A 68,894-nucleotide genomic window follows, 5' to 3' on the forward strand; every position below is an offset into this window, starting at 1 on the left:
CCTTCCTCCGCGGGCACCGCACGCACGGGCTTCGCTCGCAGCCGCACCTGGGGGGCTCTGCAGGCTCCGAAGTCCCCCCACCCCACTCCCCAGGACAGCTTCTCGGTCTGGGCCATCGGGGCGCAGTGAGGGAGCACCCTACGGACCGGCAGCACCCCGGGCTGCCGTCCCTTGAACTAAAGACGGAAAATGCTGGTCGCAGCAAGGCGCGGCTGTGGCCGGCTGGGCGCCCGCGGCGAGCAGAGGCCGAGGGGCGCGCGCGGTGCCCGGGCGGAGCGGGGCGCTCGCTCCCGCGCCGGCCCGCAGGTGCGCGGCCGCGGGGCGAGGCGGGGCGGGCCTGGCCGCGGCTCCGCCTCCGGGCCGCCCATAAAGGAGCGCGGCGGGCGGCCGGCGGGGCTGGGAGCGCGGCTGGCGGGGTCCCTGCCGGGGGTCCTCGCGTCGCCGGCGCCCGCGCTGCAGCCATGCTCTTCTGGCACTCGCAGCCCGAACATTACAACCAGCACAGTTCCGGCAGCTACCTGCGGTAAGCGACGCCGCGCGCCCCTGGCGCCGGCCATCGGGGCACCCCGGCGGCCATCGGGGCACCGTCGCGGCGCCGACTTGGGGCGCTCCCGGCCGAGGAGTCGAGGCAACTTTGGGTCCCCCGCCCCTCCAGCCGCCGCGCGCTTCGCTGTGCCCGGGGTCTTGCCGACCGCCGACTGCGCTCCGCCGGAGCCCGTCCTTGTGCGGGGCCCGGGCTCGCGCGTCTCCCGCGGGCCAGGCTGAGCCCTGTGCGCGGCGGCTCCCGCGACCCCCGGGACCCCGGGCGGGCCGGAGTGCGCTGGTTTTCGCGACCCCGCAGCTCGCCGGGCGCGCGGTCACTCCCCTTCTCTGAACTCGCCGGAACCAGCTCTAGCCTGCGCTGATTTCCTCCCCACCGGAGCCCACAGGGCTTTTGGTGCGCGCTCAGGGCGGTGGGGATTGTGAGCGTCAGGTCCCGCTCGGAAGTGTATCCCCGCTGGGCGCCTGCGGCTGGGAGGCCCCGGGGGAGCTGGGGGTCGGTGCGTCCCCCGCTGCTGTGCGGGCGGGAGTGGGAAGCCGCGGCACAGGCGTGGGCAGGACCGGGGAGCTGCGGAGAGGGACCCCGAGTGCGGCGCAGGTGCAGCCGGGCGTCCCGGAGGCCCGCGCTGGGCACTCGCGTGGGAGGGGCTGCCTTGACATCTGCTCCTGGGAGGGGAAGGTCCCCGGAATAGCTGAGATGCCTGGGCGGTCGGAGAGCGGGAGCCGCAGGTCCAAGGTGCTGCGTTTCTGGCGCCGTCTTGGGTCCACGCCGCTCACTTTTGCAGGGCGTGAGGCTGGGCTCAGTGTGGCTCCTGGATTCTAGAGCGAAGGTCTGGTCCTTCTTGCCTCCTGGGTCTCCTCCCGCAACACTTGTGCAGGTTGTGTGGCCTTCACTCTCCTCTTCCCCCTTCGTGTTTGATGTTCTTGTGACTTTTATTCCTTGGCAAATAAGGATACCAGGCTTGAATAAGTTACTGTTGAGTGATGGCCTGCCCCCACCCACCCCCCGGCCCCGTGCCTTTTTTTTTTTTTTTTTTTTAATTTAAAGGCAGCAGCCCATGGATTATTAACTTGCTGTGGTCTGGGCAAACAGGAGGTTATGCAATCCCTAGGGGAGCTGGCCTGGGTTCCTACAGAACTCCACAGCGGGGGAACTGGCTCCCAGAACGGTGGGGCGTGGGGGACTCCGGCAGCCGACCTCCGGCTTGGGCAGGACAGCTTGTCTGAGTGCGCCCACAGCCCGGCTCTCCTTGAGAGTGAGGTAGGCATGGTCGGGGTGTGTGCCACACTCGTTTATGATGTCGTGTGGGGAACAGATTGTCCCAGTGACTCTTGTGTTTATACAGTGGAGTCCGGTCAGCCAATCTGATTCATGGCCCGGGACCTGTGCAGGGAGGAGGCTGATCAAGATAAGCATGCTGGCACTTTTTTGGCACCTGACGGTGTAGCAAGTCTCTGCCGCTTGCAGGTTGTCCGGGTTCTCAAGGAGCGCTTTGTCCCTTGCAAGGGCATTTTGAACGTAGAGCCGGGGCTGGTCTTGATCTTGTGGTTGTTTCAAAGTGGAGGAGAAGACACTTGCTGGGGTTAGGCCTTGAAGCCGCTGCTGGAGAGCACTCCTGGAGGGGTTGGGAGCCTGTCCACAGCCTTTGGGAGCGGAGGAGCCCCTTGCCCCTTGGTGGGGGACTCAGCCTTCATTTGCAGTCGGAGCCCCCTAGACAGGGTCTGATCTGACTAGTGGCCAGTTACTCGAACCATCAACCTAAAGGCAGCCTTTGTTCAGATTCTTCTGAGGGCATGGCCGGGGCGCCTTCTGGGTGTCCTGGTGCACCTCTGGCTTGAGCTGGTGGGTGAGTGGGGAACACGCGACGCCCTGGCTGCGAGCCTCTGCTGCAGGTGTCTGGCTGTGCAGCCGGCGGCCTGGGCGCCAGCCTGACCCCTGGCCCCGTGTGTTGCAGGGACGTGCTTGCCCTGCCCATCTTCAAGCAGGAGGAGCCGCAGCTGTCCCCGGAGAACGAGGCTCGCCTGCCGCCCCTGCAGTACGTGCTGTGTGCTGCCACATCCCCGGCTGTGAAGCTGCATGAGGAGACACTCACTTACCTGAACCAAGGTAGAGCTGGACCCAGGGCATACCTGGTGGGTGGGCTCACTGTGTGGTCTTGGTGAGCTAGTGCCAGTGGGTTTGGGGGCCAGGGACTGGGGCTCAGCTTCTGGTTCCTGGCTGCACACACACCCTGCACTGGCTGTCTTCATGGGACGGAACACTGGCTTTGTGGTTCCACGCCCCTGGGCAGAACTCTCCTTGCATGTCCCCTGCACGGTGGGTGCTACAGGCTGGAGCTTCTGCTGCTGCACATGACAGATGTCACATGTGGGCATGAATTGAGCACCATTGGCATACCACGTGTGCGTTTTTCTTAAAGATCTGTGTATTTGAAAGGCAGAGAGAGAGAGAGAGAGAGAGAGAGAGAGAGAGACAGCCAGGCACCCTCATACAGAGTGCGAGAGAGGGAGAGGTGGATCTTGGGGACCCTGGCTTACTTCCCAAATGGTCACAGCAGCCAGGGCTGAGCCAGGCCCCAGCTGGGGATCTGGGGCTCCAGCCTGGCCTCCAGGTGTGTGCAGGAGCCCAAGCTCTTGAGCCATGTTCTGCTGCTTTCCCAGGCACGTTAGCAGGCAGCCGGGTCAGAAGCAGAGCAGCGGGATTGTAATGGGGTTCCAATATAGGGTGCCGGCGTCTGAGGCAGCGTAGCCTGCTGCGTCACAGCACTGGCCCCTGCTCTGCTCTCTGCTGGAGCTGTACCTGGTGGTTATGACAGCTCAGTGCGGGGCCCAGGTGCCTCAGCTAGAGAAGACAGGGCCGAGGATGCCGTGGTGGGTTTTCCCCAGGATCCGGGGCTGGGCCTCCATGCTGGGTTCTCTCCAGGATCCGGGGCCGGGCCACCTTGTGGGATTCTCACCAGGATGGGGGGGCTAGGCCTCCATGCTGGGTTCTCTCCAGGATCTGGGGCGGGGCCTCCATCCTGGGTTCTCCCCAGGATCCGGGGCGGGGCCTCCATGTTGAGTTCTCTCCAGGATCCGGGGTGGGGCCTCCATCCTAGGTTTTCTCTAGGATCCGTGGCTGGGCCTCCATGCTGGGTTCTCTCTAGGAGCCAGGGCCGGGCTGCCATGCTGGGTTCTCTCTAGGAACCAGGGCCGGGCCGCCATGCTGGGTTCTCTCTAGGAGCTGGGGCTGAGCCACCTTGTGGGGTTCTCACCAGAAGCCAGGCTGCTGGGTTCTCACGGCAGCACTCTGACTCGTTCTGATCCTCTGCTGAGGCTCAGAGTCTTGGGAGGCTGTGTGTGGTTGGAGAGGAAAGGTGTGCGAGGCGGTGGTGTGACTACGGCTGTTCTGGAGCGAGTGGTCTTCATCAGGATGCCTGTTGGGGGACTGGAGCACGTGGCTTTGGCTGTTTCTGTCAAGACTGGGCCTGTGTGGGGTATGCTGTGTCTCCCAGGTCCTGAGTGGAGCAGAGGGACTCAGAAAGTTTCTGGGCGGAAGCTCAAGCGTGTGCATCTGGGAGCAGGGAGACTCTCCTCTCTGGAATTTTGCCTCAATTTGGGGCGCCTCTGGGATTGAAAGTCCAGTGTGGTCAGCAGGCTCTCCTGGCCGCCTCTGGCCGGCCACAGCCACGTCCTGGTGTTGGCAGGGCTCGGTGGGTGGCCCAGGCTTGCTGCTGTGGGAGCACTGCTGGCTCGGTCAGCTGCGGGGAGCCTGCAGGCCCCTGGTGGCCCTTGCTGGCCGAGGGTCGGCCGTGGCTGCGGCTGTTGCTGCCCTGGCCTTTCCTGCAAGGTTTGCTCTTCAGCAGTTTCCTTCTTCTTCTTCTTTTTTTTTTTTTTTAAGATTTATTTATTTTTAATCACAAAGTCAGATATACAGAGAGGAGGAGAGACAGAGGGGAAGATCCTCTGTCCTATGATTCACTCCCCAAGTGAGCACAACGGCTGGAGCTGTGCTGATCTGGAGCCGGGAGCCAGGAACTTCCTCCAGGTCTCCCACGCGGGTGCAGGGTCTCAAGGCCTTGGACCGTCCTCGACTGCTTTCCCAGGCCACAAGCAGGGAGCTGGATGGGAAGTGGAGCTGCTGGGATTAGAACCGGTGCCCATATGGGATCCCGGCATATTCCAGGCGAGGACTTTAGCCACTAGGCCACGCTGCCGGGCCCAGCAGTTGCTTTCTTTTCTGGGCTGCTGGCGGCTTGCCCTGCTGAGCCATAACACCAGCCCCTCTGTTCTTTCTGTGTGACATCGGGATCCGACGCTCTACGTATTTGCTCCTGCTTTTATGAAGTACTGTTTTGCCAAAAGCATTTTCTACTATTGTCAAAGTATCTTAAACATCATTTAAACTGTTTACATTCTTCTCGTTATTTAGAGCAGAATATTTTCATAATAACTGAAACACATGGTGTAATTATTTAGGGGACTGGGAGGGCTGAGTCCCCCTATTTAAAAAAATGGGTGTATTTATTTGAAAAGAAGAGGTGGAAGGAAATAGAGAATCTTCCATACACTGGTTCACTTCCCAGTGGCCACAATGGCCAGAGCCAAGGTCAAGTTGTGAGCCTGGAGCTTCTTCCGGGGTTCCGTGTGGGTGCAGGAGCCTGGCTGGGTGGCCTTGCTTTGCTGTTTTTCCAGGAGCATTCGCAGAGAGCAGGGTTGGAGGTGGGGCAGCCGGGACTTGAACTGGTACCTGTACGGAATGCTGGGGGTTCTAGGGGTGGTCTCACCACTCCGTGCCAGAGCAGGTCCGCTGTGGAGTCCATGTGTCAGCGCTCAGTGTGTCAGCATGTAGTGTGTCAGCTGTGTGTCAGTACACAATGTCAGCACGCAGTGCGTCAGCAGTGTGCCAGCACACAGTGCGTCAGGCTCAGTGTGTCAGCAGTGTGTCAGTGTGTCAGCACGCAGTGTGTCAGCATGCAGTGTGTCAGCAGTGTGTCAGGCTCAGTGTGTCAGCACACAGTGTGTCAGGCTCAGTGTGACAGTACTCTGTGCCAGCACACAGTGTGTCAGCAGTGTGTCAGCACACAGTGTGTCAGGCTCAGTGTGTCGTCAGCATTGAGCAGGCCGCCTCCAGGGTGGGCGCTGTGTGAATACAGAGTGCGGACATAGGAACCAGTGGTGCCCACCTCCCTCTTCTGCCTCCTGGGCTGCTTTGGCTGTTATCAATATGCTGAGGGGTGACTCTTTAGCGTGCTGTGTCGGTGGGGTCTTCCTGTCCGGTGACAAGTAGCTTTTGATATAGTTTAGAAGGTAGTGTTGACATTCAAGAGCTATGTGCCTAATTGAACATATATATATGTGTGTGTATATATATATGTTTCAAGATTTATTCTTATTGGAAAGGCAGATTTATAGGGAGAGACAGAGAAAGATCTTCTGCCTGCTGCTTCACCTTCCAAATGGGGCTGGAATGGCCAGAGCTGAGCCGATCCGAAGCCATGAACCAGGAGCTTCTTCCGGGTCTCCCATGTGGGTGTAGGCTCCTTAGACAGTGGGCCGTCCTTCACTGCTTTCCCAGGCCACAAGCGGGGAGCTGGATTTGAACTGGAGCAGCCAGGACTTGGGCTGGTACCCATATTTGATGCCAGCGCTTCCAGGTGGATGATTTGCCAGTTGAGCCACCGCCCCAGCCCCTGCTATTCAGTATTAATGTTTCCCGTGCTGTTGCCATGATATTTCTTTTTGCACATTTCTGTAAGCCATCCACATGTTGTGAAACATGGTGGGGTTCTGTTGCTGATAGAAAACCACCAGAGAGGAGTTGGTGTGGTGCCATGGTGTAGCACGCTAAGCCTCTGCCTACCGTGGTGGCATTCCAGTGGGTGCTGGCTCCGGTTCTGGCGCTCCAGCCATTTGGGGCATGAATCAGCAGATGGAAGATTCTCTATAACTCTGCCTTTCAGGTAAAAATAAATCTTTAAAAGGAAACCACCAGGCATTCCAGGCGGTGATGGTGTGGCTCGGGGAAGGAGTGTCACCTGGACGGCTTCAGATGCAGTAAAAATGGTTTGAAGAAGAGTCCTTGTAAGGGGCAGAGAGCTATTGAGAAGAGCTCTGGAAAGGCTGGGTTATCTGCTGCCCTCACTGGGCCAAAGGTCACTGTGGACTCCTCTGGCTGCAGCCAGAGGGAGGGAGGAGATGGGTGGGGCCGCCTGAGAGCCCCAGGGCTCTGCTGGGGAGTCTGGCTTTGCGATAAGGATGGCCTGCAGAGAGAATGCTCTGGTATGTTCTACCAAAGCAACTGTTCCTGGAGGTTTGCTAGGACCGGGTACAGGGAGCACTCCCAGCTGTGTTGGCTGGAGCTGGGCCGGGCGAAGCCAGGAGCCAGGACCCTGGTGCAGGTCTCCCGTGGAGGTGGCAGGGATCCAACTCCCAGAGCCAACACCATTGCTGCAGGGGTCTGGAGTCGGGAGTTGAGCTGGGACTCCGGCAGAGGCACTCGGTCCGTTTGGGCCTGGGCATCCTAGCGGCTAAGCCAAATGCTTACTCTGCACAAAAGCTCTTCTTAAGGGTGGAGCGGGAGAGAGGTCTCTTTTCTTAGTTTTGTTTTTGATGATAACATAATTGGCTAGGTGGGCAGGGTCGAGGATTAACGGAAAGTGGGTGAGACCACTGTTTTCATACCTTGCTTATCATCTTCCTGTATCTGGTGAAGAGGGTGATAAGGAGAGAAGCCACACCCAGCCTCCCAACCGCCTCAGCCCCGGGGATTGGGAACTGCCACCCAATGTCATCCAAGGATCCCCAATGTGGCGCGTGTTCACGTGGTTTCAGTAGTTCTGAAATGCTGTCGATCTTGCGGATGCAAGGATGAGGAAACCCTTCCACAGTCCATTGGCTGACCTAGTCCACCTTAGAGGCTCCACTTGCTCAGAAGTTTGCCGTCAAGCTTTGCTGGGATAGTTTACCAATTTCTTCTGCCCTCCTTCCTCTGCTGTGGTACCACATGCCCTCCGCAGGCTCCAGTGGACTGCCCTATCCGCCATGTGCATCTGGTGTGCTGTCCACTGCTCCGTCTTCAGGAACTGAGCAGGCCCCATTCAGACACACACACTGCAATGTCCGATCACAGGTCCTGCCGCTCTCCCCATGGTTGGCTCTGAGGCCAGCAGTTCCATTGGGGTGACCCTCAAAGAAGTCTCATCTGAGGTGATTCCAGACCTGACTCTGCGTGTGCCTGCCAGTATGGGGTCCGGCTCATTGTGCCACCCACATCAGCCCCCCACACACTGATAGTTGTAATTGCTAGGTCAGATCTGTTTCTAGCCCTATCTCTTATGTAAACCAGTGGGTGCTACAGCCCTGCCCAACCTTGCGCACCACACACTTGGTTCTTATATCCGCCATGCAGCCCAGTCAGAGTAACCCTCAGCAACCCCTATCGGGCCTGTCCCCAGCCCTGGTTTCTGTGCCTGCCACCATGTGCAGTGGACTGGTCTGGTCTGTTCCACATTCCATTCAGCTCTCCTACACATCATTGGGCACCAAAGCTGAACTCAGTCCAACCGACTCGACCCTCCAGCCCCTACTCATGCCAGCGAGTGCCAACTGCCTGTCCAGCCAGGCCCGCCCCAATCCTGGTTCTCATGCTCACTGGTGGGAGTTGCAACCCATCAGGAAAGTGCTCACAGTTTCTCTACTGAACCCATTCCCTACCCCGGATCTTGCATTCTCCAGCTTGTTCTGCGGTGTAGCTCAACAGGACTTGCCCCCAGCCCCATCACTTGCCAGCTGATGCTGTGACAAAGCCCAGCTGACCTGTACCCACTCTGGCTTATGCATGCACCAGTAGGTACAGTCGGTTAGCCCAACCTGACGTTCCCCCAACCCAGTTCACATGCAGGTGAACAAGTGTTGTGGTCGGCTCAGCCTGGCCTGGTCTGCCCCTCAGTCCCAGCTCTCACGGTCACCAGCAGGGAGCTCCTTAAACTTTCTGGTTCATTCCTCAAATGATTGCACCTGTTAGGGCTAAGCCAGGGTAGTCAGGAGCCTGGCATTTCATCTGGTCTCCAGATGCGGCAGGGGCGGAAGCACCTGGGACATCGTTGGCTGCTTTCCCAAGTGCATTAGCAGGAAGTTGGACTGAAAGAGGAGCAGCTGGGATTTGAACCGGCACCCATATGGGATGCTGTTGTCACAGGCAGCTTTGGGCTGTCTGGGCCGCAACACCGGCCACACTTTTCAAGAGTGTTTTTACTATTTCCATCATTTTCCCGGGTCACAGATGAAACAGGGCAGTTCTAGAACTGAGGACTTAGATTGGACCAAGTGCTGATGCGTTAGGCTGCTGGGATCTTCCCTTCTCCCCCCTCATCCTCCAGATACAGGAAGAAACAAAAATTGGCAGCAATTGTCCACTCCCCCCGTTCCTTGACCCTTCTCACCCTGACTGGTGGTCCAGGTGGGCATGCATCCCTCTCAACTGTGTAAACATCATCAAAAATACCATCAATTTCTTTTTAAAAAAAGAAAGAATTGGACCCAGTAAGATAGGAAGACCTTTCCTAACTGTGACTCACCACACTTCAGACTGTGGATATAACCCCGCAAGACATTTCTTTTTCTTTTTTTCTTTTTAAAAGGATTTTAAAATTTATTTCGAAGGCGGAGTCATACACACACACACACACACACACACACACACACACACACACACAGAGAGAACAGAATCTTCTATCTGCTGGTTCACTCCTCTAGTGTCTAGGCCAGAGCTGGGCCCATCTGAAGCCGGGAACCAGTAGCTTCTTGCCGGTGTCCCACGTGGGTGTAGGGGCTCAAGCACGTGGGCCATCCTGGGCTGCTCTCCCAAGTGCATTAACAAGGAACCGGATGGGAAGTGGTGCAGCTGGGACTGGAACTGGTGTCTGAATGGGATGTGGAAGCTGCAGGCTGCATGTGCCATGCCACAGCAGCAGCGCAGCAGGGAGACGGTTCTCACATCAGGGTGTTTAATGCCACTGGAAAGGCTGTGGCTGCTGAGGGCTGCCCGAGGACGGAGCACCTAGGAAGCGGGCTGCGGTGTGTCGCTGTGTTGTCTAGGACTCAGGAGTGCAGCAGCACTTGGATGTTCTTGTCGTGGATAGCACGGGTTATGCCGATTTTCCAAGTGACAGGCATGGAGGTGGGTTTGCCACCCCACCTTGTGGCCTGACATGCTGGGGGTGCTGGAGCTTAGGGGAGACTTGGTGAATGGCTGGAGGCAGATTCTGAGGCTCGGTGTGGCGGTGTGGGCCTCTCTCTGGCAGGGAGATAAGAGCTCCGTGGGAAGTCCTGTGTTCCCACCCCTGGAGGCCCTGGCTTCCTGGAAGCTTCTGCCCCCAGGGTGATGATCCCTCTTGGCTTTATCTGGGAACCTGGGTTTCCTCCCCTGGGGTGCGCCCTGTGGCTTGCCCTAGAAGGTAGCCAGTGGAAGGCGCCTGGCAGACACCAGGTACCAGTTGGTTTTTCCTTCTGCTTGATTATGTCAGTGACACTGAATGTAAGGAATGAGGCAAAGGATTAGTGACTTTGTTATCTTTCTCCATCTCTGAAGTTTTCTTTCCAGATTAATTTTTAGCCAGAGTTATAAACTGAACAAGCCCAATGACTCTGGGATACCTTACTATTGTTTTTTAATACTCTCTCTTATTTTTTTCCTAAGTACAAAAGTAGTACGTGCTTATTATAAAACCGAGGGCGTTTGGTGCTATGGTCACGTAACCCTGGGGCGACCTAGGTCTGAATTGGAAGTTCCTGGGCTTGAGTTGTAACTATGTATCTGATTCCAGGTTCCCGATCAGGTGCCCGTGGGAGCTGCTGCTTGGGGAGAGAGCTGAGTCCTGGGCTCCTGGCTTTGGCTCTGGCAGCCTAAGCTGTTGCAAGCATTTGGGGAATAAAGCAGCGATTGGAGGGTCTCTGGGCTCTGCTTGCTAATGCAGCTGAGCGGCACGGAGCAGTAGTCCTTGCACTGGGGCTTCTGCCATGTGTGTGCAGGCCTGGGTGCAGCTCCTGGCCCTCGGTGGGGGCTGGCTCGGCCCTGTGCACATTTGGGGTGTTTTCCTCTGACTTTCTAATGAAATGAAAGTAAAGAAATAAAAGAAACAAACCACGGCCGCTTGCTAGTTCCCTCGTGGCCGCTGTGTGTCTGTTGAGCAGTTTGTCCTTGAGGAATGTCGGCCCGGCCCCCCTTGCACTGTTTTGCCAGTCCTCCTCATCTGGGCAGTAGTGCCAGGGTTTGTGGGAGAAACCGCCTCGGGCTGGATGGCCAGCACCGAGTTCCTGATAGATGCCCCTTGTCGCCCTACGGTCAAGAGGCACCGCGTGCTTTTGGTGGATGAAGCGCTGAATTGCTCAGTTGCTCCTCTCTGCTTTCTGCCTCATCTTCCCGTCCTTGGGCTGTGGCCCCGGAGCCTGGCCAGTGTCCGGCCTGCAGCACAGCGGACGCATGAGGGATGTCTCTCCTTCACCTTCACCAACACTCCTTAATCTTTGCTGATTTGCGGGAGAAACTTTGGGCTGTTCCTGGTTTAATTGTTGTCTCTTCAGTGGTGTGGAAAATTTTTATAGTTTAGTATTTTTTTTTCCTGCCTTTTATGTGATTTACTCATATTAAGTTGAGGTTTTTTTTTTTTTTCTTGGTTTACAGGGGTCTTTGGAAGTATTTTTTTCATCTATCCCATTGACCTTGGTTTTTCGTTTCCCCTTTTTTAGCCCTTGCTGCCTCACTTTGACAAGCAGAGCTAGAGAAGTGTCCACAGGAGATCCTCCGTGTGCCGGCTCCTCCTCCGGGTGGCCGCCGTGCTTGCCGTGGGGCCTGAGCCGCGGCTGCGGCACCTGTGTCTGCGGGGCTCCTCCGTTGCTTCCCAGGCGTCTTAGCAGGAAGCTGGGTCGGAAGTGGAGCAGCCAGGCCTTGAACCAGAATATGGGTGCTGCAGGAGGAGGCCCCCCAGTCACCATGCTGGCCCCAAAGTTTTGGACTATTGAATCAGCAAAGATGTTTATAAACTACTTAACAAGTATACAAGGAAAAAGAAAAGACTAAGCAAAGAGCTCTTTCTTGACTATCATTTCCCTGTAGCGAATCTGAACTTTTTTGGTAAGCATATCAGTGGGAGAGCTGGGGTTTGGCTGTGGCTGAGTGGGTTTTCAGTTTCTTTACAATTTTTAAAACCAGTCAGCACATATGGAAATGAGTATGAATTTATTTGTACAGATTGGTTATATATAGCAGAATTGATATTTGGTCTCTAGTTGGTCAAGTGAAAATTCAATTAATTTAAAAATTATTGCTTGGGAAAAAGAGACGCAGGTAGAGAGACATCTCTTTTATCTGCTGGCCTGCTCCCCAAATGCCCACACTGGCGGGGTTCGACCTCCCGCTTGGCGGTGGGATTGAGGGGGCAACTCACTGGCACCCTCCACAGCCTCCAGGGGTCTGCACTAGCAGGAGGTGGGCTTAGGAGCCAGAGGTACAGGGGTGTTGACGCCGCTTCTGTGTAGGAAGGGTAGGTTTATGGAGAGAGGGAGATACACAGAAAGATCTTCTGTCCGTTGGTTCACTCCCCAAGTGGCTGCCATGGCTGGCGCTGAGCTGATCTGAAGCCAGGAGCCAGGAGCTTCTTCCGGGTCTCCCATGTGGGCGCAGGGTCTGCTGCCGTCCCAGGCCACAAGCAGGCAGCTGGATGGGAAGTGGAGCAGCTAAGACATGAACCGGCCCCCATATGGGATCACCAGTGTGTGCAAGAATATTGGACTGTCTAAATTCCAGTGGGTGTTGTGATTCCAGAATGCCTGGTGAGCTGGAGTGTTGGGTTTCACAGAACGTACTGGAAGCATGACGCTGAAGGAGGAAGAGCTGGGTGGAAGGACCCTGTGACACACACGTAGTCCTGAGAAAGCCTTGGGGTACCAGGTGTCCATGTTCTGTTGGCAGATCCTCCAGGCAGGTGTCTGCCTCACTAAGCACAGCCGAGCAAGCCCCGTGTGGCGCCCTTGTGTGGCCGGGTGACGTCCTGTGTGCTCACAGTTCAGCGAGGGGTGGGCACTGTGGCCGATATGACAGGTCACCACTGGACAGTCTACATCTTGTGCCCCAGTCACTCCACTCCCAGCTTCCTGCGCATGCTCCTGGGTGGTTCAGGTAGTGGGGCACCTGCTGCCCTGTGGAATTCTGGAAGGAGTCCCTTGTCCCTCAGTTCCGCCTGGTCCAACCCTGGGTGTGTCACCTTTGCAGGCAGCTGGGGAGTGAGCCAAAGGTGGAGCTACCTCCTGCTCTCCTCCGTCCATTTCTGCATCTCTCTGTCCTTCAAATCGACGAGTAAAGCTATCCTAAAGAGCAAAGGCAGTCAGCCCATGTGACCACACCTGCCCTCGGCCCGGGACGATGCAGGTCCCTGGCGAGCAGGGGAGGGTGCCAGGTTTAACGAGCTTTCTTCTGGCGTCTGTCCAGATAGGATTATGGCTGCCATGGCACCTCCTGCTGAAGGGTTTGGGTGCGTTCTTCTGCTGTTTTCCTGGGTGTTTGGGGGGCAAAGGGAGGTGAGAGTGGGGAGACCCCTTTCCTCTCTGTACCTGGGCTTCTGAGAAGGGGTGCAGGATGCTTTGCAGTGGGGCTGAAGGATGAGCCAGGCGCTGCTCGGGCTGAGGGGGCACCTGCGGGTGCCTCCACCTAAGTAGGCCCCATGATTTGTTGCACAGGGTTGAGAAAGCCCAGGGTGAGGATAGGGCAGACCCAGGGTGGCCCTGGGGCCTGTAGGGTCAGGGCTTCCTGGTGGCCTCAGCCCAGTGCCCTACCTGGTTTTTTAAGAACTCTCTGTTACTGACATGTCCCTGTGGGATGCTTGTCCCACAGTGGGGCTGTCCAGGCATGAACTGGCTGCCTGGGTCGGGGGCCGGTACCTCCAGCTGGCCCCTCCTGTGGTCTGCTCGCTCGTCACTGCGTCACTCACAGGAATGTCCCCTGGGGACCTGAGCAGCCTCCCTTCATGGGCGGGTATCCCGGCAGAGGGCATGTGGGGCACACTCCTGATGGTGTCTGTGAGTGGCTGGCTTGAGCGTGGCACCTGCTGTGACCTGGACGTTGGTAATCCCCATCCGTGGCTCCTGCTGGCTCAGGCCTGGGAGGGCAGAGCCGTGGTCTTGAGTGGACAGTGAGCAGCAGGTCCTGGGGATGTCTCCTTGGAGGGAGCTGTGGGCCCTGCCCTGCTGGCTCTGCTGGCCAGAGGAAGACCCTGGTGCTCTGTGTGGGGACACGCTTGGCAACCCTGTGATCCCTGCAGACTTCTTGTGGGTGGTGGGAGGTGTCTGGAGCCTAGGTGCAGAGGAGGGACAGATGGGCAGGAGTCATTGGTAACGCGTAGGGCAGGAGGGGGCCAGGGAGAGCATCTGGGAGACCTTGCTGCCTGCCGTCCAGCAGCAGCATCTGTGAGCGTCCTCCTGCGCAGGCTTGGGCTCAGCCAACTGCCAGGTCAGGTGGGTATGAAGGATTGGCAGCTCTCTTCTGGATGGCCAGCCCACCCTGGCACTCTGCGGGTGGCTAAGCTGAGATCCGCAGAGGTGTCTCTGCCAGAGCTGGAGCTGTGTTTCAGTCTGGACCATCTCCTCTCTCCAGACATTTAAAGAAAAAAACTATTGGAATGTAATTCACATACATAATTCAGTCAAAGCATACAATTCAATTTTTTTTAACATTATATTAAACTATGTATGCTATGCATAAACTATTACCATAACCGGTGTTAGGATAATTTTGTCCTAAGGCTGGCGTTGGTCCTGGGGCTGGCGTTGTGGTGTGTTGGATAAAGCCGTTGCCTACAATGCTGGCACTCCGCAGGCCACATTCCCCGTCGCCCACCTCCCAGCCCCTGTGGGACATCCGTTTGCTCCTCAGGGCATCTGCCTACACGGAGGCATCCGGAAGTGGCCATGAGTGGTCTCCAAGGAGCTGCGGCCTGCCAGGAGGGCTGGTCTGCAGAGCCGGCACCTGTGTGTGCGTTGTCTGTCTTTTTGTGGCATTGGCGCGGGGCTCCAGAGGTGGCTGCCATGGATGTGCTGGGTGGAGCGAGGCCACGGGTGTCGCCATGATCCTGAGAGTCACCTCGCTGCCCTCCGCAGTCTGCCTTCTCCTGGCTCTGCTCAGCTGCCCGGCCTCCATGGCCTCAGATGGCAGCCTTCCCAGACACAGGTCCTCGCTTTCCCCTCGTGGCAGGAGCTGTGGGTCTGGCCTGAGGGCCACGCGTGCACCGGGGCGCGGTCATGCCGTCTTCTCCCTCTCTGCAGCTCTCAGGGAGGGTTCCCCAAGCCATGCTCTTGTGGGCAGACCTGGGAAGGAGGCGGGAGGGGAGGCCTCGGAATGTCCTCCTCCTGCTCCCCAGAGGCCGAGCCGGGGAGTGGGGCTGCCCTGGGTAGTGGGCAGTAGTGTGGGAGTGCTGAGCGAGCAGGTGGCCTGGCCTCCACCCCGGGTGCCTCTCCGTTACTTCCCTCAGCCAGCGATGGGTCTACCTTACTGCGTGCCCAGCCTGACAGGCGGCTACTGCCGTGTGCCCAGTGAGTCACAGCACTGACCTGGCCTTGCACGTTGGCTTTTCTACCCATTATTGTCCTTTGTCCCAGTGACTTGTAGAGATGTGTCCTTTGTGTTTTCAGGAGTGACTGTTTTGCCAGCGTCTGAGATTCCAGGGGTCGAAAGGGTGGATGGCACGCCTCTGTCCCAGCCCTGCCCCAGGCACCGGCTCCCTTCCCCAGAGCAGCTGATGCTATCCGTGTGTTCACGCACCACGGGCTCGGCTGCATTCTTGTGCTACTTGTGTTTATGACTTCCGGTGAGTCACGTTCACCTTGCTCGTGTGCACCTGAGCCTGCACAGTGGGCTCGGCCGTGTCTGCAGCTGAGCCTGCACGGGGGGCTCGGCCGTGTCTGCAGCTGAGCCTGCACGGTGGGCTCGGCCGTGTCTGCACCTGAGCCTGCCCGGGGAGCTTGGCCGTGTCTGCACCTGAGCCTGCATGGGGGACTCGGCCGTGTCTGCACCTGAGCCTGCACGGTGGGCTCTGAGTGCCCTTGTTTTATCTTCCGATGTATTCAGAGAGTGGGTCACCTATTTTGTATTTGCATTTAAGTTTATTCTAAAGTTTATTTCTTTTTATTTGAAAGGTAGATTTATAGAGAGGAGAGACATAGAGATCTTCCATTCACTGGATCACCCTCCCAAAATGACCCCAGTAACCAAAACTGGCCTGGAGCTTCCTCTGGGTCCCCGTGCAGGTGCAGGGTCTCAAGTCCTTAAGCCATCCTCTGCTTTCCCAGGTGCACTAACAGGGAGCTGGATGGCAAGTGGAGCAGCTGCGACTCACATCAGCTTCCATATGGCTATTTTATTTCTTGTAATGATTCTGAGTAAAATCGCGGATCTTCTCGTATGATTCTGTGCCTTTTTGTGCCCTTCCTACAGCCTTTGCCAAACACTGGCAGTCTGTGTCCATTGCTCATTTTTTCCTGGGTTTTTGCTTATAGATGTGCAAGAACCATTGTGTTAAGTTGAACTGTGTGCCCACTGCATTCATTTGGATTCAGTTCAGCAGGACAGCTGGATACAAGTTCAGTGTGCACACCGGTGAGTCTGATAGACCGGGCGTAACCAAGTGCACGGCAGGGGAAGATGAGCTCCAGTACTCAAGGGTTTTCGGAAATCCTGCCGGTCACATAGATGTGTGTGTGTCTACAGGCCCTAGCTTGGACTTGGCCGGCTGTCTGAGCCTGCGGATCCCATCTTACCACAGTTCTGGGGTGGGATTCGGAGATCCAGGAGATTTTCTTGGGAGAACGGAAGCATTTTAAATGTAAAGCTGTCAGAACTAGCACCCAGCGTTCCTAAGTGCCTTTTTCTTCAGCTTCCCATGATGTTAACTTCTTTGGCTGATCAACCCTGTGACGGTTGGAGACGCCAGGCCATGAGGAGGATGGATTCTGTGGCCCCGCTGTCAGTTGTGCGTGGCCTGTGCCTGCTTCCCCCGCAGCCGCTGACCCGCGTCCCGTCCGGGGACCCACCTTGCAGCTCCCCCCTCCCCTGAGTCTGTTCCCATGACCTCGGACTTGATGCTGCTTGTTTGTGGGGGGCTCCTTTGTAGGAGTCGTGTGTTTATTTGAACAGAGTTGCAGAGAGAGTTGCAGAGAGCGCATCTCTGCATGTGCCCTGTCCCTCTGGGCCAGCTGCAGCCCAGGGAGAGCTCCATCTGGGTCTCCCCTGGGCTCGCAGGGCATTCGGGATCTGGATGGGAAGTGGAGCGACTGGACCCAAACCTGCCTCACCTGAGCTGCCAACCTTGCAGTGGTGGTTTAAGCCACTGCGCCGCAGCACCAGCTCTCTGGTTTTTCCTTGAATGTGGGGAGCACTGGAAGCCATGCTGCTGTACTGAGTTTCCTGTTGCTGTCTTTTGGCAGCGTCGGGTTCTGCTTAGTGTTTGTCCAGGAGTTATTTTCTATCGTTTGTCTTCTTTCTGCACTGTATTTAACACACTACTGTCAAAAGTGGGCTCTCAGCCCGGCATGGTGGCCTAGCCTTGCATGTGCTGGGATCCCGTATGGGTGCCGGCTCATGTCTTCCCATCCAGCTCCCTGCTTGTGCCCTGGGAAAGCAGTCAAGGACGGCCCAAAGCCTTGGGACCCTGCACCCACGTGGGAGACCTGGAAGAGCTCCTGGCTCCAGGCTTCAGATTGGCACTGCTCTGGCCATTGTGGCCGCTTGGGGAGTGAATCAATGGGCGAAAGATCTTTCTCCCTGTCTTCCCTCCTCTGTGTATGGCTTAGTTTCGGTAAAAATGTACAGAGTGAGCTTTCTCTCTGCCGTGGCCTTGCCTCATTTAGCTATGTGTTCTGTCACTGCAGACTGTAGGCGTCGGGCTCCCTCTGGGTGTTTTTGGTCGTGCTGCTGCTGCAGTTGTGACCGGCTGTCGCTTGCTCCGGAGGGTGGCCCCGGGGCTGCGCGCCGGTGCGTTGTAGGAGCACACACACAGTGAGTGTGGGACAGTGAGGGCCTTGAGGATTTCCTGCAAGCTCATGCCTCCAGCCCCGTGAACTCCTGAGGAGTGTGCGACAGGCTTTACTTTATTGGTCCGTTCATGGGTGCTCGCACACATACACATACACCGAGCTGCAGGCACCTGCAGTGTGCCTGCCTGGCTCGCTGGCTCGGCCGTGACATTGCTGAGTGACTGCCCAAGGTCGCACAGGTGCTGCTGCATCAGGAGCAGGGTCTGCCTCGGGTGGCAAGCCTCCCCTGCACTGCGCTGGCTTGCGTGTGAGCTGTCTGCTGCGGCACACGCTGTTGTGAGGTCACGCAGAAAGAGGTGACGGGCCCGGCCACACGTGCTGGGCGCAGCAGGTGCGGTGTTGTGCTCTGTGTCTGCCGTGATCACAGGACTGTTGGCATCTGGCCCTCCTTTCTCTGGGGTAATCATGGCCTCCATTATGTTTTATGTGGCATTAATTACCCAAACCAGTAACTGTTGGGAGGTAAACGGCCTGTAAATCTTGGCTGCTCTGGGCAATTGCCTGCTGTTCTTGGGAACACGGTGATCCAAGCAGGAGGCCCAGCGCTGGGTTCTGCCCTCGGGGCAGAGCCACTAGGGCTTGTCCACACTGCGCTGCAGTGGTGCCGAGTGGCAGAGAGGGGAGGCAGCTGGGGTGGGCACAGCGAGGGCACCGGGGAAGCAGTCCCTGCCTGGCTGTGCTCTGTGGCCTGCCCTCTGGATGTGGGGCTGTGGGCAGGGGGCCCGTTCGCTCCCTGTTTGGAAGCAGGGAGTGTGGACTGCGAGTCAGCAGAGGACAGCCGTACAGGTGTTTGAAAGGCTGCGGCAGGAATTGGGCAGACGCTGGCATTGGGGAGGGTTTCCATTCAGCCCCCTGTGTCTCCCCTGACCCACAGCTTCCTGTCCCCCCTCATCCTACGACAAGCTGCAGGGTCTTTGTCATTGTGGCGTGACTGCTCTGGGCCTCTAGTTTCTTAACCCCAAATGGGCACAGCCACATGCACTTTGAGGTTGGAGCTCAGACACTTGGTACTGACCTGTCTGACTCCTGGGAACCAGCCTGACGCTGGGAGAAGAAACACCCACCACTCGCTTGAGGCTTCCGGGCTTGAGGCGGATTGAGTGAGACCCTTGTTCTCAACCTGTCTCACTCAAAATGTTTTTTTTTTTTTTTTAAAGATTTATTCATTTTATTACAGCCAGATATACACAGAGGAGGAGAGACAGAGAGGAAGATCTTCCGTCCGATGATTCACTCCCCAAGTGAGCCGCAACGGGCCGATGCACGCCGATCCGAAGCCGGGAACCAGGAACCTCTTCCAGGTCTCCCACGCGGGTGCAGTGTCCCAATGCATTGGGCCGTCCTTGGCTGCTTTTCCAGGCCACAAGCAGGGAGCTGGATGGGAAGTGGAGCTTCCGGGATTAGAACCGGCGCCCATATGGGATCCTGGGGCGTTGAAGGCGAGGACTTTAGCCACTAGGCCACGCCACCGGGCCCATCACTCAAAATGTTTTACTAGATTTTGGGGGTTGTTGATTATTTTAGAGCCGCTGCTGGAGGCCCACATGATTTAGAGAGAAAGATCCTTTCTCCTCACTGTCAGACTCGTGGATTAGCTTGACACACATCAGGGCATGGCACACACCCGAGGCGTGTGTGTGTGTGTGCGTGTGTGTGGGGTTGATGGTTTTGCATGTTTGTAGTACATCTCAGTCAGCCTAATGTTTTGTGATCTTAACTTTAGTTTCTTCTTATTTTTAAAAGGTTTATTATTTAGTTTTATTGGAAAGGCAGATTTATACAGAGGGAGGTAGAGAGAAAGATCTTCCATCCACCGATTCACTACCCAAATGGCTGCAATGGCCAGAGCTGAGCCAATCTGAAGCCAGGAGCCAGGAGGTTCTTCCAGGTCTCCCATGCCGGTACAGGGTCTGTAGTCCATTGCTTTCCCAGGCCTCCTTTCCCTGGAGGGTAGGGAGCTGGATGGGAAGTGGAGCAGCCAGGACGCGATCTGGCACCCGTATGGGATCCTGGCAAATGAAAGGCGAAGATTTAGCCACTGGGCCATCATGCCATGCCTGCTTTAGGGAATTTTTTGAAAAGAGATTTATTTGTTTGAAAAATTAAGATACTGGTGCTCGTTCACTCGTCAGATGGCCCGAAGAGCCAGGAACTGCATCCTGCCTCCAACTTGGGAGCAGTGGCCCCAGCACTAGGCCGGCACCCACTGCCTCCCAGCGGGCTGAAGCTGGGAGCCCTGGCAGGGCTGCCTATGTGGGTAGCGGGCACTCTGACCCTTGAGCCCCCTTGAGCGACCGGACACAAAGCATGGGGGCCAGGAGCTGCAGCAGATCTGAGGTACTTGCAGCGTCCCCAGGGGCAGGCTTGCTAAGCTGCAAGAGGAAAGAGGAAGCCAAGGTTTGTTAAGAATCTGCCTGGGGCCAGGCCCAGGCTCAGAGCTGGATGGTGGCAATTGCTCAGCCTTCCCCTCGCCTTTCCCCTCCTGTGCGGTTGAGCCTGGAGGGCATGGGCTGCAGCAGGGCCCACCTGCACATGTGGGTGTGCAGTCCCGCAGAGCCTGGGCCCCCTAAGGAGCACCCCCGACCCCACGAGAGACCTGGGTGGCCTGGACCCCTGGGGCTGGAGCTGGGGAGCCAGAGCAGGGTGGGGTCAGCCAGCTCAGCTGAACTGCAGGGTGGGGCTTGCGGCTGCTCCGCCACAGCACCTGCCACTCCCAGGTCACCTTGGCTCTGGGAGCTGGCTTGGCCTTGTTGACATCACAGAGTGACCGGCCCCCTCCCTGCCAGCTGGAAAAGGCCTTGAACAGCCTTTACAGTGGAGGGCAGGGCTGGGAAATTGCCTGGCAGCCTTTCTGGACCTTGTGAACCTGGTCTGGCTCCTGTCTGCTGCCAGGGTGGGAGCGTTTCCTGTGTGCCGGGTTCTCTGCTGGGTGCACCTGCAACCCCCCGCAACAGGCCCCCCGCAACAACCCTGAGCATCAAGATCTGGGCAGAGCCTGTGGTGGAGCCGCTGGCCCAGGGCTCCTAGGGCAGCACTGGCCTGAGCCTGACCACAGACACCGCAGCCCAGCGCCTGGCTACAGCGGGCCAACCTTTGCAGTTGCTGCTGGCTTGGAGTCTGTCTCCATGCTGTTCCTCTGAAGGCGTGTTTACGCCTCGAGGGGCACCCCCCCCCATGTGCACTTTCCTCCAAAGGTACGCTTGCACTGTAGACACATCGGCGTTTGGAAAGTGGGTCAGTGTGGGCTCCTGGTAGCAGCTGTCGACGAACGTCATGGAGTGGAGGGTGTGGTGGGAAGTGAATGAGGTTGCCGGTGTGAAACCCTGCACTTGGAGTGTTTGTGATTGTGTGCGTGAGTGAGAGAGCGAGCTTGGTGTGTGATGTCAGCGAGCAGGTGTCCCGTGCCCAGCCTTGCCAGGTTTGCCGCTGGCCCTCCATCTCCCTAGTCTCCGTCTTCAGGAACATTCCTCTTTCCCAGGCACATGCTTACAGATTTTACAACCTGCTTATCGAACCATAAAAATGAGCAGCATTGTTCTGTGTATCCTCCAGCATGGGCCAGCGTCGCATGTGCCACTGGGTACTCTTCTGTTTAACGCCGTGGCTCTGCGATTGTCCGGCTTGTGGGATTTTTTTCTTCGTGTGTGTTAAATTCACTGATTCATTGTCGTTTTGTTTGCTGTACATATCTTTTTCTCAACTTAGAACTTTTCTTAAACTCTGTGATGTCTTTTATCCTAGAAGACACTGATTTTAATGTCGTTCTTCCTAAATAATGTGTGTGTTGCTTTCCAGGTGGGAGGTGGCCTGTCTCACTGTCCTAAACTAGTCTCCCGTTTGCCTTAGCGGTGGTACTGTCTTGCTTTTATCTTTAGGTCTTTCATTCAGTATTGATTTATCGTGTGTAGCGTTGGTAAGGATTTATTTTTGCTTTTTTAAATGCATTTTTACAATTTTTTTTGGGACTGAAGCATTTGTTTATTTGAAAGGCAATGTTACGAAGAGATGACAATGTGGAGAGAGATAGGTCTTCCATCCACTGGCTCACTGCCTGGCTGGCTGGGAGGGCCAGGACTGGCCAGGAGCCTGGAGCTGTACCCGGTCTCCCACACAGGAGCCTGGAGCTGTACCCGGTCTCCCACACAGGAGCCTGGAGCTGTATCCGGTCTCCCACACAGGAGCCTGGAGCTGTATCCGGTCTCCCACACAGGAGCCTGGAGCTGTATCCGGTCTCCCACACAGGAGCCTGGAGCTATACCTGGTCTCCCACACAGGAGCCTGGAGCTGTATCCGGTCTCCCACACAGGAGCCTGGAGCTGTATCCGGTCTCCCACACAGGAGCCTGGAGCTGTACCGGGTCTCCCACACAGGAGCCTGGAGCTGTACCGGGTCTCCCACACAGGAGCCTGGAGCTGTACCCGGTCTCCCACACAGGTAGAGGGCCTCAAGCACTGGGCCATCTTCTGCTGCTTTCTCGGTCATTTGCTGGGAGCCGGACTGGAAGTGGAGCAGCCGGAACATGAGTGGGCACTCATGCCAGATGCTGTGCCACCACTCTGGCACCTGATGTGGACATATTCCTTGGCACTGTTCTGTCGTGGTGCCCAAAACACGGCTTTAAGTCACCTTAACTTGACAGTGTGTTCTGAGTACTGTAAATGACACAGGAGCCTGGTTTGTCATGTCTGGCCTCAGGCCACACCATGGCTTCTCATTCTTTTTTTTTTTTTTTAGATTTTTTTTTTTTATTTTTATTGCAAAGTCAGTTATACAGAGAGGAGGAGAGACAGAGAGGAAGATCTTCCGTCCGATGATTCACTCCCCAAGTGAGCCGCAAAGGCCAGTGCTGTGCCGATCCAAAGCCAGGAGCCAGGAACTTCTTCTGGGTCTCCCACGTGGGTGTAGGGTCCCAAGGCTTTGGGCTGTCCTGACTGCTTTCCCAGGCCACAAGCAGGGAGTTGGATGGGAGGTGTTGCCATGGGAGGCCAGGGTCTGCAGGCACAGGGCTGGGCTGGGTCGCAGGAGGCCATGGGAGGCCGGGGTCTGTGGGCACAGGGTGGGCCAGGGCCATGGGAGGCCGGGGTCTGCCGGCACAGGGCTGGGCTGGGTTGGCCAGAGCTTCACTGCTCTGGAACTTTGTGGAAGTTGCTCCTCTGAAGGGGTGTCACTGGTTTTCCTCCTGTGAGTGGACCAGCCGGAGCAGGCACGGGCTGACATGTGACCGCCAGCTGTGTTCACCCTGCTTCTTTGCTTTTAAGGTCATCCTCTTTTTCTTTCTTTCTTTCTTTTTTTTTTTTTTTAAGATTTATTTTTATTGCAAAGTCAAGTTTAACAGAGAGGAGGAGAGACAGAGAGGACGATCTTCTATCCGTTGATTCACTCCCCAAGTGGCCACAACAGCCAGTGCTGCACCGATCTGAAGCCAGGAGCCAGGATCCTGGTCTTCCACAGGGACCCAAGCATCGAAGCAGCCTCCGTTGCTTTCCCAGGCACATTGGCAGGGAGCTGGATCACAAGTGGTACAGCCAGGACTGGAACTGGCGCCCTACTTTCTGAACAGTGTCCTAACATGCTACACCAAACCCTCTCCCCAGAGCAACTTTGATTGTCATGTTCTATAGTGGCATTTCCACCCCTCCTCCAAGACCACTGTGGCTTGTAGGGAACAGATTGAATCTTCCCTAGGGTGAGTTGGGCCTCATTCTGCCAGAGGTAGACCCTGTCAGTGGCACAGAAGCAGGTGCAGCAGCCAGCAGGTGGGGTGTGGCCGAGTGAGGCAGGTAGTAGAAGCAGGCCAAGCGTGGGAGCTGCTGAGTGTCTCCTGGGCAGGTCACGGCTGCAGGCCTGGGGGGCTGTGGACTCCCCATGGGCAGGGCAGTTTCCAGGGAGTGCCTCTTCTTGTAAGCACCCAGGGAACCAAGCTGCTGGCTGTAGTTTTCTTGGTCCCATCTCACTACCTCCCTCCGCTTCTTGCCTCCACTCACCACACAACACCGTGGCTTTTGCTAAGCACCTACTGTATGCACATGGGGCCGCAGAGGCTGCGCCAAGGACCGTGCCCTCAGGAGCCCTCTTCAGGGCTCCCGCTTGTACCAGTGGTGGTAATGACTGAGCCTGGAATTGTTGGCTCAGAAAGCCTGGGTGCCTGCAGAGTAGCTTCCCGAGGGGTGCCACGCTGAGCAGCCTAGGTGCCTGGGGACCCAGGCGTGTGAGCGGGGAAGGGGAAGGAAGGTGGCGGCAGTGGGAGGCGTGAGGCTCAGGACAGTGCTGTCGAGCAGGAGGCTGTCAGGCCCCGCGGCCGTGGCGTCGGCTGTAAGCTTCGCTGTGCAGGGCTCACCAGTTAAGGTCCGTGTGCTGGGCTAGCGCTTGGGTCTCACTCAGTACCCTCCCCTTGTTCCTTGAGCACACACCCTAAGATAGGTCAGGAGGGGCGTGAGGCACCACAGTGCTCTGTGTACCACAGGAGGCCGGACTCCAGGGGTGCAGCTCAAAGCCAAGCCTTTGCAGAAAGGTGGGCCAGTGAGAGTGCCCCTTTAAAAATATTTTATTTTTATTTGAAAGGCAGAGTTAGAAGGACAAGAACACACACACACACACACACACACACAGCTTCAGATTGCTGCTTCACTCCACAGGTGGCTGCAACAGCCCAAGCTGAGCTGATCCAAAGCCATGTCCCCACGTGAGTGCGGGGTCCCAAGGCTTTGGGCCTTCCTCTACTGCTTTCCCAGGTCATAAGCAGGGAGCTGAGTGGGAACTGAAGCAGCTGAGATTCGAACTGCCACCTGTTTGGGATGAAGGCACCTTAGGTAGAAATTAGCTGTCTGTTCCACCATTGCAGGCCCCAAGGGTTTTGGCAGGTCTCCTGAGAACAGGCCAGTGGGGCAGGACAGAGCCTGGCATTTAGGACAGAGCCTGGCATTTGCTTGTCTTCCCAGTGACGGGCTCAGCCCCAGCAGTTTCGGGCTGGGGCCCACTGGGTGTGGCCCTGCCCCCCAGCATGCTGCCAGGTCCCTGGGAGCTCTCACTGGGACACTGGGACACGTGCACTGCCATCTCTGGATCCCTCGCTTCTCTGGGACGTGTGCACTGTTGCTCAGCAGGCACCTGGTATGAGTGACTTAGTTGTGTATTTGCTCTCCCTTGAACGATTCTTGGGGATAGTCACTTCAGGTTGCTATGAATGCGGTGGTTTCACACTGGGAAGCACCAGCCCCCTCCTGGTGCTGGTCAGGAATTCCACAGGAACTCCTTTCTCCTGGGATGCCACTGGGGCTCCTGGTGGCTCCAGCATTCGGCTTGGGGGCTGCACGGCTGTGACCTCTACTTCCAGAGGGGCCGACCTCTTCCTTCTCTGCCCCTGTGTCTCCACCGGTTTGTGTTCTCGCTCAGACGCTGTCTCCTGGGCCCAGCGTGGTGGCCCAGCGGCTAAACCCTCACCTTGCAAGCACTGGGATCCCATATAGCTGGTTCATGTCCTGACTGCCCCCCTTCCCATCCAGCTCCCTGCCTCTGGCCTGGGAAAGCAGTCGAGGACGGCCCAAGGCCTTGGGACCCTACACCTATGTGAGGGACCCAGAGGAAACTCCTGGCTCCTGGCTTCAGATCAGCTCAGCTCCAGCTGTTATAGCCATTTGGAGAGCGAAGCAGCACATGGAAGATCTCTCTCCCTGTTTCTCCTTTTCTCCATAAATTAGAATTGCCTTTTCAGTAAAAATAAATAAATATTTTTAAAGCTAAGGATAAGGCTGCTGGGAGTTCGGTGGTGGGCCCTCTTGGGGTCTGCCTTCACCCCTGTTCAGGGGCTCTAGGAGTTTTTCGTGAAAGCTCCCGCATGGCTGGCGTGGGTTGGCCATTCCTAGCTCGCTGTGTGTGTTGAGCCCTTGTAACGTGAAGTTTCTGTATGGCTGAACTCCCCCATCTCCTTCCATTCTGAGAACTCTTCCTGCTGCAACGTCCGATCAGTCTTCCACATTAAGATGAAACTGACGAAAATTTGTGGCCAAAGTTAAGATAAAAATGTGAGGAACTGACCAATCAAAGCTAAGGTAAAGCCACGAGGAACTGGCCAAAGCGGTGTGTGTAGCCTGAGGTTTTGGGATGCATGTGTGCTGTGGAGTGCCTAAACCGAGCTGGTTGCCACATGCCTTACCGTACACGCATACACGCGTGTGACTTTTGCTGGTGAGAAAACCTCTGCTCCTTTGCTGTGATCTCAGGAGCTCAGCACGTTGCTGCTAACTAGTTCTCGTGTTGTACAACAGACCCTACAGTGCGTTGCTGCTAACTAGTCCCCGTGTTGTACAACAGACCCTACAGTGCGTTGCTGCTAACCAGTCTCCGTGTTGTACAGCAGGCTCTACAGTGCATTGCTAAGTAGTCCCCGTGTTGTACAACAGACTACAGTACATTGCTAACTAATCCCCGTGTTGTACAACAGACCCTACAGTACATTGCTAACTAGTCCCCGTGTTGTACAACAGACCCTACAGTGCATTGCTGCTAACTAGTCCCCGTGTTGTACAACAGACTACAGTACATTGCTAACTAGTCCCCGTGTTGTACAGCAGACTACAGTACATTGCTAACTAGTCCCCGTGTTGTACAGCAGACTACAGTGCATTGCTAACTAGTCCCCGTGTTGTACAGCAGGCTCTTGGGCTTATTCTTCCTGTCTGAATGAAAACTGTCTTTGTCGACCTACACTCCCAGTTCTCTCTGCATCCCCATGAAGAGTTTTGCTTTTTTAAGATGCTTTCATTTGTTTATTTGGAAGTCGGAACAGGGGCTGGTGCTGTGACAGTGGTTGAGCCGCTCTGTGTGGGAGCAGCGTCCCCCAAATGGCACTGCTTCGTGCCCACTTCCAGTGCAGCTCCAAATATAACAAAAACGAAGGTTCTAGAGAGGAGGATACAGACAAGGGATTAATCGATGTTGCGGTTTATTTCCTGAGTGCAGCAGCTGAGGCCAGAAGAAAGCCAAGAGCCCAGCGCTCCCTCTGTCTCCCAGCGGTGGCAGCGACTCCCGTGCTTGGGCCTCCCCGGCTGTGCTTCAGAAGGAAGCTGGAGTGGAAGTGGAGACATGAGCCCAGGCCCCCTGACAGGTGCATTTCAGTGCTGGCCTGTGACTCTGAGTCTATACAATGTTGTTTTCAGGCTTGTTGTGCATTGAAAAACAACAGCTGATGTCTCCGTGTGAGACATCACATACACCAAGCATGGGAACATTTGTCTCTGATCTACTAGGCAGCCCACAGGGAGACGTGAGTGTAGTCCGTGCTGGAATCAGTTGGCCGGTTTTGACAATGTCTGACAGTTTCATCGGACATCACCACTGGGGCATCCCAGAAGGGAATTCAGGACCTTTCTGTAGGGTTTATTTTTTTTTTTAAAGTTGTATTTTATTTATCTGAAAGGCACAGTTACACAGAGGAAGAGAGAGAGGGAGAGAGAGAGCTTTTCTGTCTGCTGGTTCACTCCCCAAATGGCCACAACAGCTGAGGCTGATCAGATTGAAGCGAGGATCCAGGAGCTTCTTCCGGTCTCCCACATGGTCCAGGGACCCAGGCACCTGGCCCATCTGCTGCACCCCTAAGTGCGTTGTCAAGGTCATGGATCATGAGTGGAGCAGCCGAGACTCGAACTGGTATCCATGTGGGATGCTGGCACTGTAGGCTGTGGTTTAACCTACTAAGCCACAGCAGCAGCTCCCTCTGTAGGGCTTTGTAACTTCTTGTGAATGACGAATAGTTGGAAGGCTTTAAACAGTTCTCTGGCTGTGAAAGTCCTTAGCTGAGTTACAGTATGTGCCAGGGTGTTAAACCAGTGTTGTGGCTTAACATTGACTGTCGGGAATGCTGACAGCATTTGTATTTACACAGGCTCTCTGTCCTGTGACATGGTGTGTTCTGTTTGTTCAAGCTACATGTTATAGTTTGCCTCAGATCATTCATAGATACTTTGAGAGGCTTTTTTATTATGCTCGATTTTTTTCCCCATTTATATTCTTAACTGGCTAGTACCAGTTGTATGCCACTGAACAACATCCCCACACCCTTTCAAATACGTGGCATTCTTTGAACTGGGGAAAATGCTTTCGTTCTGCCATTCGGGACAATGTTTAACAGGCTCCTGTGTTCCCTGCCACCTGCTCTCAGGCAGGCTCTGGTGGGTGACTGACGCCATGCAGGTGTGAGGGGCGGGCCCGCGATAGACACAGGAAGCTGTGTGTGTCCTGGTGGGGCCTCGCTTGGCATTCCGGCCCAGTGAGGTTCACCCGGTGTACAACTCAGGTGTGGCCGGACAGTCCAACTTGGGGGTCAGACCACATACGCCTTTCTTCTCTGCTTGGGGCCTGAGCAGGCGCGGAGGGCTTGGAGGAGGCCACTGAGCTTTGAGTTGGGACAGTCAGCTGGAAAGTGTATCTTAACCTCTCTGTCCAGGTCAGTCTTATGAAATCCGGCTGCTGGAGAACCGCAAGCTGGGAGATTTTCAAGATCTGAACACAAAATACGTCAAAGTGAGGCCTGGGGTTGTGTGTGTGCTAGGGGTGTGGGCACCCCGGGAGGGGCACAGGCTAGGGGGCAGGGCTCTGAGGGCTATCACCCCTTCTGCTGGGGTAGTGGGGACCAGGCTGTGCACCCACCCACTCGCGCCTGTGTTGTGCACGAGGGGTTTCCATGTCCATCACAAGTGTATGTGAAGCGCTTGGCAGCCCTGCGCTGGGTGGGAGTCTTCTGGGCTCTGGGGAAGGGGCCTTATGGGTTGGGAAGGGTGTGCTTGGGTGCTTGGGGGAAGCAGTGGGATCTGCAAAGAGGGCTGGGTCCCTCCTGGCCACCCTGGGTCCCACACCCAGCTGTCCCCCTCCTTCCCAGAGCATCATCCGCGTGGTTTTCCATGACCGCCGGTTGCAGTACACGGAGCACCAGCAGCTGGAGGGCTGGCGCTGGAGCCGGCCCGGGGACCGCATCCTGGACATTGGTGAGTGCCCTTGTAGTGCCCTTGGGCCGTGGGAGGTGGTGACAGCACAGCCCCTCCTGTCCTGGCCCTGAGGGTGCGCACCACCTTTCCCAGTGGGTGTGAGAGTCCTGTTGGTGGTGGGCTTCTTTTCAGGGAGATTTGTAGTAGGGGGCTAATAGTGCCGAGATCCTTGAGTGAGGAAGGGCAGACAGAGAGCTTGGACTGCCTCTGGGGGTCCTCGGACTGCCCTCAGGGCTTTGGAGGCTGGGGTGAAGGTGGGGTGTGTGCGCACCCACAGCCCCCGGGGGCCTCTTGCTGCCACTCAGTGCTGTTGCAGCGAGAGCAAGCGGGACAAGGAGCAGCATGAGTTCACATGGCTCCCCAGGAGCTGTGAAGTGCTGAGGCACCGAGCTTTCCGCATGATGGGCTGCGGTGCGGGAGCGTGGGCTCGGAGAGATGCTGACTTGCCCTCTTGTGTGTGTGCACAGATATCCCACTGTCTGTTGGCATCTTGGACCCCAGGGCCAGCCCAACACAGCTGAACGCAGTTGAGTTTCTGTGGGACCCTGCCAAGAGGGCTTCCGCGTTCATTCAGGTAAGTGGGAGGTGCTTTCTCAAGGGCCCAGCTGGCTGCGCCCCTGTCCTAAAGCAGGACTGAGCTCACTCTGGATCCCAGGGCTCCTGGTTTGGGAGCTTTGAGGAAAGGACTTGGAGAAACACAGAATCAATGAGGTTTCTTCCTCAAATCAGCATTTCCCAGCATCGATAAGTAATTTAAAGGCAAAAGTGTTTTCCAGTATAATTTCTATTATGAAACAAGCTGTTACCCAGCAAACACTGTTTCGCAGCTCTGCCAGATGGCAGTGGTTGAGGGCGGGGCCTTGTCCTGAGCCTGAACCTGAGCCTGAACCTGAGCCTGAGCCTGGGCCTGGGCCTGGGCCTGGGCCTGGGCCTGGGCCTGGGCCTGAGCCTGAGCCTGGGCCTCAGCCTGGACCTGAGCCTGGGCCTGAGCCCGAGCCTGAGCCTGAGCCTGGACCTGAGCCTGGGCCTGAGCCCGAGCCCGAGCCTGAGCCTGAGCCTGGACCTGAGCCTGGGCCTGAGCCCGAGCCCGAGCCTGAGCCTGAGCCTGGACCTGAGCCTGGGCCTGAGCCCGAGCCCGAGCCCGAGCCTGAGCCTGGACCTGAGCCTGAGCCTGGACCTGAGCCTGGGCCTGAGCCTGGGCCTGAGCCTGGACCTGAGCCTGAGCCTGGGCCTGAGCCTGAGCCTGAGCCCGAGCCTGAGCCTGGACCTGAGCCTGAGCCTGGACCTGAGCCTGAGCCTTGGCCTGAGCCCGAGCTTGAGCCTGGACCTGAGCCCGAGCCTGAGCCTGAGCCTGAGCCCGAGCCCGAGCCTGGGCCTGGACCTGAGCCCGAGTCTGAGCCTGAGCCTGGACCTGAGCCTTGGCCTGGACCTAAGCCCGAGCCTGGACCTGAGCCTGGGCCTGGGCCTGAGCTTGCTGTGAGTCCTGAGGCAGGTTTCCTTCAGGCTGTCTGAGCCTTCCCTTACATCATCAGATTGTTGGTGGAAAGCTGTAACACAGCATCCAGTCAGTGAAAATTATTTTTTGTTAGCATTAATTCAGAAATTTACAATGTGATTGTAACAAATTGTATTATAATAGTATTATACTGTTATAACAATAAATACACAGAAGTCTTAAGATTTTGAGGGGGGCCTGACACAATGGCCTAGTGGCTAAATCCTTACCTTGCAAGTGCCGAGATCCCATATGGGCACAAATTCATGTCCCGGCTACTCTACTACCTGTCCAGCTCCCTGCCTGTGACCTGGGAAAGCAGTCGAGAACAGCCCAAAGCCTTGGGACCCTGCATGAGAGACCCAGAGGAAGCTCCTGGCTCCTGGCTTCAGATTGGCTCAGCTCCGGCCGTTGCAGATCGGGCCCTGCAATCTTTCTGTATCTCCTATTCTCTGTAAATTGCCTTTCCAATTAACTAATTAATTAAACAAATAAATCTTAAAAAGTTTATGAGAAACTAGGAATTAAGGTACAGTGTACATTTCTCTATTAGCTTTCTTTTCTAAAAAGTATCTATTTAAAAGTCATGTAGAGAAAGGTAAAAGCAGAGAGAGAGACAGAGGAGACTGAGAGAAAGAGAGAGCTCTTCCACCCACTGGTTCACTTCTCAAGTGGCTGCAGCATCCAGGGCTGGGCCAGGCAGGATACAGGAGACAGGAGCTTCATCCAGGGGTCCCATGTACCCGGGTACGGGGGCCCCGCTGCCTGGGCCATCCCGGGGAGTGGAGCAGCCTGGTTAGTCCTGAACCTATGCCTACAAGGCTTCCATGCTAGCCAGTGGCTGTACCCGCCGTGCCACGGCCCAGCCACTCTTAGCTTTGGACGCCTTCTTGTGTAGTGGAGAGCTTCTGTGTCTTGCACCCCAAAAGCTCACACCTGAAATGCTTCAAAACCTGAAATGTTGAGCAAGCGGAAACTCAGCAATACTGCACTTCACAGCATTTTTGGCTTTAGGATTTTTGGATTTTAGAAATACTTAATGGCAAATCTGTGTCAATATTCGCTCAAGTCCAAAATGTGCAATACTTCTGATCGCCAACATTTTAGAGAAGGGATGGTCAACTCAGATTTGCTGGACATATGGCAATGCCTGTAGCCTCTGGCTGTGCTCAAGCCAGCATGCTAGAGGGGACTTGGGCTGCTCTGAAGTCTGTAGGACGTGCCTGGGGTAGGGTGGGTGTCTGTGGGGACAGTGTCCTGAGCCAGGTGGGCAGGCCTCCAAGCACAGGCATGGGGATGGGAGGTGTGTCTTGCCTGCGTGGGGACCAGGAGCTGTCAGGCCACTGGAGTTGCATGGGGTCTTGGCAGAGCTAAGGGGCTGGGGCAGGCTAGGAGACTGACGTATGGAGTGCAGTCCCGGGGAACCCCGCCCTGCACCCCTCATCTTGCTGCCTGCTCTCCCCCCACCTCCCAGGTGCACTGCATCAGCACAGAATTCACCCCGCGGAAGCACGGGGGTGAGAAGGGCGTGCCGTTCCGCGTGCAGGTCGACACGTTCAAGCAGAGCGAGAATGGGGAGTACACGGAGCACCTGCACTCGGCCAGCTGCCAGATCAAGGTGTTCAAGGTAGGAAGTGGGGGTCCTAGCCGCGTCTTACTGTGAAAGCGGCTCAGTTTTTAGCAGGAGTGTCGAGACCCCGGAAGTGAGTGTAGGGCTGTGAGGATGGTCGGATTGGCCAACTTGGGATTTTTGTTTCTCCTAAGCATTTGGAATTGCTTCCAGATGCCTGCTGCTAGGTCTGCTGCCACGTCCCTGGGGGCCTCACGCCTCTCCTGCTTAAACCCCAAGGCCTGTTTTCCCTCCGTACTGACCTCCTCTTGCAGGAAGGAACATGTTGGGGTGCACCTGCTGTCTGTCTCACCTTGTCCCTGCAGTCATCCGCCCCAGTTACTTCCTGAACGTGATGACCAGTGGTCCCACTCGCTTGCAGGGCCACCTCCAGGCAGGGACTGCCCAGATGACCTGCCCCTGTAGCCGTCCTGGCATGCCCCTTCTTTCACATTCAGGAGGATTTGGAACCTGTTGGGGCTGGAGTCACTCTGGACAGGGGCTCACCAGCAGCAACGCTGGGGCAGCAATGATCTTCCTGAGCTCAGCTGGGTGGGGAACGGATGTTCGCTGGTAGAGCCATGAGGCTGCTGACTGAGTGGCAGGTGGGCCTGGTGTCCTGCTAGACAGGGCAGTGCCACTTCTGCAGGCCTGGTGCCCAGGAGGCCCTTGGAAGGGATCTGAGTCATTCACCATTCACAGCAGGTATAGGTGCACAGAGGGATCTGCCTGGTGGATGGTGCCTCTGAGGTTCCCGTTCAAGCCGTGGGGATAGGATTGGGCTGCCTGAGGCCTGGAGTGAGAGACAGTGCAGCCCTGACGAGGCTCTGAGTGCTGGGCCCCGTGGCTAGGCAGTGACGCTGGCCCAGCAGGAGAGAGAAGCCAGTGCCTGTTGGATCCTTCGGAAGCCTGCTTAGGAATTCTGAAGCCTCCCAGGGAAGTTGGCCCTTCCACCGTGTTTGTGTCTTTTGCTGCTAGGCAGATTGGCCATCTGGAGCGTAAAGACCCGTGCGCTCATTTCCTGTCACTGTACTTACGTTCTGAACAGGTCCACATTCCTTCCCAGAGCTCAAGGCAAGAAGCTGTTTCCATGCCTCTTCCGGCTCCTGCGGGCCCCTCCATTCCTTGGCTCGGGGTGCCTCACAGCCTGTGAAAGTAGACATCACCCTGGCCTTCTCTGCCAAGAGCCCTGCGATTCCATGGGGCCTGCCAGAACGGTCCCGAGGCCTCTTCCTGTATTCCGCGACAGTTTACTGACCTGCATTCTAAAGTTATTTGGCCTTCAAGCTTGAGCAACTGTGTGCCACATAAGGCCGCATAGCCACAGTGGTTGTCGGGGTGGGCCCTCCTCGGGGCCAGCCCTTCTGCAGAGCGCTTGGCCACGGCCACAGTATTTCTGGGTAGCTGTTCCCTCTGGGTGTCTGACAACACAGCCCGTGGTCCTGGCGCAGCCTGTGGTCACCCCCGTCTGCCAGGTGACCCCACCTGTGGTTCCACAAGCCAGGGAGCACCCTGGGGGCAGCAGTTCACTTCCTCACAGGCTGTGCCTTGGTGTGAGACACTGTACTATCCCCATGGCCTCTCAGTCTCATGCAGGAGTGTCCCAGTCCAAACTGGGTCCCCACAGTGCCACCAGCCAGGCTGGGCAGAGCCCTGTGCTGTGCCCGTCGTCCACATCCCAGTTCCTGGGAGCCCTGGCTGCCGGGGGTCCAACAGCTAGGCCAGCAAGGCTGCAGCGTGCGGCCAGGACTCCCAGCAGCCCCTGCTTCTTCCACCTCCCGTCAGTCATCCCTGTGGTGCTTGCTGACTCCAGGCAAGGAGGGGCTCCTTTCCCTCGCGGGGCCACAGTCTCTTCCCAGCGACTCCTTGGAGGCAGCACAGAGGCCGCCGAGAGCAGACTGACCACCCGTGGGCAGGGAAGGGTGGCAGGCAGGAGGCTGATCCCATACTGAGCTCCCCCTGTCCGTCTGTTCTGGGCCCTGTGTAAGGTGGGCTTATGTGCCACCAGCTGCCCCTACCTGCTGTGCGCTGACCCGCCCCGTGTGCCACCAGCTGCCCCTGCCTGCTGTGCCCTGACCGGCCCCATGTGCCACCAGCTGCCCCTGCCTGCTGTGTGCTGACCGGCCCCATGTGCCACCAGCTGCCCCTGCCTGCTGTGCGCTGACCGGCCCCATGTGCTTGCAGCCGAAGGGAGCTGACCGCAAGCAGAAAACTGACCGGGAGAAGATGGAGAAGCGGACTGCCCAGGAGAAGGAGAAGTACCAGCCGTCCTATGAGACGACCATCCTCACAGAGGTACACCGCGCAGAGCCCCGGGGCCTCTGCACAGGAGCCAGCCATGGCTCCAGCCCTGGGGAGTTGCACTCAGTCCGGTCATGATCCATCTGATCAGCCTGCTGTGGGGGAGCCGTCTTGGGTCACTCGGAGCCCTCTGCTGCCTCCCCAAGTGTGGTTGTTTTTGTTTGCTCACTCACGGGACTCAGAGTGGAACAGGTTTCGATGTCTGCCTGGAGCTGCCCTGGAGTAGCTGCCCTGATGCACTGTGTGTGTGTCTGTGTGTCTGTGTGTCTATCTCTGTGTGTGTGTGTTTGCTCATACCTGTGTGTCTGTGACACGGCTCTGAACCCCACTCTTGTCATCTGGTAGCTGGTCTGGAGGCCCACACTCCTGCATGGAAGCCTTCTGGTTCGTCGCCCGGCTGTGCAGCGTTCCTCTTGGATAGCTTCTTGGAGGTGGGGCCTGGCTCACAGGCTCTTCCGCCTCACACCGTGCGGCTGGGAAGACGTACATGGGGGAGAGTGCCCGGGGTGGACATGGAATGCAGCCACCAGCCTCTGTCTTGATCCAGTAGCTGTTGGAGTCATTTCCTCTTTGCCCTGACACCGTGCTGGCCTGCTCTCGCCAGCATGATGCCCTGGGGAGGCTTCCAAGGCTCTCACTGCTTGGGTCGGAGTTGGCTTTTCTGTTACTGGGCTCTGCGTTTTGCTGTTTTTATTTATTTTATTTGACAGAGGGTCCCATGTATTGGTTCACTCCCCACATGCAGTGGCCACAGCTGGCCCAAGGTGAAGCTGGGAGCCAGGTCACCCCCATGGGTGGCGGACCCATGAGCTGCACCATCGCCTGCCGCCTCCCAGGGTGTGTGTGAGCAGGAAGCTGGAGTCTGGAGCGGCCCTGCACCCTCCGATCCAGGCACTGCAGTGTGAGATGAGCATCTTAGCTGCTGGGCTATCCTGCTGTGGCCTCAGATCTTTTTGGAACATCCACTAACCCACTTGGTTTGTAGTTGGATCAACTACTGTTGGTGTTTGTCCTCTGAGCATTTGCAATTTCTCAGAATGTCCCTGTACCTATATGAGTGGCTGTGGCAGGGTACAGTGTGTTAGGAAAGCATGTTAGAGAAGGGTGGCTGACAGAGCAGTGACGTGTGTGTGTGTGTGTGTGTGCGTGTGCGTGCATAGTAAGCCATATGCAGAGGAGTGTTTGCAATAAGGCAGTGTAAGAGCTAAGTTGTGCTTCACCTGGAACTTCACCTGAGGGAGGCTGTGGCCATAACCTTGGTGAGAGGGCCCTGCCCCATCCGCGTGTGGCAAAGGAGTGACAGATGCAAAGGCTGTGCTTGATGGCCTGGGACTCAGCCCAGTTTGTTCGCGTGCCTTCTCCATGCCTGTGCTGGCGCTGCCTGGGAGGCCTCCTACATTGGCCTGCCTGCCCCAGGGGCACCATCCTCTCCCCAGCCGAGCCAAAGTGCCTGGAGCTTCCCCCACAGGGCATGAGCCCTGCACTGTGTGTGTGTGCGTGTCTCTGTGTGTGTCTGCATGGATCTCCGTTTGTGTGGGGGGCAGCTCCGGGGGCCCCTGGTGTACCAGCTCATCAGCTGTAAGGCTTGGTGCCAGCACACTACAGCCCACACACTCATGACAGAGCTTCTGTGGGTGCTCATCAGTCCACAGGGAGGCTTCAGCTCGGTCCACTCCACGGGACATGAGCCCAGGGCCCTGTGTGTGGGAATGCCGTCTGCCTTCGCTTGCTTTTGGGGAGATGCCTGCGTTTGGTTTTGGCTTCTGAGCTGGTGGTTTTTGGGGGCAGGATTGCATGTGAGCATTGACAGGTACCCTGAGCCCCAGGAGGAGACCTGAGCTGCCCAGGTGCCGTGGCGAGAGCTCACCTGCTGAAAGCTCCACTTGCATACTGTCTTTCCCGTTTTCTGTGTGGTGCTGCTTCTGGTGTTGAGTGTTGCTGGCTGCCTGGCACTGAGCATGGTCTGGTTCTCCTGGGCCATGCGTTTGGCCACGTCTGTCTGTGCTGGAGGCTACCGTGTCTCAGTCCTCTATTTCCGTTTGACCGGGAGTCACCTGCCTGCTGCTGTGTCCCTGTGGGTTTGAGCCAAAGGAAGCTCACAGACACCACTCGCTCTTAGCTTGTCCCCAGGCTGGCTCCATGAGCCTGCAGCCTCCTTGCTGCCCGCTGCCCTCGGGTAAATGCAGGCCCTGTCGGGCAGGAGTTGGAGGGTGAGCATGCCGGGGCCTCTGTTGCTCTTGTCCTCCTACAGTGCTCTCCGTGGCCCGATGCCGCCTACCAGGTGAACAGCACCCCATCCCCGAGTTACAACGGCTCTCCCAACAGCTTCAGCCTTGGCGAAGGGTACGTCGTCCTGCACTCCCTGCTCCCTGCTCCCTGCCGTTAGGACCCTGGTCCTCCTGCCTGCGCTGTCCCTCTCCCCGTGGCCACGTGTCTGGTTGGGTTTCACGGCAGCAGACTGAGCTGGGTTTACATCCATGCACCTGTTTGCACTCAGAGCCATTTCCATCTACTTGATAAAGCCCAGAGTTTTCCCAGTAAACCCAGGCCAACCTCCTGTGTCCCCTGGGAAGAAGGGCCTTGGGGGCCACAGTGGCCTCCGAGGAGCCACTGTTGGGCTGGGGGTAGTGTCCAGGAGGCCCTTACCGCTTGTCCTCTGCACATTTCCTGGGTGATATGGGACCCCTCATGCGCCTTCCCTGGGCTCGGCGCTTAGAGCTCAGAGCTAGCCTGGCTCTGCAGGCTGGGTGGCACAGCCCGTGACCTCCCTGTGATGGCTCTGAGCTGAGGCCTGGGTGGAGCCAGGGAGCGGCCAAGCCAGGCAGCGTTGCAGGTGGAAGTGTAGTCATTGCACAGCAGGCAGAACTCATCTGATTCCTTTTTTTTTTTTTTAAAGATTTATTCATTTTTATTACAGCCAGATATACAGAGAGGAGGAGAGACAGAGAGGAAGATCTTCCGTCCGATGATTCACTCCCCAAGTGAGCCGCAACAGGCCGATGCGCGCCGATCCGAAGCCGGGAACCTGGGACCTCTTCCGGGTCTCCCACGCGGGTGCAGTGTCCCAGTGCATTGGGCCATCCTTGACTGCTTTCCCAGGCCACAAGCAGGGAGCTGGATGGGAAGTGGAGCTGCCGGGACTAGAACCGGCGCCCATATGGGATCCCGGGGCTTTCAAGGCGAGGACTTTAGCCGCCGGGCCCTGATTCCTTTTTTTTTTTAAAGATTTATTTTACCCTTTGAAAGGCAGAATTAGAGAATTCTAATTAGAGACTTAGAATTAGCTGGGGCTGGGTCAGCCTGAAGGCAGGAGCCTAGGGCTCCATCGGAGTTCCTCCCGGGTGCAGGTGCCCGTGCACCTGTGTCGTCCTGTGCTGCTCTCCCAGGTGCAGAAGCAGGGAACAGGATCACAAGTGCGCAGGTCCGAGGTATTCACCTCACAGGGCTGCACAGTGGTCAGTGCTGTCCCTCTTTGCGCTTTGATTCCCTCAGCTTCATGCCTGGGCGTTCTGGTCGCAGCCTCCCCGAGCTGACCTTCAGGGAGGTGTCCTGCTTACAGAAGCCCTGGGGACGATGGCAGCTGCTCCTGTCACCCATGGGCACACAGGAAAGTGGCACTAGATCATACAGCCATGGCCCCACCTGAGTCCCTGATGTCGGCGCTGGTTGGGACTGTGAGAAGCTGTCAGGAATGGGGTGGGGCGTGTGTTGGCAGCGTGAGCTTCCTGTGTGTCCCCAAAGGTCAGCTGGTTACACCGGCTGCTGTTTCTCTCCCTGGGAACATCCATAAGGAGCCATTTTGTTTCCAACAAACCACGTACCACTGTGGCTGAAGCAGGGCTGGGGAAGGCATGTCCTCGTGTGTCTGGAAGAGCCCCTGTCCTCACTCATGGCTCCTTTCCCTTTGCAGCAACAGCTCCCCGACCCACCCCGTGGAGGCCCTGCCACTAGGCAGTGATGTAAGTGTGTGCATGCCTGGGCGTCCCGGCCGGCTGGCGCCCCAGGGGCTGTGGGCCACGGCTCAAGGCCTCTCGTCTCCCCGCAGCACCTGCTCCCGTCCGCCTCCATCCAGGACGCCCAGCAGTGGCTCCACCGCAACAGATTCTCACAGTTCTGCCGGCTCTTCGCCAGCTTCTCCGGTGAGTGGGCGTTGTGACACCCCTATTGCGTCTACCGGGACCTGCCCTGGGTCCCCGGGGCTGACCCTGGTCATGAACTGGAGACAGAGGCAGCCCAGGAAGTTTCTGTTTGAGTGTGGCCTCACGGAAGTGGTCTGCATGGCCCCGTCATGATCCCCCTATATCTTTGTGGAGAGTTTGGAGCCCGTAGCCAAGCAGGGTGGTGCCAGTGCGCCTGTGCCTGGCCAGGATTCAGGAGAGATGAGGAGGGGGTTCTCCTCTCTGCGGTTGTCTCACAGAAGCTGTGAGCCACACACAGAGCGTCGGAGGGTGGGAGCCACACTGCAGCAGCCTCGTCCTCCAGCACCGAGTCCACCGTCAGTGGTATTTCCCATCTGCTAGTTCATGCTCCAACTCTGCGACAGCTGAGGCTGTGCCTGCTCGGGAGAGAGTGTGGACTGAGTCCCATTCTCGGGGCCTGTGTGATGGCGGGGCGCACGTACTCAGGACACCCCTGCTGCTGCCCAGGTGTGCACTCACAGGGAGTGGACGGAGAGCTTCAGGCCGGACGCTCCAGCCTGCGCCTCTGGTGTGGCGGGGCCCGCCCCTCACCTCCTTCCTAGCACTCTCTGTTCCCAGGGCACAGCCACCCTCTGGGCTCGTTTGGAGCTGGGCCAGTCCTTGCCTGACTCTGCTTGCAGTGCGTGGAGGTCCGATGTGCCTTGCTGTTGGCTGGGGTCTGCTAGAGCCCAGCACTTGCGTGCCCTGGGACCTGGTTGTCTAGCCCAGACCCCGTGGGCACGTGTGAGAGAGTTCCTAGAGGCTTTTTTTTTTTTTTAAAGATTTTATTATTATTGGAAAGCCAGATATACAGAGAGGAGGAGAGACAGAGAGGAAGATCTTCCGTCCGATGATTCACTCCCCAAGTGACCACAACGGCCGGTGCTGCGCTGATCCGAAGCTGGGAACCTGGAACCTCTTCCGGGTCTCCCACGCGGGTGCAGTGTCCCAATGCATTGGGCCATCCTCGACTGCTTTCCCAGGCCACAAGCAGGGAGCTGGATGGGAAGTGGAGCTGCCGGGATTAGAACCGGCGCCCATATGGGATCCCGGGGCTTTCAAGGCGAGGACTTTAGCCGCTAGGCCACGCTGCCGGGTCCTAGAGGCTGTTCATGCAGCCACAGGCTGGACGGCACCCGGTGCCCACGAGGGGCGGGTGTTTCATGAAGGGGAGCATTGCTAATCATGGGCATGAGTCCCATGAACACTGAGCTGGGACCTGGGGAGACGGGAGCTGGGAGACGCAGGCCCGGGGGAGCAGAGCCCTGGGTGGAGGCAGAGGGGCTGGAGGGGCTGTCGCCGAGACCCAGGGTGTGCTCAGGCACTCTGGCCCCTGCACCAAGAGACGTGCTCGTCACACTGCCAGTGTGCTGGTGGGAGCTGTGCTCGTAGGTTCAGATGGAGTGCCAGTCAGAAGTATGGTGGTGAGGCTCTCCTGGCTCATGTTCGTGCCCCCTGAGCCCCAGCAGGGCTTCCAGGGTCTCATGGGGTCACTGGCTGCTTTGCTGTTCTTTCTGCCTGGGCTATCCGTTGTTCCTCCAGAGTGAGGCTGGCCCATCCCTAGACCCCCCTGCAGTGTGGATGTTGGGGCCTTTTGTCTGGGTCCCTTCCATGAAGGGTGGCTGCGTTTTCCTGTCCAGGTGCCGATCTGCTCAAGATGTCCCGAGATGACTTGGTGCAGATCTGTGGGCCTGCGGATGGGATCCGGCTCTTCAATGCCATCAAAGGCAGGTGCGTGCTAACTCTTCAGGCTGCAGGCGAGCCGGTGGGCACACTGAGTGACGGGGCCAGGGCTCAAGACCAGGAATGAGGTGTGGAGGCACAGCTGGAGTGGAGGGGTGAGGGTGCCTCTAGATCTTGGCCCCAAACTGCTCACCTAGGTTCTCCAGTCTTGTGTGGCCCTGGGCTCTAGGCTGCCACCCTCGAGGGAGCCCTGGGCCACCCCAGGTGTTCATCATCCCGTGGCAGTGCACAGGAACAGGGCCAGCCGTGCTGTAGGGTGTCATTGTCCACTGCAGGAGCCTCTGGCCACCTGTGCTAATGTGGTGGCTGCAGTTGTATTCCCTTACACTCTACTGAAGTTGTGATGATCATCCCCAGGCCAGGCCGGTGTAGAGCGAGTGGCCAGAGTGGAAAGCCGAGATCCGCCTGCTGCAGGCCTGTAACCACCCCCAGTGCTACATGGCTTGGAAGGGGCCTGTGAGCTGGGCATGGCAAGGCCTGGGAGGCCGCTGTGGGCTGTACGGGAGAAGACGGGAAGTTCTGTCTTAGTCACCCTCAGGAGGCCGCTGGGGCAGGCCTATCTGTCCCTGCACTCTCGCCCACAAATGGCACTTGCTCATCCACTGCCCTCTTGTCCTTCCCACTGCTCTATCTACCCTGAGTTTTAGATGTCCTGAGATGACCGTGCACCTGCTACTTGTCTCTTGTGTCCACCCACCAGGAATGTGAGGCCGAAGATGACCATTTATGTGTGCCAGGAGCTGGAGCAGAGCCGGGTGCCTGTACAGCAGAAGCGGGAGGGTAGCGGGGACAGCAGCCTGTGTGGTGAGTCGGGGCCCTGCGTTGCCTGCAGGGGTCCAGGCCCTTGCTGTACGCCTGTTCATGGAGTCTGTGTCCTAGGTTCCCACCGGTGAAGGAAGGGCAGCTGTTCCCTCCCATCGTGGGGCCCTTGCACACCTTGGTGGCTCCTGGACTGGTCGCTTGTTCAGCTCTTGCTTCCAGTGAGGAGCAGAGGCCTGGCAGGCACCCAGGACTGCCCAGGGAAGAGCTGGTGCCTTCCCAGCCTTCTTAGCCTTCTGCTGGCTGGGTGCTGGGTGCTGGCACAGCCAGCTGGCCTTCTGCTTGCTCAGTGCTGTTGCTGGCCGCAGTCAGCAGCACAGCCACGGCCCAGGAGGCGGGTTGCAGCCGCAGTGCCAGGCCGCAGACCTGCCGCTGCTTTTTGGCCAGAAATGGGGTTGGCTTTGGGAGGAAAACCAGGCAGAGAAACTGACTCTGAAAAGATGAAAAGGAGGAAGAAGAGCAATGGTGGGGGCAGGGCGGCACTGTTGCGTAGTGCGTGGAGCCACTCCCTGCGGTGCTGGTATCCCATACGGAGGCTGGTTCGAATCCTGGATGTTCCACTTCTGACCCAGCTCCCCGCTGATGCACCTGGGACAGCAGGGTCGGGGTGGCCCAAATGCTTGGGACCCTGCATCTGCATGGGAGACCCCAAAGAAGCTCCTGGCTCCTGGATTTATCCTGGCAGAGCCCTGACTGCTGAGGCCATTTGGAGAGTGACCCAGTGGCTACAAGAGCTTTCTCTGTAACTCTGCCTTTAATAAATAAATAAATAAATCCTGAAAGAGAAAAAGCACTGTTAGGGTCCTATTGGAGAAGGGGGGGTCTTAGGACGAGGCCTGGGGCTCTTGCCCAGGGTTGGCCCTGCAGGCTCACTTTGCAGAGACGACTCGGACAGAGGCTCAGTTGGCCTGAACCCTGGCACAGGGGGCCTTCTGTATGGCCGGCCTTGAGACCTCTGCCAGCCCCTTGCAGGGGATCCCTCCACCCCACCTGCCCATCTGTGCCCCATGCAGCTGCTGCTGGGGCCCGTCACCAGTGACGGGGGGCGGGGTGTGCTCTGGCCCAGCTGACCATTCTCTGGGCGGGGGCTCAGGTGTCCTCCTCTCGAAGTGAGTGCGTGTCTGGTTGGACCATGAACCTGGCCACTCCGGCCTGCGCTCGCTCCCCGTGCGGGCGGACCCGGGTCTGAGGGTCCTGGAGCCTCCACACTTTAGACCGCCGCCCACCAGAGACCGAGGCAGTATTAAAGAGGTGGGGCCAGGATGGATGACATGGATGTGTCCACCGTGATGGCTGCAGAGTGTGCGTGCTGCCCTCAGCCTCATAACCAGTCCTGGGCATCCTCAGAGCGAGCTCCCGGTTCCCGGCAGGCTCGCGGGTCTTGGTGGTTCCTCACGCACAAAGCCCCTGTTCCTCCCGTAGTGTACCATGCCATCTTCCTGGAGGAGCTGACCGCCTTGGAGCTGATTGAGAAGATCGCCAGCCTGTATAGCATCTCCCCCCAGCACATTCACCGGGTGTACCGGCAGGGCCCCACGGGCATCCACGTGGTCGTGAGCAACGAGGTGAGTGAGCTGCTCTGGGAGGCTGGGAGAGGAGGTGCTGCGGGACCGCTGTGCCTGGTGGGTGCCCTTGTGGCCACATCTGCATGCGCCTGCTCACTCCAGGGGCAGTGCTGATGCTGTTAGTGGCTGTCAAGTCCTCCCTCCTTAGCCTTCTGCTGGCTGGGTGCTGAGCAAGTGCCAGAGCACCGTGTGCCCCTGCCTTCATGATGGGAATGGGCAGGGCTGTGGCAGTGAGAGAAGGGGGCGGCGAGGCTGCGGCTTGCAGGTGAGCGCAGGGCTGTGGCAGTGGGAGAAGGGGGCGGCGAGGCTGAGGCTGCGGCTTGCAGGTGAGAGCAGGGCTTCTGTGGATGGCGAATGAGCTGCTGCATTGTGGGTCCGACTCTGGCAGCAGTGGCATGAGCAGGGTCTGAGCGGGGGCAGCAGGGTTCCCAGGTGCTGTGGGAACTGAGCCTGCTCGTATCAACGGAGGAGGGGCGCTGACGAGCCCTGGCCTTCTATGCAAGTCCAGGGCAGTTGCCTCGAGGCCTCTTCCTGCATCCCTCTTCCAAACAATAGCAGTGACCGTAGCACTTGCTGTTCCTGGCTCCTGGTTCCTCCTTTGCCCCTTGTGGCCCATCTCACAGATAGAAGACTGAGGCACCTGGGCCACCCGCTGGGAGTGAGGACCTGTGAGCCAGCGATCCCTCCTGGGATCCTGGTCTCAGCCCCCAGCTGGACACGGAAGTCTCGATTTGAGAAGGGGGGTCTGGTGGGAAGTGTGGCCGCAGCACGGACTTGAGGACGCCCAGTGGCTGGTCCTGAGCAACCTTGGGGAGGTTTGCAAACCTCAGAGCCCCAGGTCAGCATCTGCCGAGTGCATGTGTGGATCTAGGGGACAGTTTGTGGTCGGGAATGAGGAGAATGGAGTTAGTCACCAGGAGGGATGCCGAGTGGAGGTGTGATTGGTGGGGTCCCTTCCAGGTGCTGGTCACTCTGGGGGGCAGGCAGAAGACCTAGGGAGGCGCAGTGAGCAGTGATTATCCGTCACTAGTCACCGTGGCTGTCACCTCACTCCTGTTCATGTGTCTGACATGGCTGAACGGGCCCCTGGTACTTGGGCCGTCGTTAATTACTGTTATTTGTTCCATTTATGTGAAAGGCACAGTTAGAGAGTAGGGGGACACGGAGAGAGAGATTTCACCTGTTGCTTCACTCCCCAAATGGCCACAACAGCTGGGACTGAGCCAGGCTGCAGCCAGGAGCCTGGGGCTCCGTCCAGATCTCCCACACGGGTGGCGGGGGCCCGCATACTTGGCCCGTCTTCTGCCTCTTTCCCAGGTCCATCAGCAGGGAGTCGGATGAGAAGTGGAGCAGACAGGACCTGAACTGGAGCCTGGATGGAGATGCCAGCATCTCTGCTGGGCACCGTGCTGTTTTAATTAAGAAATGGTTCCTCGCCAGTATGAGAAATCAAGCAGTGTAACACACATAGCAGAAGGCAGATGTGAAAGGCTCTTGTCTCCCTGGGGATCTGGTAGCGACATGATGTGCTCTGTGCAGTGTGCGTGGGCCCCGGTGTGCGCAGGCGTGGTGTGTGTGAACTCGGTGAAGATACCCGCCTTTGTCACCCATCCAGGCTGGCTTCCATGCTAGCAGACTCTAGGCTTCCGCAAGTGCAGCCTTCCCACCCCGGGTGCAGAGCAGAGTGGAGCCCGGAGTGCTGGGCTGAGCCTCCTGCAGAAGTGTCGGGAAGGGGCGAGGGCATGGGGCACGGGAGCCTCGGCAAAAGCCGCAAGGGCAGGGCAAGCCTTGCTCCTTGGTGGGCCTCTGGAGGGACCGCCCACCCGCGCCCGCCCTGGCCCTTGAGAGGAGGCCGTTAAGTAAGTGAAGCAGAGCAGAGCTCCAGTGCCACCTCGCCTAAGTAGGCGATTCGTATTCCCTAAAGTCTCCTTGTCTCTTAACCCCGAATCAATTGGAAATCTTTGGTTCCTGATTGCCTGGAGGACTGGAGGCAGCCTAGCCAGCCACAGAGCCGGTCCCTGGGGTGCAAAGGCACTTAATTAAGCCAGGGAGTTACTGATTAAGCCCACACGGGCAGTGTTCTGATTTCTGCATGCCCAAGGGATGGGGCCGCCCGGGTCCTGGATGGAGCAGGCCGGCAGTACAGAGGGAATGTACTTCATGCGTCATTAGGTCCTGTGGGGAGGAGCAGGGGATGGCTGTGTGAGATTCGCCACGGTCATCCAGAGTGGCCATGAAATGTGGGCTGCCTCTCTCTCCATATATATATTTGGAAAGAGCTTTTGCTGTTGTGTTGAGTTGCATCTGTTTATTTTTAGTGTTCTTTATATTGCGGAAGACAGTTTACAGACCTGGAGTGTGCCCAGGGTAAAACATCATTGTCGTTCCCAGGCACCAGCTCTGAGATTGCTAGAATATTCTATAAGGAACCCCTTTGGCCTGGTGTTTTTCCCCACTACCCCCACCAGCCTTCATTGTGTGTCCCTCACTTCCTTGTTCCTTTTCAGTGTCGTCTGACTGCCTCCTTGAGACTCCGCATCGGGCAGTCGTGGGCTCTGCTCCTGCCATTGCTTCCTTTGGCACACGGCATTTCCGAGATTCCCAGATGTGGAGGGCACGCCTGGTCCCGCATCTGCTGATGCCCGATGTCGGGCTGCCCCTGACCTCTCTGTCGCTGCCAACAGTGGCCGCTATGTACACATGCGCAGGGGTGTCCCTTGGGCGGAGAGAATGCGGCGTCCAGGCGTCCTTAGCCTACCGTGGGCCATTTCCTGCAGAGCCCTACCCCCACTGGTGCCTGTCCGTTGCTCTAGGTCACATGTCGTTTTTGTCACCCAGGTGGCCCTGTTTTTACAGGGAGGACCTGCAGGTGGGAAAGAAAAGGGTGAGGTCCAGGGTCACTGGGAGGTGATGGGCAGGAAACCTGAGCTGTATCGTTTGTTTCCTGCCATGCGGTCAGGGACGTGGGGAGGGTGCTCTCTCCTGCTGTCCTTGTAGGACCCCGACACACAGATCCTTTCGTGAAAGGTTTTTTTTTTAGAAAGAAATTGCAAAGTGTTTTTGACTTATTACTGTTAGAGATTGAGTATCTCATAAGACCAGCAGCGTTTCGGGTGTGGAGTTCCCTGTTATGTGGGGGGTCTGCGTGGCTTGTACAGTTGGATATCCCCAACCCCAGAGTCTAAAAGCTGAATGCTTGGGGGGCTGGCCTTGTAGCAGAGCGGATAAAGCTGTCGCCTGTCCCAGCAGCATCCCACATGGGTGGCTGGTTTGTGTCCCAGCTGCTCTATTCCAGTCTCTGCTCAGGGCCTGAGCAAGCAGCAGCACATGGCTGCTGGCCCCTTGCACACACACGAGACCTTGAGGCTCCTGGCTACGGCGTGGCCCAGCCCTGGCCATTTGAGGAGAGAACCAGTGGGTGAAAGACCTCTTTCTCTCTGTAACTCCATTTTTAAAATAAACCAAACCCCCCCTGAAAACTCCCAAGTCAGCGACTGTGGTCCCTGTGAGCATTCTGAGGTTTCTGTTTTTGCGCTAGGGGGACTCAGCCTGTGCACAGACAGCAGTTCCCATAGCGTGGCCATTACAGGGCGTGGGTCATGCAGTTACCAGGGGAAGCAGAACCTGCCAAACACCTGCCCCCATGACCCAAGGTGCGGGGTCTGGGCTGCCTCTGTCCTGGTCCGTCTCAGGGCTTTGTCGACGTGCAGAGCCATCTTCAGGCTCTGCTGCCCTCGGCTCCATGCCGAGCCCGTGGCTAAGGACTGTGTCTCCTCGTTTGCCTTTCAGATGGTGCAGAACTTCCAAGATGAATCTTGTTTTATCCTCAGCACATTAAAAGGTAATGCTCCCCTGTGATGGTGAATTGGAGCAGGTCAGGGGGCTGAGTGGACGTGGGGGCCTACTGGCACCCAGGGGTCCCTCCAGAGGGGCCTATCTGGGCTCAGCCTCAGGAAGAAGCAAGCAAGCCCCCATGGGTCCCAGCCTTGAGAAGGACCCCATCGCCCTCTGTGCTGGCCAGCTTGCTCTCTGGGTCACAGGGAGCACAATGCATCTGGTGTCTCTGGTCTGGGGCCATGAGCCGGTGGAGTGGGAGGCCCAGGAGCCGGCCCAGGAAGGGCTCAGCAGAAGGTGCCAGAAAAAAGTCCAAGCCAGAACTCGCCATGGCCTCCCTTAGAGCTGGGAGGGACAGCGGTTGGGGCACCGTCCCGTCACCAGGTTGCTTATGCCCTTGATTGGGGGGTGGAGCCTGTCAGTGCTGTTAGGGGTCTGGGGCATGCTCGACGTGCCATCCATGAGAACCACCATTTGCCCAGAGGTCTCGTTGAGGTAGCTCCTTTTAGGAAATGTGAGCCTTATTTTGGTGGTCTTTGCCTGGACCCTGATAGCATTCCTCTCGGCCCCGAGGCTGTGAGGGTGCAGCCTTGTTCCAGTGGAATCCACCTGGTGTTTTGTCTCTTGCAGCTGAGAGCAATGACGGCTACCACGTCATCCTCAAGTGCGGGCTCTGACCCGGAGTAGGACATGCACCTGCCTCCCAGCGCCCAACCCAGACGCCCTTGGACGTAGAACTCGCACCTCTGTACACTGCAGCCTCACCTGGCCAACGGAAGCTGGGAGGGACCCTGCCCGATGATGAAGCCACAGACTGGCGGCTGACAGAGACTCACAGAGTCTGGTGTGCAGCAAGCCTGGGTCTTTCCTCCCTGCCCTTGGCCACCAGCTTGGGGACACATCCTTGTTCTTCCTCCCAGCCCTGACGGCCAGCAGGGCTCTCGGCTCTTAGTTGACAGTCCGCTTGGTGCCACCTAACTGGTCCCTCCTGATTCCTCCCCTGCCCTCGGAGACAGCTTCACCTCGCCCCATTCCTTTACCTCCCTCTGGCCACTGAGGCGCGGGAGGCAGTGTGGCCCCCTTCTCCTGTTTGCCACCCTCCTCAGTGAGCTTGAAGGGCATCCATCCTTCCTGTTCTTGATGAGTGGGTGGGAGTGGGGCTGTCCCGTGCCTGCTATTCCGTGCCTTCTGCCTGGTTGCTGAGGATCTGCCGCTGCAAGCCTGGAGGTCTGCCTGTGCTGTGTGTGGCGGCCTGTGGGCGCTGGCTGCTGCCATGCTCGTTCTGAAGGCCACTGCAGGTGCAAGATGAAAGCCTGTGTTCAGGGATGAGTGCAAACTGGGTCCTTTGGTGCAGTGTTACTTCTCGAGTGCTCGAGGACCGGGCAGACCAGGCTGACCAGGCAGTGAGCTTTGCATTGAATCATTACATGATCTTGCCTCTAGAGGCGCTTACCAAATCCATCGTTGCTAGGGTTGCAGGGTGACCCTGGGGCGTTCTTAGCTCTCCTTGTGGGCAGGGCATGATTAGGGTGTCTCCCACATTGGAACAGCTGGATCTCCTTTCTAAATGGCCTCAGAAGGCATTTGAATATCTGTGACTGTCATGTGCTCTGGAGTTAGTCTTGGTTGTGCCTGTGGATCTAGTCAGTGCATAGGAAAATGCGGGTTATGAAAGAACGCATGAATTTCAAGGGTTTTTTTGCACCAAAGTAAACTTATCTTTTTAAACACTAATTCTTCATTAGTTTTTAAGATTCAGTATAGTTCATAGGTGCGATTGTAAGAATGGAATGACGTCCCCCTCCTTCCCTCAGTGCCATCATCCTTCCCTCTCCACTGATCTTTTTCGCTTTTGCAAGAACATTTTATAGATTCACATTTCGGTGGAAAGGCTTTACACTTCACTGAATAACTTTAGCAAGCAAACAGCAAAAAGAACTTCCATGAGAGCTATAAATAATAATTAAATGGAAAAAATGACTATTTCACCCATGTACAGTACCTTGGAAAGCAATCACGGATCGCCAAAACTAGAGCTGTATGACGTTGTTAAGTCTGAGGACTCAGAGTTGCACAAAGCCACATTTAGAGCAGCGCTGGCCCACAGAGGTGTTTGTTCTGTACATCATGGATCCCAGTGACAGGGCCGAATGCACCGTGCACATGGCTCATTTCGTGCGATGTCCTCCAGTTGGGTCCATTCTTCAAACACTGGTCGAGTTTCATTCTCCCTTATAGCTGGTAGTATTAGTTCATTTTCTGATGCACATTTTGAAGTCCCCTCATGCACTGGTATGGTTTTTCACAAATTCACGAAATCACCGTCACCTCCGAGTTAGTCGGTTTTTGCACATTTTCATTGTCCCCTAGAGGAAGCTTGTACCCTGTGACTCCCAGCTGCCCTTTGCCCCCAGTTCCTCCAGATGCAGGCAACCTGGAACCTGGACAAGTGGCATCATACAACATGATTATGTGTGACGTCACACAGCATTGTCGTCTGGGACTGGCTTCTTTCGGCGTGCTTTCTAGAATCATCCATGTTGTACACCTGTCAGAGCGTTGCTCTTGTCACGTCATCCAATCACGCACCACATTGTCACCCTTAGCTCCTCAGCTGTGTTTCTGTGTTGCTTCTATTTTTGGGCTTATAGGAATGCTGCTCCGAGCTTTTGTACAGTTTTTGGTGGGCATAGGCTTTTGTTTCTCAGGAACAGACTTTGGAACGGACTGGATCACACAGTAACTCCGGGTTCAGCCCTTGAATCCTCACCAGGCTGTCTCCTGCACTGCCACCTGCAGTGGGAGGGTTCCCATTTCCTCACGTCCTTGCCAGCACTTGCCATTATCTGTCTTGCGGCTGTGGCGTCAGTGGGTGTGGAAGGGTGTCTCGCTGCTGTGCCTCCCCTGGGAGCTGCTTTCCCTTTTGTTGCTTGCTTTCGGCGTCACATCTCAGAAACCATTGCCCAATTTAAGGTTAAGATTTATGTCGATATTTTCTTCCAAGAATATTTGTAGTGTTACTTCTCACAGTGGTCTTTGATTCCTATGGGGTTAATGTTTGTGTCTGTGTGTGGTGTGTTAATTTTTGTGTGGAAGTATGGTATGTTAATCTTTTGCGCGGGTGTGTGGCATGTTAATTTTTGTCTGTGTGTGGCAGCATGTTCGGCTTCCTTCTTTTGCACATAGCTGTCTGCTAGTCCTGCCTGTTAACTGGCTTTCTCTGCTAGTCCTGCCTGTTAACTGACTTGGCTAAATGTTCCTGATTCCTGCTGCAGCCTTTTGGCGATGACAAGCTGACTGGGGAAGCTCCCCGAGTCCTATGTTGAAAATCGCAGTCCTGTGCTGGTTCTGCTGTCTTGCCAAAGGTTTTTCGCCTGATTCTGCTGCTTCAGCAGCACCTGGCCTTGTCCCTGCAGGGCACTGTTCTCTCTGCCTGCCCCAGGACCACACGCTGGTCTCAGGGAGGGCTCAGAAGCAGCCCTTTCCTCCTTGGAATCAGCAGGAAACTGAGTCAGGTGGAGGTGAACGCCTCAACTTGGTCATGCCCCCCATTAGGGAAGAACCAGACATAGGTGGTGGGTCTTCTGACGTCCAGCCTCCCTGGTTGTCTTCAGTCTCCACTCCTCCGTGATGCCACTGCCCAGGCCAGCTGATGCCAAATCAGATCTTGTTGCAAAGCATGTGCCTTTTTCCTTGCAGGAAGGTCAGGCACCTTCACCTTGCTGTTAGTAGAGTCTTCTGTTCTCCAGCATGCCTGAGACAGGTGCACCAGCACCTGCTGTCCCCACTTCCTGCTGCTGGTGGTAACATCTCCCCACTTGCAGAGCAATGGAAAATAATAAATCTCCAAACAGATACATGGGGAGTTGAGTTGCAGAGCATGTGAGCTGCCGAATTCAGCAGGAAGTCCCATGCATGGGGGTCTGATGAGCAAAAGCAAGCTGTGGGTGTTATTGCTCATGTTATTGCTCATAAGACACAGAAAAACCATAATGCTCTCCAGTCTTGTCCAGTGTCTCCTGTGATGGCTGAGCCCCCTGGAGGGGTACGTGGCCCCTTTCTCCCGTCTTTCTAGGCTGAGACATTTTGGCCACTGAGGGACTTTAGCATTGGACTATCATGTGTTTTGGTGGGCAGGCTTCTGTTTGCCAGGCTGTGATGAGCCGACTCCTGTTTAAGGGCTGCACCTTCACTAGGGGCAGGGGCTGTGGGAGAGCAGTGACACTCCTTGGGGGAAGGGTCAGTGGGCTTGGGAAAGGGGAGGATGGCATGGAGAGTTCAGTCTTGGCCTGGGGTCCTCCACAGAGGTCAGGTTGTGCCCCAGTGACCTTACGCCCCATCAGCAGAGCTATTAACCTAGAGAGGGGCTTGCCCGGAGCCCTCTGGAGCTGGCTGAGCCATTCCTGGGACTAGTTTCCAAGTCTAGTGTTGCTTCAAGGGCTGCACTGAGTAACTGACCTCTGAAAATCATTAACGAGTTGCAATGAATGGAAAAGGCTCCCCTGAGGTTGTTGTTGGAGCCACTGGAGCCAGAGAAAGCTGTGGGCGCTTGGAGAACACGGGGGTCAAGGGAGCCCCCAGGCAGTGGGGGTTCCTGGGCTTTGTGGGGCCTGGGGATTCTGCTTTATGGGGTAAACCATTAAAAGCACATCTGAGTCATGTCGGAATCACAGGAGGCCTTGGCCTGGGTGCATCTTGGCTGCGGTGCGCCCTGACCCCTCCAGCTCCCAGTGGGGCCACTGGGGGATCGATCCCCTCACTGCTACCTGCTAGGTGTATGGTCACTTAGATGCAAGGCTGTGTGGCAGGTGTAGGCGTGGGTGCACCTCCTTGAGCCCAGAACCACCTTCATGCCCACGGAAGGCGAGCTCCCTCGGGAACCAGCGGAGTGCCCTGAGGCTCTGAGGTCGGGTCAGAGCACTGTCCCCACTAAGTGAGCCCTTGCAGCTGGCCGAGCATGCCTACGGTGGCATCTGACAGGGCTCCCTCCAAGAGCTACATGCCACACCACTGCCTCCTGGCAGACCTGTGACAGGTGATGGATCCAAGCGGCAGCTCCCATGCTAAGGCCTGGTCCTTCCATCTCCCGAGGTAGGCATTTGTGGCTCTGTAGAGGACAGCCAGGGCGGGAGGGAGGTGGGGAGGAGCACTCGCCGCCTCAGCCTGGGCCACCAGCCCCACCACCTGCCAGGCAGTGAGCCACTCACTCCCCCCGCAGGGTCCCTGTGCTTTCCCTCCCTAGGGGTCTGTGTTGTGGTCAGCTGCACGCTGGCCCTCAGTGTGATACTAGGGAACACCATGCTGGCATCTGTTAGGCTGGTATCCTCCCTCTTCCCTGTTAGGCATCTGTGTTACCCAAAGTTCAGCCATGAGAAAATGCGGAAGTGTGCCTTTCTCATGCCAAGCATCCATTTGGCCTTTAACTCTTAAACCCTGAAGTGCTTCCACTCAGTGCCTTATTGCTGGCTACAGAGCTGTCCTCTTCGGCTGCCAATGCCCACCCAGGGCTGCCAGGCAACTGAGACTTGTTTAAATAACCGAGAAGTGCTGTGCCGCCTCTGAGCTGGGCAGACTCACCCGAGGGGCCCTAGAGCCCCTGCTGGCTGAAGGTCCTGTGTCCTGTGCGGCTCTGAGTGTCCTGTGCAAATCCTGTTGAGCCTCCCCCAGCGTCCCTCGTCCCTGTGTCCCCACCTGCTCTCCGCAGACACCTGCAGGCGCTCCGGTCCTTGGTCTGCAGGTCAATTGAGCAGTGAATGGTTGTCAGGGTAGTGTCCCCTGACCCTGCTGGTGTGGTTCAGTGTGCTGGGGGCAGTACCACCCCTCCCTGCTCGTCTAGCCCCTGACTACCTCTGTGAGCTTCTGCCTTCCCGCTGGGGGCAGCAGTGGTCTCTGGGGCTATCCCTAACCTTTAGAGCCTCCCCACCCCTGCATGTGAGCAGATGAGCACTGGAAGCCCAGCCTTGCACCAGCTCCTCCAGCTGCTGGTGGGCCCTGCCCCTGCCCTGTGTCCTCTAATAGGCCTGGGGGCCGCCGCACCAGCCCCGATGCTGAGTGGAGTGAGGCTCCCACGTGTCAACTAATCGCTTTGTCAGGATGGAACTTTCCCACCTGTTTTCTGCTTTGGGTGATTCTTTCTTCACGGGTGGTGGAGGTGTGGTGGGGAGTGCCAGTTGGGCTGCCAAGAGGCTATGATGGGTTGTGGGGAGGTGGCCTTGGAGGCTGGCGCTGTCCTACTGTCATGCTGTTCTGTACTGGGAATAAAGCATATTTTGCACTTGTTACTATACTGGTGTACTTGTGAGAAACCTTGTATGTGGGGGAGGGTGGGCTGTGGGAGGGTGGTGGTGTCTGCCGGGGCCCAGAAGACAAATAAGACTTGTAAGAACCCCCTGGGGCTCAGGCCTCTAGATGGTGTTTCAAAACTGTGGTGAAGCAAGCAGCTGGGCATCAAGCCTGCAGGCGAGTGATGCTCAGTGCATTTACATCCTGCATCCTGTCCAGCCGCCTCCACCGTCCACCTCCAGAAGTCTGACTGCCAACTCGCTGTTCCCCCGGCCCTGGCACCCACCCCACCGTGGTCTGGCTGAGTCAGTTCCCTCTGGCACCTTGGGTTCCTCATTGTGAGGACTCCAAGGTCCTCCCGTGCTGTGGTATGTGTCAGTGCGCCCTTTTTCAAGGTTGGACGACACCACTGACCGTTTGTGCTGTCCTGTCAGCCGGTGTGCATGGGCTGCTTCCGTCACCTGGATACAGTGAGTAATCTCTTTAAGACTGTTGTCAGGTTTGTTTTGCAAATGGAAAAAGTACATGGAAACTGCGTTTGGAGGACCATGTGCATTTGACGCATTGGAGCCCCATGGGGCACGCTGTCCTTCTGTTTGTCCATGCAGCCACAGCCTCTCACGCTCCCAGCAGCAATGCACACAGGTTCCAGCTCCCCCACATCCTCACCAACACTTGCTGGGGTTTGATGATGGCTGCGTTATTTCTGTTTCCTGTTAGTGCTACACAGTGAAAGAAAGCAGGCTTGTGAGTGCTCAATACTGGAGGCTGTAAGTCCACACAGCCTGCTGCAGGCTGCCTCCCTGTGCAGGCTGCCTCCTGGTGCAGGCATCATGGAGGAGCACATGGCAAGAGGGACAGTGTGACCCAGTCAGCCAGGGGAGGGGAGGATGTGTCCCTCTCTGTGTCCCAGGGAACCAAGGGTAGTGCCCCAGTGAGGTCCCACCCCTCAGCTCCACTGCTCCAGGCACTAACTCGAGCTTTTGCAGAGACTGCCCAAACTGGAGGCCTTGACTTCGATCAGCAGGTGCACTGTGCTAACCCTGGTTCACGCATTGGCAGTGCTGCAGCCCCAGGCCCTGGTGCTGCTGCCCATGCCAGGAGCGCAGCCTGGTGAGCCACCACCCTCCCACCTTCCCAAGCAGCTGTGCCCTCTCCAAGCCCTACCCCACTCTGAAGCCTTCATGCCCAGACCCCATCTTTCTGAGCAGAGTGGGTGGCACCCCCTTATCCCACACCTCCTCCCATCCCCCAAAGGAGGGACAAAGCGTGTGATCACAGTGAGGGGTTCAGGTCTCGGGTTGCGGTTCTGGGTCCACACGATGGTGAAAAACTTCCCTGTATGCCTACCAATGTGGAGCCGAAGCCTTTTCCTTTTCAGATTTTTTTTTTTTTTTTGAAGGGCAGAGTTAGGGAGAGAGAGAGAGACCTTCCATCTGCTGGCTTCTCCCCAATGGCCACAGTGGCTAGGCCTGGGCCCGGCCAAAGCCAGGAGCTTCTGGGTCTCTCACATGGGTATGAAGGCGCAGATACTCGGGCCATTCTCTGCTGCTTTCCCAGGCACGTCAGTGCGGAGCTGGATGGGAAGTGACACTGCTGGACTTGAATTGATGCCCGTATGGGGTGCCAGTGCTTTAGGTGGCAGTTACCTGCACCCCCCTTCCCCGCGTCACTGGCCTGGGGACTGGAGTCTTGTGGAGCAGTGGGCACCGACCAGTCTCAGACCAGGCGCCCAGTGGAATGTGGCAGCAGGTGTGGGCTCCTGGCTCAGCGGCCCAGATGCCCACGTCACACATCGGAGCACCTGGCTGGCAAGACCTGGCTCTGCTGTTTGCAGCTTCCTGTTGCTGTGCCCTCTGGGAGGCAGCAGCTGAGGGCTCAGGTTGGCCGTTGGTGCAGGAGCCCGAGTTCCCGGCTTCAGCCTGACCCAGCCCTGTCCGTTGCTGCCCTCTAGGGAGTGAATCGGCACTTGGAAATTCTCCCTGTTTGTCTGCCTTTTGAATCGAATATAATTTAAAGCAATTTTGGGGAGTAAAGAAACCAAAGAAATGCAGAGCAGCCATAGAGCTTGGAAGCAGTTGGGTTTTCCAGAATTCCAAGGCAGTGTGCTGTGGCAGGAGTGACAGCGTGAAGATGTCGGATGGAGGGTGGATTCTCAGGGGTGCTCACTGTTCCCCACTATACACCCGTGTAGCGAGGATTGCACAGATGTTGGGGTGCAGGGTTCAGGGCCCGCTTCGGGCTCCTGGCTCCAGCTTCCTGCTCTGGCAGACCTGGGAAGGCAGCAGAAGACAGCTGCTGTAATGGGTCCCTGCCGCTCACACGGGAGTCCTGCCTGGAGTTCAGACTGTGGCAGGCTTTTAGGAGGCGATCTGGAAGATGGGAACTCCACCCAGAGTTCCCACAGAAAAGCCTTTCACGAAGCAACGCTTATACTTTACTGTTTCATTGTTCTAGAATTGTGGGTCCTGGCCTGCGCAGATCTTCCCTGCTGGGCCCTCAGTCCGTATTGCCACACACAGAGCATGCATGTACATGTGTGAGTTGGAAGCATCGTGGGGACGGTGCCACAGAAGGAAGGTGATGGTGCTTTAGTTCACGGAGCAGCAGTTTCTGGAGCACGCCCTGGAGGCTGGAGCCCAAGATGAAGGCACTGGTGGGGTTGGTGCCAGCTGAGAGCCCACAGGTGGTGCCTCAATGAACACTCACATGTACCAGCTCCCTGATCCGGCCCACCAAACTCCACCTTCACCATCTGGCCACCTGCTCAGGCCCCGCCTCCTGGCACTTGGCCTTGGTGTTCAGGCTTCAGCTCCCGGTCACCAGGACACAGACACTGCAGGCTGGTAGCTGGGGGCCCTCACCCTGGCTGCCTTTCAGGGCATGGCTGCTGGCTGCCTCGCAGGAACCCAGGCATTACTGGTGTCCCAGCAGGTGTGTGGCATAACCAGCTCAGACTGGAGGCCCCTGAGACAGAACGGCTCCTTCCACCCCTCTGAGGGAGCCGGGCAGGCCCAGGAAAGCGGGCCTCATGGAGGTATAGACGCTGCAGCTGCCTGCCTGTGGGCAGAGGTGGAGCCACACCGTGGGGTGGGCCACTCAAGGAAACACTGCCCAGCCACAGTGTGCACCTAGGGCCTCACCGTCAGGCCTCGGTGATGCTAACCTGAGGGCTACATTTTGGCAGCCCCTGGTCTGATGGCTAACAGTGCCTGGTTTTAATTTGTCTCTGTGACCTTGGCAAGGTCATGGAGCGTCTCTGAGCCCTGCTGCCCTCATCTGCACCCTGGAAGGAGGACTGCCTACTCACAGGGTCATGGTGGAGGCTTCATGAGTCTAGGGCAGGCAAGGGACTTTGGATGGCCTGGCGCACTGTGAGCCCCCAAGGGGCAGGGGGTACACTCTCCAGGAGGGTCTCCACTTCTATGACCTCTAGCCAGTGAGGACAGGGGTGGGAATCTGAACAAATAATGAGTTTTCATGGGGCTTGGAAACTGCTGTCCTGGAAACCCCCACCCTGTGGTGAGACAAGCCCTCATGATGGGAGAGGGTGGCGCTAAGGGTGGGCTAAAAACAAGGAGGCCTGGAGAAGGGTGGGCTCGCTTGGCTTGGCTGTGCTTCTGTGGCCGCCCATCCTCTCTTAGTGGCAGCTGAGCCGGGTCCATGGGGCCTCCAGCCCGCTATGTGCTTAAGGCTGGGCCAGCCACTATACCCAGCCTCTTCTTCTAAGACCTGGGTGGGCTAAGGCCCTGGGTCACTGACTAAGGGTCTATGCTGCCTGGCTCTGGGGTCCTTGCAGCCTGGGGATACCTGGGAATGCTCTGGGAGCCAGGGTCTGTGTGAGCTCCAAACTGGATGGGACAACCTCTCACAGACCAGTAGGGTCTGGACGAGGTGGCCCCCAACCCAGGCCTGGAGTTGAGCAGTGTTTGGGGAAGCCTGTGCCCAGCTGTTCCCCCTTTCCCTGTTGTGCCTTTGCAGGGACAAGAGCCTGGTGGTGGCTGGGCAGCTGCCAGGGCTGCACCTTGTTGAATATTAACCCGCCTTGATTGGGCGGATCAATATTTAAACTCAATTACAAGGGAGCGGGGTTATCTGGAGAAGGCCTATCATGCAGCAACAGCTTTTGGAAAATCTGATAGAACTCCAGAGGGAGGCGGGGAGGGCTGGGCCCTGGCCAGAGGGGAGGAAGGTGGTGAGAGGGCGGTCAGCACCCCTTGCCTCCTCTTCCTGCCTCCTGCTGTCTGTCCAGCGCTCCTGTCCACTGCCCCCAGCTTTGCCTGAGCTCCGTGAGGTGCCTGGGCCTGGGCGGTGACCTCAGGGTTCTGTCTGCCTCCCTGCCGGGTGTAGCTCCAGGAGCCCAGGGAGAAGCTGCCTACAGGAAGACAGTCTGGAGCCGGGCCAGGGCGTGGCAAGGGAAACTCCTGCCGGGAGTGTTTGTTGAGGGAGTAAATGATCAATGATCGTGAGCTGGTGCCAGGCAAGAGTGCTGCAGGCCCGGATGAAGGAGAGCTGTGCTGACTGGGATGACCTGGGGCCAGGGGGCATGAGGACAAGGGCAGAGGATGGTGTGGGGATGAGGGACAGGCGGGGAGGGACACTGTGTAAGGGCAGGGGCTGCCCAGTGGGTCAGCTTGGGAGGGCACCCCTTTTAGCTGCGCCATGTCTGTTGCGGGCTTCCGATGGATCCAGATTAGTCTGTCCTGGAGAGCTGATTGGTTTTGCTTTTCTGGTTTTGGTTTTCTCCTTCCGCACTGAAAAGCAGAGTCTCCTCCAGGTCCCCGAGGAACCCAGTAGTCCTCCGTCCCCTCCCTGAGACCTCCGGGAGCAGGAGGCAGCTGCTCTTGGCAGAAGGCGAGAACCCACCACTACCATCTCCTTGTCCTCCCGGGGGCCATTTGAGTCCTTGCCGTTAGCACCCTGCCCCACCCCCTCTGTCTGATCTGAGGTTGAGTCAAAGCTCCTTCACGCTTCCTGCCCTTGCTAGCCCTTCCCTGCTCACTGCACAGGCTCCAGGCACCGGTGTGAGGAGGAGGCTCCCCAGCCCCGCGTGCGAGGCCGTCCAGTGCCTCCCCCTTCCAGCTTCCAGCCAGGCAGAAGCAGGAGCCAGGCCACGCTCCTCAGGCTGCCCCAGGAAGGCTTAGTCTGAACCCTGGAGCTTCCGCCAATGCCTGTGCTCGAGCCCCTGCCTGGCTCCATGGAGAGATGAACAGTAGTTACAGAAGCAGAGGAAGAGGGGGCAGCCACGAGCTGTCCCCCGGGGCCCGGGTCAGCGTTCCCTTCTCTTTCTGCCAGTGGTTGCTGGGAGCCACAGGGCAGGAGCCAGGCTCCCCACGTGGCTGTAGGGGAGGCTGTGGTCTGTACGCTCCAGAGTCTTCTCACTGGAAAGCTCCCTGCCGCCTTGAAGGAGAGTGCATCAGCCTTGTTGTTGCGGAGAAATGGGCCTGGAGGTATTGGGGTCTCCCATCCCGGAAGAAATCACCCGACACTCCGGGCTCTGTTTCATGAGGCACTTTATTCTTGCAACCAGTTGATCTCCCAGCCAGTCGACTCGACTTCTTCCTCTCTAGCCGTCCTCCCGTTTTTCTCCCGTGTCGCTCTGCTTCATTCCCCAGTCTCCTCGTCGCCCCCAGTCTTCTTCTGTCTGTCCGTCCCAGTTGTGCCCTGTCCTCCGTCTTTGTCTGTCCGTCCGTCTTTCCGTCCATCCGTCTGTCTTGGTCCAGCTTTTTCTGGCTGCTTAAATATCGCTCTTCCCCAATCCCCTTTTTCCCGTGGGTCCACTGGGTGCTACCTGATTGGCCAGGCCCTGGAGAGGAGGCAGATTTGCCTCACCTGTAAGCTTCTACCTTCCTGCTGCCTCCTGGCCTTGAGCCAGCCACCATCTAGAGGTCCCTCATATATGTGGGGTCAGCTGCCGGGTCGCTGCTCCCCACACGGAGGTTTACAGTGGCCCAGTGGCAGGGGACTGAGCATGGCACACAGAGGCCACAGTTGGGCAGGGCAGAGGGCCCCCTGGCCTGCCTCACTCTGCAGAGGCCCTGCGTGGAGGGTCCACGTGACTCAGCTGTGGCCCATGGCTCAAGTCCACCCTCACAGCCCCGAGCACGTGTGTGAGGAATCCTGCAAGATGTCCAGGCTTGTGGGCGGCATGCCGTGTGTGCAGCCCCCCAGTGACAGAAGCAGGTGTGTGCGACATGCTATGTGTTCAAACCCACAGTGACATAGGCAGGTGTGACCACCCACACAGGCTTGTGGGCGGCATGCCGTGTGTGCAGCCCCACGGTGACAGAAGCAGGCGTGTGGCCATCCACGCAGAGCTGAGCAGAGCTCAGGGCTTGGCCTGGGGTGCAGGCAGCGCAGTGGGGCGTGGGCTGACACGGGTGACTTTTGGGTGCCAGAGGCGGACTCACACCTCATCTGTGGATGCCGGTGTTCCTATTGGCCAATCAAGGCCCCCTAGAAGGAGGCTGTAGAGGCCCTGGGACCCAGCTCGGTTCTGAGGGGCCAGGTGCCCTGGCCTCCTGGGGTTTCCATCACACTGCACTCCTTCCTACATGAGCCAGTTCACTCCCCGTCCCGGATTCTGACGCCAGCCACCTGGAGCAGTGTGGGGCTCTTGGAGAGGGGCTCTGGGAGAGGGGCTCAAGCTTGCAAGTCTACACTCCTCACTCCAGAGGAGGTTTGCCCTGGGTCTGCACAGCATCGGTCTCGCTGGGAGTTCCACACCGTGGTGGCCCCCAGGGCTCAGGAGAACACTGAGCTCATGTCTGCTGGTTTATGATGTTGATAAAGGGGCTGATAATGGCCACAGCCAGGTGGAGAGGCAAGGGCGAGGTCAGGGCAAGAGCCAGATGCAGGGTCCCTGGTTACCGCTTGGCTTGGGGACCTGATGGTCACATCAAAAGCTCTGGAATCTCGCCCTCCAGGGAGTGTTGTTATTTTCTAAAGAGTCATTCTATTTATTTGAAAAGCAAAAGGTCTTCAATTCGCAAAGAGCAGACCTTGGCCGTCCAAAGCCTGTAGCCAGGGGCTTCTAGACCCCCTGATTGGGTGCAGGATCCCACGTCCCCAGGCTGTCCTCTGCTGCTTTCTCAGGCGCTGGGTCAGAAGTGAGCAGCCAGGCTTTGAAGTGGCATCTGTATAGGATGCTGATACTGCAGGCTGCAGCTCTCCCGTGTGCCATGGTGCTGACCCCTCTCCAGGGAGTTTTAAGGAGCCTGTGTTACACAGGTGGGGTGGACAATAAGGCAATCCCCAGCCCCCGCCTCTCAGGGCTCCGATCTTGGCTTGGTTCTGTTGGTGACCAGTCCCATCCAAGAACCCACCGAAGACTCGCATGATTGGGACCAGGGGCACGGCCGTGAGCCTAGAGAGGGTGGCTGGACAACAGGGTCTGGCCTGGCATCCTTCCTGGAGGCAGCCGTTCTGCTTTCTACTTCCTGTCTTAGGGCCGCAGAGTCATCTTGGGCAGCTCTGTGTGCGCCTGTGTACCTCTTGCTGGCTGGCTATCTGCCTCCTGCTCAGGGTCCGTGTGAGGACTCATCCTGAACTCGGTGAGCTGCTGGGCTGCAGTGGGTGGCTTGCAAGGTCCTTCCCTGAGCAGGAGCAGAGAAGCAGCCGGAGGTGCCCCAGCAGGGGTCACAGCTGCAGAGGGCACCCGGAGCTGCTCCTGCCCTGTGCAACTGACTCCTGGGGGGCGCCTGGGGCTGACGGCAGGGTCATGGGTGGAGTTCTCAGGCCCTGAGACCTATGCTGCCTTCAGAGGCCCAGGAATGTGTCTTCCTCGGGTTTGAAATGACAAGAGTTTTAGACTAGAGTCATGGTAGCATTTGTTTGCCTTGACACCACTATCGATGTAAGACATCATTTCAGACATTTTGCATGGAGGTGAGAGCCACAGCCAGTATGCCCGGGGCCACAGGGGCACTGTCACAGAGGAGCCTGCTGCAGCCGCCCGAGGCCACCAGGGCAGTCACAGTGGAGCCTTCTGCAGCCAGTATGCCAGGGGCCACAGAGGCACTGTCACACGGAGCCTGCTGCAGCCGCCCAGGGCCACGAGGGCAGTCACACGGGAGCCTTCTGTAGCGGCATCACACGGGAGCAGCAGCCGCCTCCTCCAGGCCCTGTCTTCAGGGTCAGGCTCCCGGTCACTGGTGAGGCTGCATCATCAGTGCCGTCTCAGTATGTGCTCTCCTTCCTGTTCACATGTTCTGGCCTTGCTGGGCTCCTTGGCACTCTTGGGAGGCTGTGTGTGCCTGGCCTCAGGGCCTTTGCGCTTACGGATCCCGAGTCTTGCCAGCACCTGTGGTGAGACCTGCCCCAGCAGCCCATGCCACTGTGGACAAGTGGATGGCATCGCTGCAGGTCACCCGGCTCTGTCTATCTCTCATGCTGTCTGCTGCCTACTTCACTCAGTGGTTTCCTAATGCCACAGGGGGAGGGTGCAGTGGGGGTGATGCCCCAGGGGGGCTACTCTTGGGCTCAGGGTTCCATTCACAGTGCTCAGTTCCCTGTCCCCCGGAATGCCTGGAGCCTGGTGTTGCTCAGTACCTTCCCAGTTGCACAGGGCCGTGTGCAGAGCTGGAAGCACTGTGCTCCCCGGGACCCAGGTCTGCACAGGAGGGTTTCTGCCTGCTGCAGCCTCTGGTGCCTGGGATGTGTAGAACATTGAGAGATGCCCTTGTCTGGGGGTCCTAGGCTCCTGCTCTGTGTGTGATCAAGGGGTGAGGGTAATCTTTGGTGTGTGTGTGTGAGAGAGAGAGACAGAGACATACATCTTGCAACAACCGGTTCACTGTGCAGATGCCTGCATTAGCAGGCAGGACCAGGCTGAAGCCAGAGTGGGGAAATTACCCTGGGTCTCAGGTGCTTGGAGGGACCCAGGTACTTGAGTCATAGCCTGTTGTGTCCCAGGGGACATCAGCAGGGCGCTGGAGCCAGGAACTAGAGAAGACAAAGCCAGACTGCACCGTGGGACACAGAGGGCTCCCAAGCCCTAACCACTACACAGCCCTTCCAGGCGAGAGGATTCAGAACTCATTTTCCCTCCCAACGTCTGCAATTTTGTGTTTTGGGGAGTAATTTCAATGTTGCTGAAAACTTACAGAACTAATGTAGGGAACTTTCTTTTTTAAGATTTACTTAGTTTTGTTGCAAAGTCAGATATACAAAGAGGAGGAGAGACAGAGAGGAAGATCCTCTGACTGCTAACTCGCTCCCCAAGTGACCAGAATGTCTGGAGCTGCGCCAATCTGAAGCCAGGCGCCTGGAGCTTCTTCTGGGTCTCCCACGCGAGTGCAGGGTCCCAAGGCTTTCGGCCATCCTCAAATGCTTTCCCAGACCACAGGCAGGGAGCTGGATGGGGAGCGGGGCTGCCGGGATTAGAACCGGCGCCCATGTGGGGTCCTGGTGCATGCAAGGTGAGGGCTTTAGCTGCTAGGTTACCATGCCAGGTCCTGTAGGGAACTTCCAGCCTGGCTTACTCATTCCCTAGAATGTTAACAGAAGGTATATACTTTCTCTGCTCTCTCCCCATTCCTCGTTCTCTCTTAGTGATTTTTTGCTGGGTGGCGCCCGGTGCAGGGAGGTGCCGGAGGCGGCAGTGTTGGTGGCGGTAGCAGATGCGGTGGCAGCAGGAGCAGTGCAGCCCGGGAGGGGTATCAAATGGCAGGTTTCCAGCAGTTGAGGAATATAGTTTCTAGTGTTAGGGTTTCTGAACTACAAGTGTTACTGGGCTTTGCTGGAAGGAGAGGAAGGGACGCAAACATGACCTCCTGATGAGAGCATTTGTTGAAGAGTGGCTGCAGCCCTGCTGTGCAGATTAAAATCCAGGAATTGTTTCCACACCCACATCCACGGACTCTAGAAGGACTTGCTGACTTAGCCACCATCAAGCCCTCAGTGTTCAGTTTGGATGCTAGCTCCTCACTGTGGAGCCTGACTTGGCTGTGGCCGGAATCCAGACACCTTCAGTTGCTTCTCACATACCATCCTCTCCAGTTGGTTCTGTGTTGATGCCAGATACTAAACCTGCATTTGTGATGCAGCAACCATCTCCCCCAATTCCTCCTGTCCAACCTGCCCTTTTATCATGTCCTTCATGTTCTCATCAAGCCCACAAGTTTAGTTCAAGCCATATTCAATGCTTTCAAGAGAGGTTTTTTTATTTGTTTGTTTGTTTTGCGTTGACACCTCAACAAGTGAGAGATCCGCATTACCCAGGGATTGTTTTGCTGGCTGGCGGCCACAAGTTCAGTGGCGACTTTGCCTGGCAGAGACAGGTTGTCCTCAAGAGGATAACTACCCTCATAGTTGGCATGTAACAGTAAGTGGAAAGCTGTTTCCTTTGCCTGGTTAGGCAGCACCAGCTGAAAACAGAATTGAACAGAAGCGTCCCGGGTGTGCCTTGAATAGCGTGTCTTCAGTTCGGTCGTCCCCGGCAGAGCCGAACCAGATTTCCATCTCGGGGGCATCTGAGATTGGAACGAATTACTCCGTGGCCGTATATCCTGTATGACAGCTCACTTCATGTCATTACAGAGATGAAAAATGAAAGGTGTTAGTAATCCTGATCATTCCAGAGCACTGATTAAAGGAAAAGCTTACAGCAGATCCTGTGGCGAAATTGCTGCAAGTAGCCTTCGGGTATCCTTGACTGTCCTTTAGGGGAAATGAGGCTGAAGGTCCTGTGCCATGCAATGCTGCCCTTTATCTACAAATAGATCAGAAGCCCACTTGGATTTGTGTGTGTGACAAGAAAGCTGCTTATGAAAGTCTAATATTAGATGGGCTGTTTATGGAAATTCTCACTGATTGTTCTGATGTGGATGAAATGAAATTCCAATAAGATGGTTCCTGGTGTCCAATGAGACCGAGAAGGAAGCAATGGAAGTATCCAGTCAACCATGTACAAATGTAGAAAGTTCGAGTGTCCTCAATTAGCCTTGTTCAGTGACTAGCCCCTGAGACAAGCAGGAAGAAAGTGGCTGTTAGTGACCTACCAATACAAAGTTCTGATGAAGAAGAAGACCCTCCTGCCAAAAGGAAATGCACTTTTATGTTAGAAAAGCAAAGCAGCCCACCAAGGGGGTGCTGAGGGACCAGCCACCTGTGAGAGTGCCCCGGTGACCCTGGTTCGTGCTGCTGCCTTTCCGCCTTCATCAACAGACTGCTGGTCACCACTTGCTAGTGTCAAGCCTGGCATCAGACTTGCCAGGGTTGGACTTTCTTTCCCTTATTGTAGTTGATCCCAGTACTGTCCTCGTGTGTTTTTGGACAGTCGCCTCACCCCTAACAGCAAGCACTACGTCTGTCGCACCACCAGTTCCCGTGGTGGCCATGTTAGTTCACCCAGTGGCAGGAGCGGGACAGGTCCGAACCGGCAGTGGACATCACAGCCCTGATGTCATCTCATTGGTCTTGATTCTGGGAATCATTCATCAGAACTGCCCTTTCTTGGATCTGTGGTCCGTGGAAGCTATTTTCTTTTTGGCAATTATTTTGGTATTTATTGAAATGTTGCATGGATTCTCTCGCTTTCTGAGAGACGAACACACATGACAGCAGCAAGAACCAAATGACATTCAAGGATTTTTCTTACGTGTGCTGTACTCAACTCTGAGCCTCAGATATATTCAGCCATAACTGTGTCCTCTGGAGTGGTGCATTTTAATTTTCATGCATTGCTGGGTGGATTCCACAAGTGAGTTTCAATTTTTTTTGTTGTTAAACAGCAATAAAAATTTAATAAATATTAAAAAACTTTTTCTTGCTAGCAGGTTTCAGAGGAACTTTCAGGCATGATGCTCCTCTGTAAATATTGCAGTGACTAGTCCAAGATGCCAGGACGTTCTTCAAGGAAACACACAGTGTGGGCCACACAAGGAAGTGGGCGGAAGCTGGTGAGCCAGTTCCGGTTTGATTAGGAGGAGCGCCTGTGCTCAGCCCCTGGGCCCGGCTGGCAGGTACAGCTGGTTGCTGAAGGCGGCTGAGGGGCAGGGGGCAGCAGAAGAAGGCCTGTGGCTGAGATGCCAAGTTCAAGTTGCAGGCTGGCCTGCAGGCCCAGACGTGCCCCTTAGCCTGCGCATGAGGCCTGCGGTTGTAGCTGATGATGCCAGTCTAGGCCCTTGGTCCAGGTGGAAACGGAGCTGCCGGGTTCAGCAAGAAGCTGTGTAGAACAGAATGTGCCCTGGAAGCCCAGGGAACAGGGAGTGGAGGGGCAGGCAAGGGGCAGAAAGGCAGTGCTCACGTGCTCTGTGGCCACAGCATGTCCTGGTGAGTCACCTCTTCTCTGAAGCGGCTGCTTTCCTGTCACCTGCTCACTGCAACCTCTTTCAGCTGCCCGGGCTGCTTCCTTTCAGACTTGGACTGGGTCTGACCGCAGGCCTTGTGGGCTGGGTAAGGCACAGTCGGTGCCTTGCGGGCTGTGTGGGGCTGGAAGCAGTTTTGCCCCAGGCAGGGCCCCTGAGCAAGTGGGTTTTTGCTGCTCCTTGGTGCCCAAGTCTCTTCTTGGAGAAGGCCCTTGGCTCCTGGGTACTTTTCTTCCCTGGCTGCCAGGGAAACTTGAGAGCAGGTGCAGTATCCCCCGAGAGGTGAAGTGAGCGCCTTGCCTGGGCGGGCATTGGAAGGAGCCTCATTGTTTTACAGGAGGCCTTGAAACTCTATGGAGTGAAGTCTCTCCAGGGAATCTGCCCAGAGGAGGTGACAGCAGTCAAGAAGGCCAGCATGCTAGAGCTGGGGCCGCTCAGGGCAGTGGGGTCCACTCGGGTGGGAGAAGATCTTGGCTCAGGGCATGACAGAGGGCGGCAGCAGCAAGTGCAGAGAGCACCAGAGGACGGAATGTGGGAGAGCCAGGAGGGGGTGGCTGTGGGCCTGGGCTCCTGCCAGACCTCTCCTGTACCCGCTGGGTAACAGGACACCCGCTCCTCGTGTGCCTCCTTCCTGCCTGTCTTGGCAGCTCCTGCTGTAGTCTGAAGGCATTGCAAATTGTTCGAAGACGTTCCGGGACCAAACCATGTTCCTGGCCCATGGCCTAGCCCACCCCTTTTGGGCTTGGCATCAGCTTCATGGTCCCTGGAAGACAGCTGCCAGGGTTGGAGTCAGAAAATAAACCCAGGCTCTCTACTGTGGGACACACAGGGGTCCCAGGCCTCATCCTAACCCCTGCACCGAAAGCTCATTCCAGGCAAGAGGTTTTTAGCTCTTGTCTTTCTTCCCAGTGTCTGCCTTTGCAGCTAGCATTTGGAAGGCGCTTGTCTACAGGCACTGCTGCCCGGCTGGCTCAAGGCAGGGTGCATGTGTAGAGCTGCAGTGCTCCTGGGATGATGACATGGAGGTTGCAGGTGCCTTGAAGACAAATGACTTGGCTGCCTGTGATGGACAGCTGGACAGCTGACCAAGCCTCACTCACAGGGCGGACAAAAGTCCTTGCCTCCGAACAATGTGAAGGTTAAATGAGCTGACAGAGATCCTTGTTGTTGGGGACCCCACACAGGAGCCCCATCACACACTGCTGTTGGGGACCCCAGACAGGAGCCCCATCACACACTGCTGTTGGGGACCCCCAGACAGGAGCCCCATCACACACTGCTGTGGCGGCCCCCCCAGACAGGAGCCCCATCACACACTGCTGTTGGGGACCCCAGACAGGAGCCCCATCACACAGCCACAGAGCAGAGGGCTAAGGGAAGTGAGCCTCCCTCACCTGAGCCTCAGGCTGGCTAGCAGTGATCTGGGCCCTGTCCATGGTGAGGCTTCCTTGCATCCACCCCACCTCCCCCACTGGCAGGCACCGGGAGCCTGTGTAGCTGCATTTGCCTGCCCCGTTGGACTCTCCCTGCCTCCCGCTTCCCTCCTGGTCCAGCTTAGACATCACCTCCGCCAGGGAGTCTTCAGCACTGTTAAATGACCAGCCTCACTGAAGCCTGCAGGATTTGAGGAGATGGAGGTCCCAGGAGAAGTGCCTCACCTGGGCATGAGTTGCAGGAGTGGCTCCAAGGCTGGTCCCCTTCAAGTGTGGCCTGTGCGGTCCTGGGGACCATCAGCCCTGGGGGACCTGGACACACACTGGCAAATGCTGAGTGCGAGGCCACCGGGCACCTGTCCAGGGACCCAGGCACTCAGATCCTGCCCCAAGGTGGGACGCTCGAAGGGCTTGAGCTGCCCTGGGGACCTGGGACTTCCGGGGCTGAGGGTGCCCTGCAGTGGCTCTGTGGGTGATGAGGGCAGGGTGACAGTTTGCTAGCAGGGATGGAGGGGGCAGCTTTACAAATCCCCTGCTCCCAGGGTGACACTGGGTCTCATTCTGGCTCAGGCTTCTTTCCTTGCGACTCCCTGACTGCTGTGGTTCCAGCCTACCTTCTGTGCTTGGTGTAACACCTCACCAGCAGGTTCTTCTCACCAGTGAACAGAGAATGGGAGGAAAGCAAGCAAGGAGCCTATCCCAAGCCACGCCTACAGGGGCTCACGCTGGGCTGTCAATCAGAGGCACAGTGGCCCTGAGCCTCAGGCACCTAGGGTGGGGTCTCCCCGAGCCCTCACAGCTCAGGCTGCCTTTCTGACAACACCCTGTGGTGGCAACAGTGTGGGGACAGACACCTGGGAGCAGGGCAGCCTTGGCTCAACCTCTGTCCTGGCAGGTACTAGAGACAACACCAGCTAACCTGTGCAGGTGACAACCAGGTGTTGTACCTGGGATCTGCCCAGGGCACACACATCCCATGGCAGAGAACTGTGGGAGTGAGATTCCAAGGAGTGAGGCTGGTGGCATGGCCAATGGTGCTTGAGCAAGGTGGTGGTGGGGGAGAACTCTGAGGGAAGAGAGGGAGAAAGGAGTTTGGAGGAAGGCAGTCATTCTGGAAGTCTTCCTGGAAGAAGTGGACCTGGTATGTGGGAAGGGCAGGACAGATGCACACACACACACAGCGTGGGGGCACTGTAGGCTGAGAGAGCCAACTGGCAACCAGACCAGAAGAGCCCTGGGAGCCCTGAGCCCAGCTCTGAGAGCACTCCAGGGCAGAGCAGTAAAACCTCCCTGGGCATGGAGGAGAGACTCCCAGTGTCTGGGAGGTGAGCTGCTGGCTCAGATGCAGTGTCAAGGGAGCGATCAGAGAGGAGCAGAACGGCCCCTGACAAGCACACGGAAGCTCCCAGGGACCCTGGCTGATGCTGCAAGTTACCTCTTGTCTGATGGGGTGGGCACTGCTGGTGGGCACTGCTGGTGGGTTACCCAGCCTCTGTGAATGGCTGTGTCTCCTTGCTTCCCTGGAGGCCCAAATGTGAGGTCATGCAGTTGTTCATTCTCCGTTACACCTGGTGTTGGAGGCCAGGACTTAGGCAAGTCCTCAGGGAAGGACGAGTCTTCCTGAGAAGGACTACGGTCTCTTTCTTTTTTTTGTCTTCCTTTTGGCTGGGATTTCAGTCTAGGCAGGGCAGCAGCCATGTTGTCATCAGGAGTCAGCACGCAAGAAGTGCCAGCCCTTGTCATCGAGGGCTTTTTGTCTTTGAGCTCTCTCCTGTGGGCAAAAGTGAAGTCTGAGATCAGATATGACCTTTGCCTGGATCAGGTCCAGGTCAGGGTCAGGAGCCAGAGCAATGTGAGAGCCAACTGGACCTAGAGGGTCAGTCCCAAGGCCTGGAGTCATGGAGGAAAGGAGCTGAAGCTGAGGAGGAACAGTTTCAAAGGGCAGCCCTGGGAGAGCTTCTCTGATGCTCCATGACTGGCCCCTCTCTTATCTGCACCCCGCCAACCAGCTTTGCCTGCTCAGCCTCTCCCTCCTGCACCTGCTTTGCCTCCTCATAGAGGAACACACGGCTCTCCTGAGTTACTCTCAATGTGTCTTGTCTGTGTGGGAACCTGCAGTAGTTTCTTGGAGGCAGAGCCCTGGCCTTGCATTTCCTGGGCTTTCTTCCTCATTTGGGCACCTGGCAGGCTTACACTTATTGTGGGTTGCTTGTGAAGTTGATGGCCCAAGGGCAACTTTCTCCCTGAAAGTGGAGCTGATAATTTTCAGATTCTGTTGATCTTGGAGGATGTAAGGCTATTTAGGACCTGTTTGCTACTTGTAGGTGTCAGTGCTTCATCCATCCACCCACCCATCCATCCATCCACCCACCCATCCATCCATCCGTTCATCCATCCAACCATCCATCCATCCATCCATCCATCCATCCATCCATCCATCCACCCAACCATCCATCCATCCGTTCATCCATCCAACCATCCATCCATCCATCCACCCATCCATCCATCCATCCATCCACCCATCCATCCATCCTTCCATGCATCCATCCAACCATCCATCCATCCATCCATCCTTCCATGCATCCATCCATCCATTCACTCATTCATCTCTTTATCCATCTATCCACTCCTTTATTCATCTGCCCAACCATCTCTTCCTCCATCACTTCACTCATTTATTCAACTTTCTAGCTATCTCTTCATCCATTCATCTCTTAATCCATCACTCAATTCATTCATGTATTCAT

At 57.0% G+C, this 68,894-nt stretch overlaps 1 protein-coding gene and 1 pseudogene across 1 annotated transcript; both read left to right on the top strand.

The window, feature by feature from the left end:
* Positions 1-365: 365 nt before the first annotated feature.
* On the top strand, positions 366-47,574 carry TFCP2L1 (transcription factor CP2 like 1). The gene is made up of 15 exons (XM_058664335.1): positions 366-523; positions 2,496-2,647; positions 28,043-28,119; positions 28,475-28,580; positions 29,048-29,154; positions 31,550-31,702; positions 33,869-33,979; positions 36,237-36,328; positions 37,896-37,944; positions 38,031-38,124; positions 39,804-39,894; positions 40,607-40,710; positions 42,148-42,290; positions 46,080-46,131; positions 46,755-47,574. Exons 1-15 carry the CDS (start codon positions 462-464, stop codon positions 46,799-46,801), a joined length of 1,440 nt encoding a protein of 479 aa, XP_058520318.1. The 5' UTR covers positions 366-461; the 3' UTR covers positions 46,802-47,574.
* A 14,495-nt stretch (positions 47,575-62,069) lies between these two features.
* LOC101519901 (E3 SUMO-protein ligase PIAS2-like) lies at positions 62,070-63,274 on the top strand (annotated as a pseudogene).
* Positions 63,275-68,894: the final 5,620 nt, after the last annotated feature.

Source organism: Ochotona princeps, chromosome 5, assembly GCF_030435755.1.
Source record: "Ochotona princeps isolate mOchPri1 chromosome 5, mOchPri1.hap1, whole genome shotgun sequence".
NCBI lineage: Eukaryota > Metazoa > Chordata > Mammalia > Lagomorpha > Ochotonidae > Ochotona > Ochotona princeps.

What these genes read in the sequence shown, in the direction of transcription:
- TFCP2L1 (XM_058664335.1), top strand. Translation starts at nt 462, where the DNA reads ATGCTCTTCTGGCACTCGCAGCCCGAACATTACAACCAGCACAGTTCC. An exon ending in TGAACACAAAATACGTCAAA is followed by an intron (nt 28,120 to 28,474) that starts GTGAGGCCTGGG and finishes CCTCCTTCCCAG; the next exon opens with AGCATCATCCGCGTGGTTTT. An exon ending in CCCTGCCACTAGGCAGTGAT is followed by an intron (nt 37,945 to 38,030) that starts GTAAGTGTGTGC and finishes GTCTCCCCGCAG; the next exon opens with CACCTGCTCCCGTCCGCCTC.